Raw genomic sequence first — 72,089 nt, 5'->3', positions numbered from 1 at the left:
ACTGTATTTAGTCAATAGCATCTATATTATATGCCATGTTCATCTGATAATACAAAGAATGATTGAGTCTCTTTACAGCTTTTTCTAAAGCACTTAAAGCAAACTTAATATCCCAGTGGGGATTTAGTTATAATATTCTTACTTAGCACAAATGCTTTTAACTACAAATAAAAGTATAAATACTAGTTTGAGTAAAACTGGATGTTTAAGATTTCCGAAGTCCAGAGAGGGTACATAGGTCAGATGACACATTTAGTAGGCTCACAGTGAGCAGTTTTTAAAATCCTAAATGACTTTCATTTTCTTGAATTTGTTACTTCTGTTTCAATCCATATGCAATAAATCAAATATGGAAGTCCATTTTAAGCCTTACTTTTTAAAATTATCTCTTTTGTTTTGTTTTGCTTTTAGGTGGACATTTTGACTTTTTTTTTGGTATCATTAATCTACAATTACATGGAGAATATTATCTTTACTAAGCTCCCCCCTTCCCCAAGTCCCCCCGACATACCCCTTCACGGTCACTGTCCATCAGCATAAAGATGTTGTAAAATCACTACATGTCTTCTCTGTGTCATACAACCCTTGCCGTACCCCCATACTATACATGCTAATCGTAAAGCCCCCTTTCTTTTTCCCCACCCTTGCCCCTCCCTTCCCATCCATACTCCCCAGGCCCTTTCCCTTTGGTAACTGTTAGTCCATTCTTGGGCTCTGTGATTCTGCTGCTGTTTGTAGTAGAGCTTGAAGTTGGGGAGTGCGTTCCCCCCCCCCAATTTATTGTTCCTTCTCAGGATTGCTTTGACAACTCAGGGTCTTTGGTGTTTCCATATGAATTTTTGAACTATTTGTTCCAGTTCATTGAAGAATACTGTTGGTAATTTTATAGGGATTGCATCGAATCTGTATATTGCTTTGGGCCAGATGGCCATTTTCATGATATTAATTCTTCCTAGCCAGGAGCATGGGGTGAGTTTCCATTTGTTAGTGTCCTCTTTAATTTCTCTTAAGAGTGTCCTCTAGTTTTCAGAGTATAGGTCTTTCACTTCCTTGGGTAGGTTTATTTCAAGGTATTTTATTCTTTTGATGCTATTGTGAATGGAATTGTTTTCCTGATATCTCTTTCTCGTAGTTCATTGTTAGTGTATAGGAAAGCCACAGATTTCTGTGTATTAATTTTGTATCCTGCAACTTTTCTGAATTCTGATATTAGTTCTAGTAGTTTTGGAGTGGAATCTAGGGTTTTTCATGTACAATAACATGTCATCTGCACATAGTAACAGTTTGATTTCTTCTTTACCAATCTGGATTCTTGTATTTCTTTGTTTTGTCTAATTGCCATGGCTAGGACCTCCAGTACTATGTTGAATAATAGTGGGGAGAGTGGGCATCCCTGTCTTGTTCCCGATCTCAGAGGAAAAGTTTTCAGCCTCTCGCTGTTCAGTATGATGTTAGCTGTGGGTTTATCATATATGGCCTTTATTATGTCGAGGTACTTGCCCTGTATGCCCATTTTGTTGAGAGTTTTTATCATGAATGGATGTTGAATTTTGTCGAACACTTTTTCAGCATCTATGAAGATAATCATGTGTTTTTTGTCTTTCTTTTTGTTGATGTGGTGGATGATGTTCATGAAATTTCTAATGTTGTACCATCCTTGCATCCCTGGGATGAATCCCACTTGGTCATAGTGTATAATCCTTTCGATGTATTTTTGAATTCGGTTTGCTAATATTTTGTTGAGTATTTTTGCATCTACGTTTATCAGGGAAATTGGTCTGTAAGTTTCTTTTTTGGTGGGGTCTTTGCCTGGTTTTGGTATTAGGGTGATGATGGCTTCATAGGATGAGTTTGGGAGTATTCCCTCCTCTTTCATTTTTGGAAAACTTTAAGGAGAGTGGGTATTATGTCTTCTCTGTATGTCTGATAAAATTCTTAGGTAAATCTGTCTGGCCTGGGGGTTTTGTTTTTGGGAAGTTTTTTTATTAGTGCTTCAATTTTGTTGCTGGTAATTGGTCTTTTTAGATTTTCTGATTCTTCCTTGGTCAGTCTTGGAAGGTTGTATTTTTCTAGGAAGTTGTCCATTTCTCCTAGTTTTTCCAGCTTGCTAGCATATAGATTTCATAGTACTCTCTAAGAATTCTTTATATTTCTGTGGGGTCCACCGTGATTTTTCCTTTCTCGTTTCTGATTCTGTTGATGTGTGTTGATTCTCTTTTTCTCTTAATAAGTTTGGCTAGAGTCTTATCTATTTTGTTTATTTTCTCAAAGAACCAGCTCTTGGTTTCATTGATTTTTGCTATTGCTTTATTCTTCTCAATTTTACTGATTTATTCTCTGATTTTTACTATATCCCTTTGTCTGCTGACCTTAGGCCTCATTTGTTCTTCTCTTTCCAGTTTCGATAATTGTGACATTAGACTATTCACTTGGGATTGTTCTTCCTTCTTTAAATATGCCTTCATTGCTATATACTTTCCTCTTAAGACTGCTTTTGCTGCATCCCACAGAAGTTGGGGCTTTGTGTTGTTGTTGTCATTTGTTTCCATATATTGCTGGATCTCCATTTTAATTTGGTCATTGATCCATTTATTATTTAGGAGCATGTTGTTAGGCCTCCATGTGTTTGTTTGCCTTTTTGCTTTTTTTGTACAATTTATTTCTAGTTTTATACCTTTGTGGTCTGAAATGTTGGTTGGTAGAATTCTTGGTTTTTTTGAGGTAATTCAAATTTTTGAATTTACTAAGGCTCTTTTTGTATTTACTAAGGCTCTTTTTGTGGGCTAGTATGTGATCTATTCTGGCAATGTCCCATGTGCACTTGAGAAGAATGTGTATCCTGTTGCTTTTGGGTGTATAGTTGTATAGATGTGTGTTAGGTCCATCTGTTCTAGTTTGTTGTTCAGTGCCTCTGTGTCCTTACTTATTTTCTGTCTGGTGGATCTGTCCTTTGGAGTGAGAGGTGTGTTAAAGTCTCCCAAAATGAATGCATTGCATTCCATTTCTTCATTTAATTCTGATAGTATTTGTTTCACATATATTGGTGCTTCCGTATTGGGTGCATATATGTTTATAGTGGTTATATCCTCGTGTTGGACCGAGCCCTTTATCATTATGTAGTGTCCTTTATCTCGTTACTTTCTTTGTTTTGAAGTCTATTTTGTCTGATACTAGGATTGCAACACCTGCTTTTTTCTTCCTGTTGTTTGCATGAAATATATTTTTCCATCCCTTGACTTTTTATCTGTACATGTCTTTGGGTTTGAGGTGAGTCTCTTGTAAGCAGCATATATATGGGTCTTGCTTTTTTATCCATTCCAGTACTCTGTGTCTTTTGATTGGTGCATTGAGTCCATTTGCATTTAGGGTGATTATTGAAAGGTATGTACTTATTGACATTGCAGGCTTTAGATTCGTGGTTACCAAAGGTTCAAGGTCAGCTTGTTTACTACCTTTCTAACTTAACTCTCTTATTGAGCTGTTATAAACAGTCTGATGATTATTTCTCTCCCTTCTTATTCCTCCTCCTCCATTCTTCACATGTTTAGTGTTTTGTTCTGTGCTCTTTTTAAGAGTGCTCCCATCTAGAGCAGTCCCTGTAAGATGCCCTATAGAGGTGGTTTGTGGGAGGCAAATTCCCTCAACTTTTGCTTGTCTGGGAATTGTTTGAACCCTCCTTCATATTTAAATGATAATCGTGCTGGATAGAGTATCCTTGGTTGGAGGCCCTTCTGTTTCATTGCATTAATTATATCATGCCATTCTCTTCTGGCCTGTAAGGTTTCTGTTGGGAAGTCTGATGATTGCCTGATGGGTTTTCCTTTGTAGGTGACCTTTTTTCTCTCTCTTGCTGCCTTTAATACTCTGTCCTTGTCTTTGATCTTTGCCATTTTAATTATTATGTGTCTTGCTGTTGTCCTCTTTGGGTCCCTACTATTGGGAGTTCTGTGTACTTCCGTAGTCTGAGCAACTATTTCCACCCCCAGTTTTGGGAAATTCTCAGCAATTATTTCTTCAAAGACACTTTCTATCCCTATTTCTCTCTTCTTCTTCTGGTACCCCTATAATGTGGATATTGTTCCTTTTGGATTGTCACACAGTTCTCTTAATATTGTTTCATTCCTGGAGATCCTTCTGTCTCTCTCTGCATCAGCTTCTATGTGTTCCTGTTTTCTGGTTTCTATTCCATCAATGGCCTCTTGCATCTTATCCATTCTGCTTATAAATTCTTCCAGAGATTGTTTCACTTCTGCAATCTCCCTCCAGATGTCATCCCTTAGCTCTTGTATATTTCTCTGCAGCTCCATCAGCATGTTCATGATTTTTATTTTGAATTATTTTTCAGGGAGACTGGTTAGGTCTATGTCCTTCTCAGGCGTTGTGATTTTGGTCTGTATCAAATTCTTCTGCCTTTTCTTGTCAATAGAGGTAATTTGAAGAGCTGGCACAAGTGATGGCTGGGAGAACATCCCTTCTTGTTGGTTTGTGGCCTTCCTCTTCTGGGAGAACAGGGACATCTAGCGGCTTGTGCTGGGCAGCTGTTTGCAGATGGGGTTTCTGATTCTTGCCCGGCCGCTATGGAGTTTAGCTCCGTGGTTGCTGTGAGTGTGGCCTGCCTCTGTTAAGCCTTACTTTTGTTAGCTTTGTTATATAAATTTTTTAATCATATGCTATGTGTATGTCTGATATGGTTTAAGAAAAAAGATTCAGACTTAGTTGGTTTTCAAATGGAATATAAAATGTTTGTATGTTATCAGATATTATCCATAGTTCTGTTTCCACTCACTATTAGGTGAAAATGTCATTGGTTAGTTGTTTCAGTAAGTGAAGGGTGAAGGAACATTGTTTAACAAAGACCAGTGAAATAGAAATATTTAAAAGTTCCTTTTTGTAAATCAAAATTTAAAATACTATTATTAAATCTAATTCATGGACCTTATTACCTTATTTACTTCTTAAATATCCATGACAACTGGTACTACAGTTTAGTCATTAAAATGTTCATATGTGAGCATACTTGAGAAGTAGCAAAAGAGGCTGCTTTCTAATTGTAGTATTGAAATTCAATATTAGTGTTTTGCTACAAGCCTAGAGACTATTAGTTGCAGTGTAACTTGGTTCTTGATAGGATCATGGGTTCTGGTCATGTGGACCGAATAATTTATCTGCATTAATTAGCCAAAGATTGGTACCATTCTCCCATCAGCCCATAGATGCACGGTATTTTCTAAGCTACCAAAAAAGTGTGAATTATTAATCAGTCTCCATCATTAGAAGAAATTAGTACACATGCCCTACTTAGATGTCCATGGCCAAGTAATTTGAAATGCTTATTTCTTATGTTGCTCCAGTTATGTAACACATGTTCTATCAATATATGTTAATTAAAATTTGTGTTCTCTTTTCAGAGTTCTGAGTTCATATTGAGTTCAACTAAAATTTATTGATGGGTGCTTGGTTTCAAAATCCTGTGCTTAGTACTATGGGGTTGCAGAAATGCCCTCAGGGAATCCACAGTCTAGACAGAAAACCACTGGTAGAATTCAAGAGCAAAGAAAGATAGCAACTTGTTCTATTTCAGAAGATCTGAAGTCATAGCCTTTTTAATTAATTAGCTTTTTATTTAATTTTATTTTTCAGCCTTTGCCAGAGTTGCCTCGTGTTCCAGGACATGTTCTCTCTGGAAGTACATTTTCAGACTGTCTCATGGTGGTGCAGATCTTATGAAAGTTTGGTAAAGTTTTGGGCTTTTATGTGAATATTGATGTTCCAATACTGAGTGTTCTTCAAACGGGATTGCTAAATATAGGGGACAGCGTAGGTGAAGTACAAGACTTGCTTGTGAGGCTTCTCTCAGCTGCTGTATGTGATCCAGGTCTAATTACAGGATAGAAGGTAAAAAAACAAAAATACATAAATTCATTTTAATTGGTACCCTCAGTGCATTGATAGCTGGCTTTAGCATATTAGCAGAAGAGTGTATACACACTGATCCAATTTTTTCCCCATCTCACAAAGTTAAGTGTAGATTTGCATTCAGTTTCAAATGGTCCACATCTAGGAAAACCTCGTTCATAAAGCCTAGGGAATGTGGATATTCCCAAATTACTCTTAATTTCCTCTAGCTTTTGGCCAAAAGCAAGCAGACTTAAGGAAAGTGATATTCAGCAAAAGAGAATTTATAAATCATAAAGAATTAAAATTTATGTATGCCTTTTGAAATTATGCTGTGCTCTCAATCACTGTGAATAATGGAGGCTAATGGCAGCACCTCTAAGATCAGCATGTTACGACTCTGTACCTCTCAGTGGATACTCAAGAAATTCAAATTTATCATAATTCCAGCAATGATACACATTTCAGTCAGCTTTGCTGTAGATAATATGGTGGAGAGAGAAGTTCCCAGATGCACCAGTTGCTTGTTATTCCATTTTCCTATTTAGTATACCAGACAATAAAGTCCATGACACTCTAGAGCTGGAAAACACAACAATAGTGCCCCTGGAACTCCCGCAACCACTGCTGATAGAACGCCTAGATAAAGCCTTAGAAATCTTGAGATAGTTTCTGTAGTCAAAGAAGGTATGATATCTACTCATCTGATTACATACTCTCCTTCCCGCCTGTTAACCAAGGGTCTAAAGAAGGAATAGAAAGATGCAAGTACTCAAATACTTGTCTATTATCTGTTGCCTATTTTTATCTTCACTTCATGTAAAGTGTGAATAAAGCCCTTTTCAGTAATATATAGATCATATAATAACAATATATTAAAATCTTAATTGTTTTTATGTTCTGTGTGGTTAGGATCAATACAGACAAAAATGCCAGACTTTTATAGGCTGAAACAGCTCTTGGAGAACATTTGCTGAATGTTGGTGTGAATGGAGACAATGTTTCTGTGATCTTGCCGATCTTTATGGAGGCCCGTTGTGGACAGACTGAGCTCACTGAAAGCCTGAGGACCACGTTCTATTTGCAACCATTTTGTTTACTTAATAAATCTGTTAATTATTCATATAAGGAAACATAAAAATAGTTTTTTCTTACTATAGCACCGGAATGTAGCACCTTTGCAAGAATCCGGAATTTTTTCTTTCTTTGACATCTTTCAGTGATAAATAACTACCTGATTTTCCTTTGCAGCCATTAATAGAATTATCCAGATTTTTATTTTATGTGCTATTAACAATTTAATAGTATTAGTTTATTGATGTATTGTACTTTTTAAAAACTACTTACTCACATTTAATAGTCAAAGTAAAATTTGCACTCTAGTATTTCAAGTGTTGGCGAAGAAATCCATATTCATCTTGTTCTTGCTATTCGTTATTTTACATATTTCAGTTATGTTACTTTTAGCTCTTTACCTTTCTAGGAAAAGGACCAATCCATATATTTCTGAGCCATGCATTTCTACCATTGGTGGACATATTAAGTCTTCTGTACATCTCTTAGCTGTGTTACTGTATTGATATAATTTTTCATTTGTTTTTGCTACTCATTGACATCATTTTTACTTAGCAAGAATGGCAACAGTTTACTCACCATGTTAACATATTGCATAATAGATTAATTTCTGTCTTCTAATAATTTTTGTATTAACAGTGAAATTGACAAGAACATTGATTATATGTCAAACTTGAGGAGAGATAAACGGGTGGTAGAAGGTAAACTCCACAAGTAAGTCCTGTTTTATTAAAGTTAGTATACTGTTTCCCATTGTACAAATTCCCCAGTGAAACATAAATTGCAAAGATAGAATTTAAACTTTACTTTGTCTAAGAAATTAAAAAAGGTAAAGCTTAGTTAAGATGAATTAAGAAATTAATAAAACCCAGGGTGAGAGTCTGCAATGAACAAAAGTTGTAATTAGAGTCATTGAACATCTTATGCTTCAAAGTTAGAAGAAAGTCAGTTTCCCTTTCTGATCTCACAGTCAAGCAATCACGTTTTCTTAGATCATTGTTGCTATCAACTTACTTTTGTCATATGTAGAATCTGTTTAGAACTACCTCTTTTAAAATTTGTTTTCTAATTAAAGTTTGCTTTCATAGAGTCTAAAATATCCAAATGTATTCAGAAATAAAACTTAATTCGCTTTCTACCAAGAAATATAAGGCTGAAATTATTCAATTTCTTTTTTTTTAAATTTTTTTTTGTAGGTAATTATTTTTTATTGAAGGGTAGTTGACACACAGTATTACATTAGTTTCAGGTGTACAACACAGTGATTCAACATTTATATACATGATAATTCTAGGTACCAGCTATCACCATGCTAAGTTGTTACAATATTTAGACTATATTCCTTATGCTATACATTACATCCCAGTTACTTATTTATTTTACAATTGGAAGTGTATACTTTTTCTTTTTGTGAGGGCATCTCTCATATTTATTGATCAAATGGTTGTTAACAACAACAAAATTCTGTATAGGGGAGTCAATGCACAATGCACAATCATTAATCCACCCCAAGCCTAATTTTGATCAGTCTCCAATCTTCTGAAGCATAACAAACAAGTTCTTACATGGAGAACAAATTCTTACATAGTGAATAAGTTACATGGTGAACAGGACAAGATCAATCATCACAGAAACTTTCAGTTTTCCTCATGCATTATGAACTATAAACAGTCAGTTCAAATATGAATACTCATTTGATTTTTATACTTGATTTATATGTGGATACCACATTTCTCCCTTTATTATTATTATTATTATTATTTTTAAATAATTATTTTTTATTGAAGGGTAGTTGACGCACAGTATTACATTACATTAGTTTCAAGTGTACAACACAGTGGTAGAACATTTATATACATAATTATAGGTTCCAGCTATCACCCTACCAAGCTGTTACAATATCTTGACTATATTCCTTATGCTATACATTACATCCCAGTTACTTATTTATTTTACCATTGGAAGTCTGTCCTTTTTTTTTTTTTTTGTGAGGGAATCTCTCATATTTATTGATCAAATGGTTGTTAACGACAATAAAATTCTGTATAGGGGAGTCAATGCTCAATGCACAATCATTAATCCACCCCAAGCCTAATTTTCATCAGTCTCCAATCTTCTGAGGCATAACAAACAAGTTCTTACATGTAGAACAAATTCTTACATAATGAATAAGTTACATGGTGAACAGTACAAGGGCAGTCATCACAGAAACTTTCGGTTTTGCTCATGCATTATGAACTCTAAACAGTCAGTTCAAATATGAATACTCATTTGGTTTTTATACTTGATTTATATGTGGATACCACATTTCTCTCTTTATTATTATTATTTTTAATAAAATGCTGAAGTGGTAGGTAGATACAAGATGAAGGTAGAAAACATAGTTTAGTGTTGTAAGAGATCAAATGTAGATGATCAGGTGTGTGCCTGTAGACTATGTGTTAATCCAAGCTAGACCAGGGCAATAAAACATCCACGTATGCAGAAGATTTCTCTCAGAACAGGGGGGGTGAGGTTCTAAGCCTCACCTCTGTTGATCCCCAATTTCTCACCTGATGGCCCCCCTGCGACTGTGCCTGTCTTAGGTTGTTCCTCCCTTGAGGAATCTTACCCGTCTCTGGATAATCAGTCATCTTCCAGGGCCATACAGGGAAATGTGAAGTTGGTAAGTGAGAGGGAAGCCTTATTGTTTGAAAAGGTTAGCTTTTTACTTCTTTGCATATTTATGCCCTGTGGCTTCTATGCCCAGCATTTGTCTTGAGGTATCTTTACCACTTGGAGGAGTTATGATACTCGGTAAATTTGATATGAGGCACGAATTCTATTTAAGGGTTGTAATTAGGAAGGAAGAAGAAAAGCTATAGAAGTAGCAGGTGGAAGAAAACATGGGAAGATTGATTATTTCTTTGACATATCTTCTTGTAGAGTAACTTCAGCCTATATAGGTTTTAAGCTACTACTTAAATTGCGCACACACATTAACATAATAGGAGTATAGTTACATAACCAAAGCATATCTGTAATTACCAGCCATCTCCAGTGAAACCAAGAAAACCATTAAGGCACCTTAGGCATTTGTGAAAACTTATCTATGATATGGTGGATATTGTCCAACTGAACTTGAACAGTCTGAGAGAAATCAGACAAATTAAAACAACCCATTCCTGGGGACTGTTCACATCCCTTATGTTCTTTTAACAGTAAATAGTCTGTATATGTAAGATTTTGGAGCGCTACAATTTGCACTTCTCCTAATTCTTGGTTGAGTTCCAACAGTATAGATCCAGTCAAATTTGTTGTTTTACTGTATGCACAGGCCAGCTTAGATATCTCCTTCCTCATCCCCATGGCAAGTCCAGGAAATCGTGGGATGGGTGCATCTACAGCTGTAGCAGTGCGTGGATCTTTGTTGGTGTTTTTGATGATCATCTTCTGGCATGAGTCTTCCAGAGAGTGCAGATGTTGGAAGTTCTTTTTCATATCGTATCTTAGTTCACTTTCGGGGTAGCCCAATTAGGCTTTGATCCTTTGTATAAACACAAACAGACCCTTTGCCTACACTTTTATATGCCCTTTATACCCTTGTGTAGAACTCGTTGGAGGTTACCACACAGGAACTGCCCTTTTTTTTTTTTTTTCTTTGTTTTTGGTATCACTAATCTACATTTACATGACGAATATTATGTTAACTAGGCTCTCCCCTATGCCAGGTCTCCCCTATAAACCCCTTTACAGTCACTGTCCATCAGCATAGCAAAATGTTGTAGAATCACTACTTGCCTTCTCTGTGTTGTACAGCCCTCCCTTTTCTCCTACCCCCCCATGCAAGTTAATCTTAATACCCCCATACTTCTCCCCCCCTTATCCTTCCCTACTCACCCATCCTCCCCAGTCCCTTTCCCTTTGGTACCTGTTAGTCCATTCTTGAGTTCTGTGATTCTGCTGCTGTTTTGTTCCTTCAGTTTTTCCTTTGTTCTTATATTCCACAGATAAGTGAAATCATTTGGTATTTCTCTTTCTCCGCTTGGCTTGTTTCACTGAGCATAATACCCTCCAGCTCCATCCATGTTGCTGCAAATGATTGGATTTGCCCTTTTCTTATGGCTGAGTAGTATTCCATTGTGTATATGTACCACCTCTTCTTCATCCATTCATCTATTGATGGACATTTAGGTTGCTTCCAATTCTTGGCTATTGTAAATAGTGCTGCAATAAACATAGGGGTGCATCTGTCTTTCTCAAACTTGATTGCTGCGTTCTTAGGGTAAATTCCTAGGAGTGGAATTCCTGGGTCAAATGGTAAGTCTGTTTTGAGCATTTTGATATACCTCCATACCGCTTTCCACAATAGTTGAACTAACTTACATTCCCACCAGCAGTGTAGGAGGGTTCCCCTTTCTCCACAGCCTCGCCAACATTTGTTGTTGTTTGTCTTTTGGATGGCAGCCATCCTTACTGGTGTTTGGTGATACCTCATTGTAGTTTTAATTTGCATCTCTCTGATAATTAGCGATGTGGAGCATCTTTTCATGTGTCTGTTGGCCATCTGTATTTCTTTTTTGGAGAACTGTCTGTTCAGTTCCTCTGCCCATTTTTTAATTGGGTTATTTGTTTTTTGTTTGTTGAGCCGTGTGAGCTCCTTATATATTCTGGACGTCAAGCGTTTTTCGGATGTGTCATTTTCAAATATATTCTCCCATACTGTAGGGATCCTTCTTGTTCTATTGATGGTGTCTTTTGCTGTACAGAAGCTTTTCAGCTTAATATAGTCTCACTTACTCATTTTTGCTGTTGTTTTCCTTGCCCGGGGAGACATGTTCTAGAAGAGGTCACTCATGTTTATGTCTAAGAGGTTTTCGCCTATGTTTTCTTCCAAGAGTTTAATGGTTTCATGGCTTACATTCAGGTCTTTGATCCATTTTGAGTTTACTTTTGTATATGGGGTTAGACAATGGTCCAGTTTCATTCTCCTACATGTAGCTGTCCAGTTTTGCCAGCACCACCTGTTGAAGAGAATGTCATTTCGCCATTGTATGTCCATGGCTCCTTTATCAAATATTAATTGACCATATATGTCTGGGTTAATGTCTGGATTCTCTAGTCTGTTCCATTGGTCTGTGGCTCTGCTCTTGTGCCAGTACCAAATTGTGTTGATTAGTATGGCTTGATAGTAGAGCTTGAAGTTGGGGAGTGAGATCCCCCTACTTTATTCTTCTTTCTCAGGATTGCTTTGGCTATTCGGGGTCTTTGGTGTTTCCATATGAATTTTTTAATTATTTGTTCCAGTTCATTGAAGAATGTTGCTGGTAGTTTCATAGGGATTGCATCAAATCTGTATATTGCTTTGGGCAGGATGGCCATTTTAACGATATTAATTCTTCCTAGCCACGAGCATGGGATGAGTTTCCATCTGTTAGTGTCCCCTTTAATTTCTCTTAAGAGTGACTTGTAGTTTTCAGAGTATAAGTCTTTCACTTCTTTGGTTAGGTTTATTCCTAGGTATTTTATTTTTTTTGATGCAATTGTGAATGGAGTTGTTTTCCTGATTTCTCTTTCTGTTGGTTCATTGTTAGTATATAGGAAAGCCACAGATTTCTGTGTGTTGATTTTGTATCCTGCAACTTTGCTGTATTCCTATATCAGTTCTAGTAGTTTTGGGGTGGAGTCTTTAGGGTTTTTTATGTACCGTATCATGTCATCTGCAAATAGTGACAGTTTAACTTCTTCTTTACCAATCTGGATTCCTTGTATTTCTTTATTTTGTCTGATTGCCGTGGCTAGGACCTTCAGTACTATGTTAAATAACAGTGGAGAGAGTGGGCATCCCAGTCTAGTTCCCGATCTCAGAGGAAATGCTTTCAGCTTCTCGCTGTTCAATATAATGTTGGCTGTGGGTTTATCATAGATGGCCTTTATTATGTTGAGGTACTTTCCCTCTATTCCCATTTTGCTGAGAGTTTTTAACATGAATGGATGTTGAACTTTGTCAAATGCTTTTTCAGCATCTATGGAGATGATCATGTGGTTTTTGTCTTTCTTTTTGTTGATGTGGTGGATGATGTTGATGGACTTTCGAATGTTGTACCATCCTTGCATCCCTGGGATGAATCCCACTTGGTCATGGTGTATGATCCTTTTGATGTATTTTTGAATTCGGTTTGCTAATATTTTGTTGAGTATTTTTGCATCTACGTTCATCAGGGATATTGGTCTGTAGTTTTCTTTTTTGGTGGGGTCTTTGCCAGGTTTTGGTATTAGGGTGATGTTAGCTTCATAGAATGAGTTTGGGAGCATCCCCTCCTCCTCTATTTTTTGGAAAACTTTAAGGAGAATGGGTATTATGTCTTCCCTGTATGTCTGATAAAATTCCGAGGTAAATCCATCTGGCCCGGGGGTTTTGTTCTTTGGTAGTTTTTTGATTACCACTTCAATTTCGTTTCTGGTAATTGGTCTGTTTAGATTTTCTGTTTCTTCCTGGGTCAATCTTGGAAGGTTATATTTTTCTAGGAAGTTGTCCATTTCTCCTAGGTTTCCCAGCTTGTTAGCATATAGGTTTTCATAGTATTCTCCAATAATTCTTTGCATTTCCGTGGAGTCCGTCGTGATTTTTCCTTTCTCGTTTCTGATAGTGTTGATTTGTGTTGACTCTCTTTTCTTCTTAATAAGTCTGGCTAGAGGCTTATCTATTTTGTTTATTTTCTCGAAGAACCAGCTCTTGGTTTCATTGATTTTTGCTATTGTTTTATTCTTCTCAATTTTATTTATTTTTTCTCTGATCTTTATTATGTCCCTCCTTCTGCTGACCTTAGGCCTCATCTGTTCTTCTTTTTCCAATTTCAATAATTGTGACATTAGACCATTCATTTGGGTTTGCTCTTCCTTTTTTAAATATGCTTGGATTGCTATATACTTTCCTCTTAAGACTGCTTTTGTTGTGTCCCACAGAAGTTGGGGCTTAGTGTTGTTGTTGTCATTTGTTTCCATATATTGCTGGATCTCCATTTTAATTTGGTCATTGATCCATTGATTATTTAGGAGCGTGTTGTTAAGCCTCCATGTGTTTGTGAGCCTCTTCGCTTTCTTTGTACAGTTTATTTCTAGTTTTATGCCTTTGTGGTCTGAAAAGTTGGTTGGTAGGATTTCAATCTTTTGGAATTTTCTGAGGCTCTTTTTGTGGCCTAGTATGTGGTCTATTCTGGAGAATGTTCCATGTGCACTTGAGAAGAATGTATATCCCGTTGCTTTTGGATGTAGAGTTGTACAGATGTCTATTAGGTCCATCTGCTCTACTGTGTTGTTCAGTGCTTCCGTGTCCTTACTTATTTTCTGCCCAGTGTATCTATCCTTTGGGGTGAGTGGTGTGTTGAAGTCTCCTAGAATGAATGCATTGCAGTCTATATCCCCCTTTAGTTCTGTTAGTATTTGTTTCACATATGCTGGTGCTCCTGTGTTGGGTGCATATATATTTAGAATGGTTATACCCTCTTGTTTGACTGAGCCCTTTATCATTATGTAGTGTCCTTCTTTATCTCTTGTTACTTTCTTTGTTTTGAAGTCTATTTTGTCTGATATTAGTACTGCAACCCCTGCTTTCTTCTCACTGTTGTTTGCTTGAAATATGTTTTTCCATCCCTTGACTTTTAGTCTGTACATGTCTTTGGGTTTGAGGTGAGTTTCTTGTAAGCAGCATATAGATGGGTCTTGCTTTTTTATCCATTCTATTACTCTGTGTCTTTTGATTGGTGCATTCAACCCATTAACATTTAGGGTGACTATTGAAAGATATGTACTTATTGCCATTGCAGGCTTTAAATTCGTGGTTACCAAAGGTTCAAGGTTAGCCTCTTTAGTATCTTACTGCCTAACTTAGCTCGCTTATTGAGCTCTTATATACACTATCTGGAGATTCTTTTCTTCTCTCCCTTCTTGTTCCTCCTCCTCGATTCTTCATATGTTGGGCGTTTTGTGCTGTGCTCTTTCTAGGAGTGCTCCCATCTAGAGCAGTCCCTGTAAGATGTTCTGTAGAGGTGGTTTGTGGAAAGCAAATTCCCTCAGCTTTTGTTTGTCTGGAAATTGTTTAATCCCACCGTCATATTTGAATGATAGTCGTGCTGGATACAGTATCCTTGGTTCAAGGCCCTTCTGTTTCATTGTATTAAATATATCATGCCATTCTCTTCTGGCCTGTAGGGTTTCTGTTGAGAAATCTGACGTTAGCCTGATGGGTTTCCCTTTATAGGTGACCTTTTTCTCTCTAGCTGCCTTTAACACTCTTTCCTTGTCCTTGATCTTTGCCATTTTAATTATTATGTGTCTTGGTGTTGCCCTTCTTGGATCCTTTCTGTTGGGGGTTCTGTGTATTTCCGTGGTCTGTTCGATTACTTCCTCCCCCAGTGTGGGGAAGTTTTCAGCAATTATTTCTTCTAAGATACTTTCCATCTCTTTTCCTCTCTCTTCTTCTTCTGGGACCCCTATAATACGGATATTGTTCCTTTTGGATTGGTCACACAGTTCTCTTAATATTGTTTCATTCCTGGAGATCCTTTTGTCTCTCTCTATGTCAGCTTCTATGCGTTCCTGTTCTCTGACTTCAATTCCATCAATGGCCTCTTGTATTCTATCCATTCTGCTTATAAACCCTTCCAGAGTTTGTTTCATTTCTGCGATCTCCTTTCTGGCATCTGTGATCTCCTTCCGTACTTCATCCCATTTCTCTTGCATATTTCTCTGCATCTCTGTCAGCATGTTTATGATTCTTATTTTGAATTCTTTTTCAGGGAGACTGGTTAGGTCTGTCTCCTTCTCTGGTGTTGTCTCTGTGATCTTTGTCTGCCTGTAGCTTTGCCTTTTCATGGTGATAGGAATAGTCTGCAGAACTGGGACGAGTGACAGCTGGAAAGACTTCCTTTCTTGTAGGTTTGTGGCCCTCCTCTCCTGGGAGAACAGCGACCTCTAGTGGCTTGTGCTGCGCAGCTGCGCTCAGACAGGGTTTCTGCTTCCTGCTCGGCTGCTATGGAGTTAATCTCCGCTGTTGCTGTGGGCGTGGCCTAGCTCGGGCAGCTACTCCAAAATGGTGGAGTCGCGTTGGAGCAGGAGCTGCTGGGAGGCTATTTATCTCCGTAAGGGGCCTCCCTGCTCCCTGCAGCCCAGGGGTTAGGGTGCCCAGAGATCCAGGATTCCCTACCTCTTGATTAAGTGACCCGCCCTGCCCCTTTAAGACATCCAAAAAGCACCCACCAAAACAAAACAACGCCCACCAAAAAAAAAAGGAAAAAAAAATTTTTTTTAATTAAAAAAAAAAAAAAGTTTTTAATTAAAAAAAAAGGTGGTCGTTCGTTTTTCTTTATTCTCCGGTGCCAGCCTCAGGCCTCTGCTCACCGGTTGGTCTTTCTGCCCTGTTTCCCTAGTATTGGGGTCCCTATCCCTTTAAGACTTCCAAAAAGCGCTCGCCAAAACAAAACAGAAAAAAGCAAAAAAAAAATGGTCGCGCGCTTTTTTTATGTCCTCTGTCGCCCAGCCTCCAGTGCCTGCTCACTGTTCTTGCTGCCCTGTTTTCCTAGTATCAAGCGCCCTGCACTCTGGCCCGCATGGCAGGGGCTGGGTGTTCGGCAGTCCTGGGCTCCGTCTCCCTCCCTCTCTGCCTGCTCTTCTCCCGCCGGGAGCTGGATGGAGCGGCGCTCGGCTCCGGCTGGGCCGGGGCTTGTATCTTACCCCCTTCGCGTGGCGCTGAGTTCTCTCAGGTGCGGATGTGGTCTGGATATTGTCCTGTGTCCTCTGGTCTTTATTCTAGGAAGGGTTGTCTTTGTTATATTTTCATAGATATATGTTGTTTTGGGAGGAGATTTCCGCTGCTCTACTCACGCCGCCATCTTCCGCCCCTCTCTGGTCAGGTTTTTAATAAGCAAATGTATTCCATTTTATTTTACCACTACCACGTTTCTACTTACTTTTTCTTACTCTTTCCTACAATTCTTTCTTCCCTTCTTTGTTTTTTAATGTGGACAAAGCACTAGAGTCAATAAACAGTGGTGAAGTGGACCAGAAAATCCTCACAGAAGTTAGAAGACCTGACCAAAGCAAATTTACACGAATTCAATCCCGACGGGTCCTATACTAGCCTTCAATATGCCAGTAATGTATTCACCTATTTGCCTAACATGTTTCCTGAATATCTACTGTGTGCCAGTCAGTGTTCTAGGAGCTGAAGATGCAATGCAAAAAATAAAAATAAATAAAAATAAATAGTGCAGACACAAGTTCCTGTCCTAATGGAGCCTATGTGTACCTTCCATTTGTAAAGACAGACAAACCAGTACACAAATTCAGATTTCAAGGAGGGATACATGCTATCAAGAACAATACAGCTGGGTGAGAAAATGGATTCCCACCCCCCACAAAAAATAGTGCTAACAGTTAAACACACCTATGATAACATCCTGTTGTTTATTTAGATCCTTGACACACTACTAGAAAATGAATGTTATTAAAATTAAGACTCCTGAAAGTGAATACTACCTACTTCAATATAAACACAAATCCTCAACAGATTACAAACATTTGCTTAGATTGTAAAATATATTTAATATTTTAAGACTGCATAACTGGATATCCCTTTCATAATTGTGGATTTTCACAAAATATAGACATTAACCAGATGCAGACATCATCAAAACTGGTATTTTGGGAGGATATTATAGTGATCATGAAGTAGAAAAAAATTAGAGTGCTAAATTAAGAGTCAATTTTGTACTTTAAATAATAAAAATTTAGACCCCATAAAAAGTTGAAAAATTCACTGTAATAGAAATCTATGTAAAATTAATTAATAAAATGAGACTCACATACCCATTAGCTTGTTAAATAGTAATAATGGCTAAAATTTATTTAGCACTTACTATGTGCCTGAGGCTGTTCTAATGAATTTGTGTTTGATCTTTAAAGAATCCTGAGTTAGATAGGATCTTCCTATCTTAGAGATGGGGAAACTGAGGCAGAAAGGCTAAATAAAGTGCCCAAGGTTACAAAACTAAGAAATTTTAGGGCTGGGATTCAAACCCAGGTGGTTAGGCTCCAGAATTTACACTCTTCACTACTACTTGGGTTATTCTGTATATACTTGGGAGTACTCAGGCGTTCCTGAATTATTCTGGTTATTGCTAAACAATTTCACAGCTTTAAGGTATGCTTCCATTGACTTGAGTTTGTCTTTGTCAAAACCTAAAAAGAAGATTAATAACAAAAATCAAGTAAGGAATTGTGAAATCTTTGGGGGTAGGGTTCTGCGTTCCAATGATGAGCAAGAAACAAATATTCCAGATTACATAATACTCAGAATAGATTTCTTTCCAAATTAATATTTGATATTATTCTCAAGAGTAAAGTTTACCCTTCATGAAAACGCTACTTGCTAAAAACACCTGCCAGCCCTTACTTAAAAGTTAATCACTGATGATAAATACTGAGCAACTTCTATAAGACTCGCAAAAAATATTATTTGCAAAAGAAAAACCAGTAATAAAACCGAACATAATAAATTACTATCCACCATGAAGGAAGAAATCCATCACTTTCCATAAACAATAAACAATATTAATAGTTAAAATGAAAGAATAAAGTGAAAGTTAAGAACAGTTTTACAGAGAAAAAGCAGAAATTAAAGAATTTAGATGTTGATATTAAAAGTTTCCAATTGAACATTGGGGTGGTTGTCTGTAAGCCTGATGAGAAGTAAAGTGACTTATGCAGATGGTCTTTCTGCAGGATTGTCACAGAACACATCCTCCAAGTTATAAGTTCTTCTCACAATGTAACAGTAACATTCCTCCAGCAAGGGGTGGGGTCTGTGTTCCCCCTGCACCAAAGCAGTGTGATTTCCAGAAGGCTGGCTGTCTCTGTGTCCTCGGACCACTGGATTCCTAAAGCCACCACATGAGAAAGCCCAGACCCATGTAGAAGCCACCCATCAAAATCCAGCTTGAAGAAATCTCAGGATTTTATGAGGACTATTCCCTCTCCAAGAATCCAAATGAATTATTCATTTTGCCATGTGACTTATAATAATCTTCTCCCAAAATGAAAAATAATAGAATATATTCCCCAAATATATGTATGATTAGAGATTTGGAGTTCAGCAATGATCTCTTTAAAAGAGGAAGAGGGGCAATTTAAAAACAAAACAAAACAAAATGAAAAAAACAGACAATAGGCTGATAGACACTGAGAAGTCACTGGTGGTTACCATGGGGGAGGAATTGGGGTTGGTGGGTGAAACAGAGAGTCACAAAATCTCAATCATAATATAAATTAGTCACAGACATGAAAGTACAGCATATAGTCAACAGTTCTGGGGTGAGCATTTAATGATGTATGTAAGTGTTGAATCACTGTGTTGTATACCTGAAACCAATATAAGATTGTATAGCAACTATGCTTCAATAAAAAAACAAAATTGTTTTTACTTAAAAAAAAAGAGGAAGTGGATCAAAATAAGAAAAGAGGTCCTGCTTTTTAAAAACAAGGGGCCTTATGTAGTATCAACACATTGTGGGTTTTCAGGTACTTCTTATAATACATAAACTACTCAACATAAGAGTGGTAAAAACTCCTAGCTTACCAGGCTACAGAAGATTCGGAACTTGTAACCCTGTGCTGCTTTTCACCAAATCACGTGCTTCTTACTGTCAGAGCACTGGGTCCCAAACTCTTTGTCTGGTGACCACCTATTCCTGCTAAAAGAACAGAGGAGAATATTCTCAAGCTTGACTCCCATTAAACTGCAACCTCTGATCCCTAAGCAGAATGGAGGTCTCCATCATTATGGGGAAAAACAAAGCTGAAGGTAGGCAGTATAGATAATCCCTTTACGTTGCCGTAAATGGGCCCCAGGGAACCAGGAACAGACCAGAATCTGGGAAGTTTAATATGCATTTTATGCATTCTTTTAAAATAAGACAATTTCATGAATAACTAAATAACATGTACAAGAATAGTGACTTACTATAGAATATTTCAGAGACACACACTGGAAATGTAACAAGTTTATCCTAAATGGTCTTGCTTCTTACCTGTATGTTCTAAATGTTTTAAAGTCACATTGTCAACAGGGAAAAAGCTGAGGATAGCACCATATTCTGGACACATATTTGCTATTGTAGTTTGATATACTACAGATAATTGTGAAACTCCACTTCCAAAAAACTCAACAAACTTTCCAGCCACTTCTACTTGCCTGAGGTGCTAATAAAGGGACACACATAAATACACAAAATCAGCAATAAGATAAGCATGGTTTCTTTGAAAACTACAAAATCTAATTTTTAACTCTTACTAGTGACGGTGAAGGAAAGAGGTCCACTTGTTCTTAAGAAACAGGAACTCCTTCCGGTTTTGCAGGTGTTTTAAGATAAACTGTCAATAGAAGAGTGGTCCCATGTCACTGTTAGGACAGAAAAGGGCCTGAAAACTCAAAATGGCTAAGATTTACATTTTAATGTCTCTGAAATAGGGGTATACCTTAGACTCAATGGTGAGTCTGTTAGCTGGCAGTCTTTCTTAGCAGTATTTTAAATAAGGTTGTGTCTATCCATTAATGGCATCGTAAATTGGATGAAATAGTAATATACAGATGAACTGTATTTAAATAGAAAATTACATGTTGGCTATAAAAATTCTTCAAATTCCAACTGTAGCATCACTAATTTCTACAGCACATTAAATTTTACACCACAAATATTTACAGCATCATTAATTATAGGTAAATTCCATTTTGATAACATTTAAGATGTGGCTTCAAAATTCCTTCTAAAATCATTTTTCTTAGTTTTTACCAAGAACCAAACAGCTACTCACCTGTTCTAAATTATGAAATGGTCTTGGATTGGTACAGTGAAGCAACTAGGGAGGGGACTAAGAATGAAACAGCCTTCAACCTGGGAACAATACTAAGTCCAAACATCTCAGAGGTGGTAGGGGTCACTTAATCCAAACTGCTTAAGATATAGAAACTCAAGCCTAGGAGAAAGATGTTTGTTTAAATTCATGAAGATGAGAGCAATACAGATTAGATATACCAAACCAACTTCTACTTTCACCAAATTAATGAGGTACCACAATATACACTGTGAAAACCAAGATAAAGTCAGTCCTATGAAGACCATGAATAGAACCTCAAAGAAGAAAAAGAATTCAATAAATGTAAATGTATGTAACAGATTGAAATTTTCTATGAACTAAAACATCAAAAATAGATCATAATATTGCTAAGAAAAAATACAGCCAGAGGGCTCTAAAGGCAAGATTAATTCTCAGTATGTCTTAAAGAAAGAATTGATTCCTCTAAAAATATAATGGCATATTCCTTTTCCTTTGGGATAACCCTACAATTCTCAATTTGACTTTGTGATCTTTTGGTACCATACATGGAATCAATCATTTTTCCTAAGATGTCAAAATCTTTTTTAGAGGTGAAGCCAAGATGGCGGCGTGAGTAGAGGAGCAGAAATCTCCTCCCAAAACCACATATATGTTTGAAAATACAACAAAGACAACTCTTCCTGAAAGAGAGACCAGAAGACACAGGAAAACAACCAGACTACATCCATACCTGCGAGAACCCAGCACCTCACGAAGGGGGTAAGATACAAGCTGCAGCCAAGTGGGACCTGAGCGCCCCTCACACTAGCACCCCAGCAGGAGGACAGGAGTCAGAGAGGGAGGGAGAAGGAGCCCAGGACTGCTAATCAGCCAGCCCTTGCCATCCGCACTGGACCGCAGACAGTGCATGCGTGGGGTGCTGGATACTAGGGAAAAAGGACAGTAAGATGTGTGAGAAGGTCCCGGAAGCCGGTGCCCCAGGGAAAAAGAAAAGCGAGTGCTTTTTGGAAGTGTTAAAGGGACAGGGACCACACAGCCAGACGGAAGCGTCCTGGGACACTTAGACCAGCAGCAGGGAACTCCGGGCACCCTAAACCCCTGTATAGCAGGGCAGGTCAGACAGAGGGCCCTCACAGAGATAAACAGCCTCCCGGCCGTTTCCCCTCCAACGCGGCTCCGCCATATCAGAGCAGCAGCCGAGGCAGGCCATGCCCACAGCAACAGCAGAGATAAACTCCATAGCGGCCGGGCAAGAATCAGAAGCCGCGTCTGCATGCAGCTGCCCAGCTCAAGCCACTAGAGGTCACTGTTCTCCCAGGAGAGGAAGGCCACAAACCAACAAGAAGGGAAGTTCTTCCAGCCGTCACTCGTGCCAGCTCTGCAAACTGTCTCTATCAAAATGAAAAGGTAAAATTTGAGGCAGACAAAGATTACAGAGTCAACACATGAGAAGGAGACAGACCTAACCAGTCTTCCTGAGAAAGAATTCAAAATAAAAATCATAAACATGCTGACAGAGATGCAGAGAAATATACAAGAGCTAAGGGATGAAGTCCGGAGGGAGATTACAGATGTCCAGAAGGAGATTACAGAAGTGAAACAAACTCTGGAAGGATTTATAAGCAGAATGGGTAAGATGCAAGAGGCCATTGATGGAATAGAAAGCAGAGAACAGGAACCCATAGAAGCTGACACAGAGAGATAAAGAATCTCCAGGAATGAAACAATATTAAGAGAACTGTGTGACCAACCAAAAGGAACAATATCCGCATTATAGGGGTACCAGAAGAATAAGAGAGAGAAATAGGGATAGAAAGTGTCTTTGAAGAAATAATTGCTGAAAACTTCCCCAAACTGGGGGAGGAAATAATCGAACAGACCATGGAAATACACAGAACTCCCAACAGAAAGGACCCAAGGAGGACAACACCAAGACACATAATAATTAAAATGGCAAAGAACAAGGACAAGGACAGAGTTTTGAAGGCAGCTAGAGAGAAGAAAAAGATCACCTATAAAGGAAAACTCATGAGGCTATCATCAGACTTCTCAACAGAAACCTTACAGGCCAGAAGAGAATGGCATGATATATTTAATGCAATGAAACAGAAGGGCCTTGAACCAAGGATACTGTATCCAGCACGATTATCATTTAAATATGAAGGAGGGATTAAACAATTCCCAGACAGGCAAAAGTTGAGGGAATTTGCCACCCACAAACCAATTTTACAGGGTATTCTAGAGGGACTAGTCTAGACGGGAGCACTCCTAAGACTAAACAGATGTCACCAGAGAAAATAAAATCACAGCAAAGAAAGCAGACCAACCAAATACTAACTAAAGGCAAAAAATAAAATCAACAACCCACTAAAAGCAGTTAAAGGAAACACGAAAGAGCACAGAATAAAACAACCAACATATGAAGAAATGAGGAGGAGGAATAAGAAGGGAGAGAAGAAAGGAATCTCCAGACAGTGTATATAACAGCTCAATAAGCGAGCTAAGTTAGGTAGTAAGATACTAAAGAAGCTAAACTTGAACCTTTGGTAGACACGAATCTAAAGCCTGCAATGGCAATAAGTACAGATCTTTCAATAGTCACCCTATATGTAAATAGACTGAATGCACCAATCAAAAGACACAGAGTAATAGAATGGATGAAAAAGCAAGACCCATCTATATGCTGCTTACAAGAAACTCACCTCAAACCCAAAGACATGCACAGACTAAAAGTCAAGGGATGGAAAAAGATATTTCATGCAAACAATAGGGAGAAGAAAGCAGGGGTTGCAGTACTAGTATCAGACAAAATAGACTTCAAAACAAAGAAAGTAACAAGAGATAAAGAAGTACATTACGTAATGATAAAGGTCTCAGTCCAACAAGAGGATATAACCATTCTAAATATATATATACACCCAACACAGGAGCACCAGCATATGTGAAACAAATACTAACAGAAATAAAGAGGGAAATAGAATGCAATGCATTCATTTTAGGAGACTTCAACACGCCATTCACCCCATAGGATAGATCCACTGGACAGAAAATAAGTAAGGACACGGAGGCACTGAACAACACACTAGAACAGATGGACCTAATAGACATCCATAGAACTCTACATCCAAAAGCAACAGGATACACATTCTTCTCAACTGCACATGGAACATTCTCCAGAAGAGACCACATAGTAGGTCACAAAAAGAGCCTCAGAAAATTCCAAATGATTGAAATTCTACCAACTTTTCAGGCCACAAAGGTATAAAACTAGAAATAAATTCTACAAAGAAACCAAAAAGGCTCACAAACACATGGAGGCCTAACAACATGTAACTTAATAATCAATGGTTCAACGAACAAATTAAAATAGACATCAAGGAATATATGGAAACAAATGACAACAACAACACAAAGCCCCAGCTTCTGTGGGACACAGTGAAAGCAGTCTTAAGAGGAAAGTATACAGCAATCCAGGCACACTTAAAGAAGGAAGAACAATCCGAAATAAATAGTCTAACATCAGAATGATCGAAACTGGAAAAAGAAGAACAATTGAGGCCTACAGTCAGCCGAAGGAGGGACATAATAAAGATCAGAGAAGAAATAAACAAAATTGAGAAGAATAAAACAATAGAAAAAGTCAATGAAACCAAGAGCTGGTTCTTTGAGAAAATAAACAAAATAGATAAACCTCTAGCCAAACTTATTAAGAGAAAAAGAATCAACACACATCAACAGAATCAGAAATGAGAATGGAAAAATCACGACAGACTCCACAGAAGTACAAAGAATTATTAAAGACTACTATGAAAAGCTATATGCTAACCAGCTGCAAAATCTAGAAGAAATGGACAACTTCCTAGAAAAATACAACCTTCCAAGACTGACCACGGAAGAAACACAAAAGTTAAACAAACCAATTACGAGCAAAAAAATTGAAATTTTACTCAAAAAACTACCCAAACACAAAACCCCCGGCCCGATGGATTTACCTCGGAATTTTATCAAACATACAGAGAAGACATAATACCCATTCTCCTTAAAGTTTTCCAAAAAATAGAAGAAGAGGGAATACTCCCCAACTCATTCTATGAAGCCAACATCACCCTAATACCAAAACCTGTCAAAGACCCCACCAACAAAGAAAATTACAGACCAATATCCCTGATGAATGTAGATGCAAAAATACTCAATAAAATATTAGCAAACTGAATTCAAAAATATATCAAAAGGATCATACACCATGTCCAAGTGGGATTCATCCCAGGTATGCAAGGAGGGTACAACATTCAAAAATCCATCAACATCATCCAACACATAAACCAAAAGAAAGACAAAAACCACATGATCATCTTCATAGATGCTGAAAAAGCATTTGACAAAATTCAACATCCATTCATGAAAAAAGCCTGTCAGCAAAATGGGTGTAGAGGGCAAGTACCTCAAAATAATGAAGGCCATATATGGTAAACCCACAGCCAACATCATACTAAACAGCAAGAAGCTGAAAGGTTTTCCTCTGAGATCGGGAACAAGACAGGGATGCCCCCCCTCCTCACTGTTATTTAACGTAGTACTGGAGGTCCTAGCCATGGCAATTAGACAAAACAAAGAAATACAAGGAATCCAGATTGGTAAAGAGGAAGTTAAACTGTCACTATTTGCAGATGACATGATATTGTACATAAAAAACCCTAAAGACTCCACTCCAAAACTTCTAGATCTGATATCGGAATACAGCAAAGTTGCAGGATACAAAATTAACACACAGAAATCTGTGGCTTTCCTATACACTAATAATGAACAAATTGAAAGAGAAATCAGGAAAACAACTCCATTCACAACTGCATCAAAAAGAATCAAATAAATAGGAATAATCTTAACCAAGGAAGTGAAAGACCTATACCCTGAAAACTACAAGACACTCTTAAGACAAATTAAAGGGGACACTAAGAAATGGAAACTCATCCCATGCTCTTGGCTAGGAATAATTAATATTGTCAAAATGGCCATTCTTCCCAAAGTAGTATACAGATTTGATGCAATCCCTATCAAATTAATAGCAACATTCTTCAATGAACTGGAACAAATAGTTCAAAAATTCATATGGAAACACCAAAGACCCCAAATAGCCAAAGCAATCCTCACAAAGCAGAACAAAGTGTTGGGGGGATCTCACTCCCCAGCTTCAAGCTCTACTACAAAGCCATAGTAATCAAGACAATTTGGTACTGGCACAAGAACAGAGCCACAGACCAGTGGAACAGATTAGAGAATCCAGACATTATCCCAAACATATATGGTCAATTATTATTTGATAAAGGAGCCATGGATATACAATTGGGAAATGACAGTCTCTTCAACAGAGGGTTTTGGCAAATCTGGACAGCTACATGTAAGAGAATGAAACTGGACCATTGTGTAACCCCATACACAAAAGTAAATTCGAAATGGATCAAAGACTTGAATGTAACTTTGAAACCATAAAACTCTTAGAAAAAAACAGAGGCAAAAATCTCTTAGACATAAACATGAGTGACCTCTTCTTGAACATATCTCCCCAGGCAAGGAAAACAAAAGCAGAAATGAACAAGTGAACTATATCAGCTGAAAAGCTTCTGTACAGCAAAAGACACCATCAATACAACAAAAGGTACCCTACAGTATGGGAGAATATATTTGTAAATGACAGATCCCATAAAGGCTTGACATCCAAAATATTTAAATAGCTCATGTACCTCAACAAAAAAATGTGAATAATCCAATTAAAAAATGGGCAGAGGAGCTGAACAGACAGTTCTCCAAAGAAGAAATTCAGATGACCAACAGACACATGAAAAGATGCTCCACATCAGTAGTCATTAGAGAAATGCAAATTAAAAGCACAATGAGATATCACCTCACACCAGTAAGGATGGCTACCATCCAAAAGAAAAACAACAACAAATGTTGGTGAGGTTGTGGAGAAAGGGGGACCCTCCTACTCTGCTGGTGGGAATGTAAATTAGTTCAACCATTGTGGTAAGCAGTATGGAGTTTCCTCAAAATGCTCAAAATAGACTTACCATTTGACCCAGGAATTCCACTCCTAGGAATTTACCATAAGAATGCAGCACTCCAGTTTGAAAGACAGATGCACCACTATGTTAATCGCAACACTATTTACAATAACCAAGAATTGGAAGCAACCTAAGCATCCATCAGTAAATGAATGGATAAAGAAGATGTGGTACATATACACAATGGAATATTATTCAGCAGTAAGAAGAAAACAATTCCTACCATTTGCAACAACATGGATGGAGCTAGAGGGTATTATGCTCAGTGAAATAAGCCAGGTGGAAAGAGACAAGTACCAAATTATTTCACTCATCTGTGGAGTATAAGAAAAAAGGAAAGACTGAAGGAACAAAACAGCAGCAGAATCACAGAACCCACGAATGGACTAACAGTTACCAAAGGAAAGGGACTGGGGAGGATGGGTGGATGGGGAGCGATAAGGGGGGGAAGAAGAAAGGGGTAGTATGATTAGCATGCATAATGTGGGGGGTGGGAGAAAGGGAAGGGCTGTGCAACACAGAGAAGACAAGTAGTGATTCTACAACATTTTGCTATGCTGATGGACAGTGACTGTAATGGGGTTTGTGGGGGGGACTTGGTGTAGGGGAGAGCCTAGTAAACATAATATTCTTCATGTAATTGTAGATTAATGATAACAAAAAAAGAAAGAAATGGGGGATTACTTCCCGATAGGATAAAACTAACTGTAAATCAATGATTAATGCATCCTTTACATATCCTTAATATTGATCTTTTAAAGGGTGTGAGATGATCAGCTATGGAAGTACACTTTTCTGATAATATATCTTTCTCTTAAAAAAAACAGCAGTTCCTGTGTGGTGATCTCCAATAGGTTCTTCACAATGTTATAAAGGTCATATCAAAGTGTGGGCAAAGGGTTTGTTTGTGTTTATACAGAGGATGAAGGCCTAATTTGGCTACCCAGAAAATCAATTAAGATACTATATGAAGAAGATCTTCCAACATCAACATCCTCTGGAAGAGTCATTTCAGAAGATGATCATCAAAGAACTTCAACAAAGACCCTGGCACTGTTGCAGTTGTAGCTGCATTCATCCCACCGGTTCCTGGACTTGCCATTGGAATGAAGAAGGAGATATCTAAGCTGGCCTGTGCATACAGTAAAACAAGAAAATTGACTGGATCTATACTGTCGGAACTCAACCAAGAATTAGGAGAAGGGCAAGTTGCAGTGCTCCAAAATCGTGCGTCTATAGACTATCTACTGTTAAAAGAACATATGGGATGTGAACAGTTCCCAGGAATGTGTTGTTTTAATTTGTCTGATTTTTCTCAAAGTATTCAAATTCAGTTAGACATTATCCATCATATCATTGATAAGTTTTCACAAATGCATAGGGTACCTAACTGGTTTTCTTGGTTTCACTGGATATGGCTGGTAATTGTAGGTCTGCTTTTGTTATGTATCTGTATTCCTATTCTGTTAATGTGTGTATGCAATTTAATTAGTAGTTTGTTAAAACCTATACATGCTTATGTTACTCTACAAGAAGATATGTCAAAGAAATAATCAATTTTCCCATGTTTTCTTCTGTCTGCTACTTCTGTAGCTTTTCTTCTTCCTAATTACAACCCTTTAGTAGAATTCGTGCCTCATATCGAAAATTACTGAGTATCATAATTCTTCCAAGTGGTAAAGATACCTCAAGACAAATGCTGGGCATAGAAACCACATGGCATAAATCTGCAAAGAAGTAGAAAGCTATCCTTTTCAAAGAATATTGCTTCTCCCTCACTTACGAACTTTACATTTCCCTGTATTGCCCTGGAAGATGACTGGTTAGCCAGAGACAGGTAAGATTCCTCAAGGGAGGAACAACCTAAGACATGCACAGTTGCAGGGGGGCCATCAGGAGAGAAATTGGGGATCAACAGAGAGATGAGGCTTAGAACTTCAACCCCCCCCCCATTTTGATAGAAATCTTCTGCATCCGTGGATGTTTTGTTGTCCTTGTCTAGCTTGGATTAATACTTAGTCTATAGGCACAGATCTGATCATCTACATTTGCCCTCTTACAGCACTAAATTATGTTTTCTACCTTTATCTTGCATCTACCTACCACTTCAGCATTTTATTAAAAAACAATAATAATAATAAGGGAGAAATGTGGGATTCACATATAAATCAAGTATAAAAATCAAACGAATAATCATATCTGACTTGATTGTTTATAGTTCATGATGCGTGATCAAAACTGAAAGTTTCTGTGATATGACTGCCCTTGCACTGTTCACCATGTAAGAACTTATTTACTGTGTAAGAAATTGTTCACCATGTAAGAACTTGTTTGTTATGCTTCAGAAGAATGGAGACTGTTGAGAATTAGGCTTGGGGTTGATTAATGATTGTGCATTGAGTCCCCTATACAGAATTTTATTGTTGTTAACAACCATTTGATCAATAAATATGAGAGATTCCCTCTCAAAAAAATATCTTTTTTAATTATGGAAGAAGGATCAATACTAAATGCCAAAAGGGAGCCAATATCATTTTCTTCTCCTGCAGAGTATCCTGAAAGCTTTCAGACCAATGATTAAACCAAAAATACCGAGACTCTAGGAACCAAACTGGAATTACATGTGGAACATTTGCCAGGTTCAGGCACTTAACAAAATGGGACTCAAATCATTAGAATAAAGTTAGTGTAAAGCTGAAATTTAGGATGGAGTGTTACAAATTCATGTTTACTATTAAAATCTGGAGCACATGTACTGGATGCAGGAAGCCAGTATTAAAAATTCAGAGAAATGAAGCAGCCCAGTTTCAAAAAGACAGTTGCACCCCTATGTTTATTGCAGCACTATTTACAATAGCCAAGAAATGGAAGCAACCCAAGTGTCCATCAGTAGATGAATGGATAAAGAAGATGTGGTACATATACACAATGGAATGTTATTCAGCCATAAGAAGAAAACAAATCCTACCATTTGCAACAACATGGATGGAGCTAGAGGGTATTATGCTCAGTGAAATAAGCCAGGTGGAAAGAGACAAGTGCCAAATTATTTCACTCATATGTAGAGTATGAGAACAAAGGAAAACTGAAGGAACAAAACAGCAGCAGAATCACAGAGCCCAAGAATGGACTAACAGTTACCAAAAGGAAAGAGTCTGGGGAGAATGGGTAGGAAGGGAGGGATAAGGGCGGGGAAAAAAAAAAGGGGTATTACAATTAGCTCACATAATGTGGGAGGGGTCCCAAGGGGAAGTCAGTTTAGTACAGAGAAGTCAAGTAGTGATTCTATATCAGCTTACTAGGCTGATGGTCAGTGACTGTAATGGGGTATGTGGTGGGGCTACTTGATGACCTGGGGAGTCTAGTAACCATAATGTTGCTCATATAATTGTAGATTGGTTATTGTGAATAGTGCTGTGATAAACATAGGGGTGCACATATCTTTTTTATACTGGTCTGCTGCATTCTTTTATTTATTTATTTATTTATTTATTCATTCATTCATTCATTCACTCATTCATTATCTATCTATCTACCTATCTGTCTATCTATCTTTCTGTCATTAATATATAATTAGATGAGTAACATTATGTTTGCTAGACTCCCCCCATCATGAAGATGCCTCCAGGTACCCCATTGCAGTCACTGTCCATGAGCATAGTAAGATACTGTAGAATCCCTACTTGTCTTCTCTGTGTTGTATAGCCCTCCCTGTGATCCCCACTCCCACATTATACGTACTAATAGTAATGCACGCTTTCTTTCCCTCTCCCCTTATCTCTCCATTACCAGCTATCCACCCCAGTCCCTTTCCCTTTGGTAACTGTTAGTCCATTCTTGGGTTATGTGAATCTGGTGCTATTTTGCTTATTCAATGTGTTCTGCGTGCACGCCCATTGGCTGCCTCGCTTCGATTGATGGCGCTGACTGCCCTTTATTGCGTAGAGTCACTCGCAGGCCCGCCCCAGACAGGCGACCCTCGCGGCCAATGAGTGAGCGCCGACGCAGAGCAGCCCGTCTTTGGGGGCGCCCACAGAACACGTGTTTCAGGCGGCTGCGCTGTAGCTGCAGGCTTTCCTGCCTCCGTGTTCAGTACTCATTAGCTTCGCGAGCGCCGCCAGGAGAGGGGTTTCTAACGGCTCCCTCCGGTCTTCTGTCCTCCGGCCCTGTCCGCAGGGGCGACCTGGCGCCCTCAGACAGCCGACTCCTTCGCACCGCGTGCCCGGCGGAGACCAGATGTTGGACCCGCGCTGTCCTCGGCTGTGCCTTCCTCCCGGCACGAATGTGCTGGCAGCACTGACCTCGCTCCCCAGCCTCGGATCACCTCTTCGCGCTTGCTGGGCCCCTGGCGCCGCCCTCGCCCCTTCTCTTCTCTCCAGTGGTGGGTGAAAGGCGGCGATCGACCTGGACTTGAAGCCGCTGCCCCGGTCGGACGTGAGCCATTACAGCTCTGCCACCTCCAGCCTAGCGCCGTGGGGCGGCGCTACCAGGAACCCCGATGCCGCCGTGGGCCTGCCTTCTGCCTCGGTGGCTACTGAGGGGCAGTTGCGCAAGAGCATCTCTTCCGGCCGCAGCGCGTGGTGCAACCTGTCCCATGCCGACCGCATCGCCGAGTCCATCGAGATTGAGAGCTTGGCCGAGAAGCGGCTCACGCTGCCGCAGATCTGCGGTGGGTGGTCAAGAGCAGGCCCTAGTTGAAGGATGAAGGTGAAGCGACGGCTCTGCGGGCTGGAAGGTACGTGACCTCGGTGGGCGGCCGGACCCGGACGGGGCGCGGGGACCCCTGTCTCCACCTGAGGTCGCGGTGGAGCCGGTGAGGGGCGTCCATGCAAGTTGCTTGGCGGATACTGCATCGCCCGTGTGACCGGGAAGCGACCGACACGGGTGGTGGGCCTGCCGGGCCCGGCCGGGGGTCGGGAGATGGCGCACTCCACCAGAGGGGCTGTCCGGGGAGGGAGGGAGGTGGAGCAAGTGCGCTGAGAAGGCTGTCCGCACCGCCGCCGAAGTCTGCCAGGCAGGGGAGAGGGGCTGGCTGGACCGCTGCTCCTCTGTCTGGGACCGGGCGGTGAAGGCGGCTGCTCTCTGTCTGGCCTGGTGCCGCGCCGCCGACCTGCTACCACCGCCTGGGCCGGGGCCACAGGTGGAGGGCACAGGTGAGGCCACGCAGATGTGGAGGCCCGTGGGCGGTTTGCCTTGTGTGGATTTTTTAGGCGGGGGCCTCGAGGGCGAGGGCCGGGGGAGCTGAAGTTCAAGTGGTACCCGCAGCGGGGCGGCGGGGTAGAGGCTGCCCGGAAGGCAACGCCTTTAGAATTGAAAATTTTTTCATGAGGTACCTCTCGTATTTTCTATTTGGGAATGAAGTTTCTTTACTTTGGTTTTGGAATTGACAGTGCATTTTCTTGTATTTAAAAATTACTGTCTTTCAGTCATTGAGGTTTGTGGTCTGCAGCTGAGTAGTTTGCAATTACCGGCAGAGATTCTGAGACAGGGACCATGGGTATAGACAGAGTAGCGTGGGGGCCTCTGAAAAAGACCCCTACCAAAACTCCGTATCAAACAGTTGAGCGCCGTCAGAGTCACATTAATTCTCTAAAGTAAAATGTCAGACTAGTAGGAGTATAAGCATTGTTCAGTGAAGCTGAGTTAAAACTAAAAAGCCAGGAGAAACTTGGCCTGGAATGTGTGAACATCCCCCAGATAAGAAAATAGCTCAGCATGGCCCATGTCTTCATTGTGTCAATTAAATGAGGCTATTGTAAACTTTACTTTAGCCTGCTAAAAGGCCCAGTTTAACTTTAGCTTTGCCTGGATGCTGCTTTTCCTCCTCGAGCCCCTAATGACGTAATATATAACCTGGGCAATTAATACGGCAAGTAAGCCCAGCCACAGACTACATAGTAAAAGGCACGAAGGATCCCATCTTAAAGATGAGATTGCATTTTAGCACCCAGGAAGTTGAGAAGTAAGTTCTTTTTATTATTATTATTAAGGTATTACTGATATACCCCCATTTGAGGGTTTCACATGAAAAACCAATGTGGTTACTACATTCACCCATATTATCAAGTTGCCCCCCCATACCCTATTGCAGTCACTGTCCATCAGTGTAGTAATTTGCCACAGATTCACTTTTGGCCAAGAAGTAAGATATTTTCTTTCATTTATTTATTTATTTTATTAAGGTATTATTGATATATATTCTCATAAAGGTTTCACATGAAAAAACCATGTGGTTACTACATTCACCCCTTTATCGTGTTCTGCCCATGCCCCATTGCAGTCACTGCCCATCAGTGGAGTAAGATGCCACAGAGTCAACTGTTTGCCTTCTCTGTGCTGCACTGTCTTCCATTTGATCCCCCCACACACCATGTGTGCCAATCATAATACCCCTGAATCCCCTTCTCCCTTCCTCCCCTACCCCTCCTCTTTGGTAACTGCTAGTCCCTTCTTGGAGTCTGTGAGTCTGTTGCTGTTTTGTTCCTTCAGTTTTGCTTCCTTGTTACCTTCCACAAATGGGGGAAATCATTTGGTACTTGTCTTTCTCAGCCTGCCTTATTTCACCAAGCATATCCTGAAGCTCCATCCATGTGGTTGCAAATGGTAGGATTTGTTTTCTTCTTATGGCTGAGTAGTATTCCATTGTGTATATGTACCACATCTTCTTTATCCATTCATCTACTTATGGACACTTAGGTTGCTTCCATATCTTAGCTATCTTAAGTAGTGCTGCAATAACCATAGGGGTGCATATGTGTTTTTGAATCTGAGAAATTATAGTCTTTGGGTAAATTCCTAGGAGTGGAATTCCCAGGTCAAATGGTATTTCTAGTTTTAGTTTTCTGAGAAACCTCCATATTTCTTTCCACAATGGTTGAATTAGCTTACATTCCCACCAGCAGTGTAGGAGGGTTCCACTTTTCCATGTCCTTGCAAGCATTTGTTGCTTAGTCTTTTCGATACTGGCCATCCTAACTGGTGTGAGGTGATATCTCACTGTGTTTTTTTTCTTTGGTATCATTAATCTACAATTACATGAGGAACATTATGTTTACTAGACTTCTCCCATCACCCATCTCCCCCCCACATACCCCCATTACAGTCACTGTCCATCAGCTTAGTAAGATGCTGTAGAATCACTACTTGTCTTATCTGTGTTGTACAGCTCTCCCCGTGACCCCCTACATTATGTCTGCTGATCATAATGCCCCCTTCCATTTCTTCCCCCTCTTATCCCACCCTTTCCACCCATTCTCCGCAGTCCCTTTTCCTTTGGTAACTGTTAGTCCATTCGTGGGTTCTGTGAGTCTGCTGTTGTTTTGCTCCTTCAGTTTTTCTTTCTTTATTCTTATACTCCACAGATGAGTGAAATCATTTGGTACTTGTTTTTCTCCGCCTGGCTTATTTCACTTAGCATAATACCCTCTAGCTCCATCCATGTTGTTGCAAATGGTATTATTTGCTTTCTTCTTATGGTGAATAATATTCCATTGTGTATATGTGCCACATCTTCTTTATCCATTCATCTACTGATGGACACTTATGTAGCTTCCATTTCTTGGCTATTGTAAATAGTGCTGGAGTAAACATGGGGGGATAGGTCTTTTTCAAACTGGGCTCCTGCATTCTCAGGGTAAATTTCTAGGAGTAGAAATTCTGGGTCAAATGGTATTTCTCTTTTGGGACTTTTGAGAAACCTCCATACTACTTTCCACAATTGTTCAGCCAGTTTACATTTCCACAAGCAGTGTAAGAGGGTTCCCCTTTCTCCACATCCTCGTTGTTTGTCTTATGGATGTTGGCCATCTTAACTGGTGTGAGGTGATATCTCATTGTGGTTATAATTTGCATATCTCTGGTGATTAGCTGCGTGGAGTATGTTTTCATGTGCCTGTTGGCCATCTGAGTTTCTTCTTTGGAGAAGTGTCTGTTCAGCTCCTCTGCCCATCTTTTAATTGGCTTATATGCTTTCTGTTTGTTGAGGGTCATGAGCTCTTTATATAATTTGGATGTCAACCCCTTATCAGATATGTCATTGATAAGTATATTCTCTCATACTGTAGAATATCTTTTTGTTCTTCTGAAGGTGTCCTTTGCTGTACAGAAGCTTTATGGTGTGATATAGTCCCACTTGTTCATTTCTGCTTTTGTTTCCCTTGCCCGGGGAGATATTGTTCATGAAGATGTTGCTTGTGTTTATGTCCAAGAGATTTTTGCCTATGTTTTCTTCTAAGGCTTTTATAGTTTCATAACTCACATTCCAGTCTTTGACCCATTTCGAAGTTACTTTTGTGTATGGGGTTAGACAATGATCTAGTTTCATTCTCTTACATGTAGCTGTCCAGTTTTGCCAACACCAGCTATTGAAGAGGCTGTCATTTCCCCATTGTGTATTCATGACTCCTTTATTGTATATTAATTGAGAATATATGTTTGGGTTAATATCTGGCCTCTCAATTCCGTTCCACTGGTCTTTGAGTCTGTTCTTGTGCCAGTACCAAATTGTCTTGATTACTGTGGCTTTGTAGTAGAGCTTGATGTGGGGTAGCAAGATCCCTGCTGTTTTATTCTTTCTTCTCAGTATTGCTTTGGCTATTCGGGGTCTTGGGTGGTTCCATATGAATCTTAGAACTGTTAGTTCCAGTTTGTTGAAGAATGGTGTTGGTGTTTTGATAGATAGCATTGAATCTGTACTTTGCGTTAGGCAGTATGGACATTTTGACAGTATTAATTCTTCCTATTCATAAGCGCTATGCTTTTTCCCATTTATTGGTATCTTTACTTTTAAATTGAATGATGTATTTTATTTCTCCCAGCATGCCAAAATATGTCAACATGAAATTCATATAAAATTATTCTTGAGATCCTTTGCACTGTTTTATTGCACAAAGTCTTCCACATCTAGCGTGTATTATGCCCTGTGGCACACCTCCCTTCAGACTTACACGCATCTCAAGTACTAGTAGCCATCTGTAGTTGGTAGATACCATACTAGACAGCTCACGTCTAGAGAGAATGTGACAGTTCTGGCCCATTTCTTTGCAGTCACATGGCCTGCCTGTTTTTCAGTGTAATTTCTGATCCGTGTGCATCAGCCATTCATAGGGCATAAAATGCAAGAACTCAAGAAGTTTTTCCAAATTCAGCTTTATACAACTAAGACTATAGATACCAAAGAAAACATGTATGTATGTATGTATGTCACATAATTTACATATTTTCTGGCTTAGTGTTGTGTATGCCACTGAAAATAAACAACTGCTAAGCACTTTATCATCAATGGAAGATAATAACACAGAAGTAGACGTTCTGCAAACTATTTGAGCTTCCCTCCTACATTTTGCCAGCATGCTTTCCTATATTTATTTATTTATTTATTTTTACTGCTTTATTTTCTTTTGGTATCATTAATCTACAATTACAGAAAGAACATTATGTTTACTAGGTTCCCCCCTTCACCAAGTACCCCCCACATACCCCATCACAGTCACTGTCCATCTGCGTTGTAAGAAGCTGTAAAATCACTACTTGTCTTCTCTGCATTGCACAGCCCTCCCCATGCCCCAAACGCACTATACATGCTAATCGTAAAGCCCTCTTTCTTCTTCCCCGCCCTTATCCCTCCCTTCCCTCCCATCGTCCCCAGTCCCTTTCCCTTTTGTAATTATTAGTCCATTCTTGGGTTCTGTGATACTGCTGCTGTTTTGTTCCTTCAGTTTTCCTTTGTTCTTACTCTCCATATATGAGTGATATCATTTGGTAATTTTCCTTCTCTGCCTGGCTTATTTCACTGAGCATAATACCCTCTATCTCCATCCATGTTGTTGCGAATGTTAGGATCTGTTTTTTTCTTATGGCTGTATAATATTCCATTGTGTATATGTACCACCTTTTCTTTATCCATTCATCTACTGATGGACATTTAGGTTGCTTCCATATCTAGGCTATTACAAACATGCCGCAATAAACATAGGGGTGCATCTGTCTTTTTCAAGCAGGGCTGCTGCATTCTTAGGGTAAATTCCTAGAAGTAGAATTCCTGGGTCAAATGATATTCCTATTTTGAGCATTCTGAGGATCCTCCATACTGCTTTCCACAATGGTTGAACTAGTTTACATTCCCACTAGCAGTGTAGGAGGGTTCCCCTTTCTCCACAACCTCGCCAGCATTTGTTGTTGTTTGTCTTTTCAATGATGGCGATCCTTACTGGTGTGAGGTGATATCTCATTGTGGTTTTAATTTGCATTTCTCTGATTATTAGCGATGTGGAGCATCTTTTCATGTGCCTGTTAGCCTTCTGGATTTCTTCTTTAGAGAACTGTCTATTCAGCTCCTCTGCCCATTTTTTAATTGGATTATTTGCTTTTTGTTTGTTGAGGCATGTGAGCTCTTTATATATTTTGGATGTCAATCCTTTATCGGATCTTTCATTTATGAATATGTTGTCCCATACTGTAGGATACCTTTTTGTTCTATTGATGGTGTCCTTTGCTGTACAGAAGCGTTTTAGCTTGATATAGTCCCACTTGTTCATTTTTTCCTTTGTTTCCCTTGCCCGGGGAGAGATGTTCATGAAGAAGTCACTCATGTTTATGTCCATGAGATTTTTGCCTATGTTTTTTTCTACATGGTTTCATGACTTACATTCAGGTCTTTGATCCATTTGGAGTTTACTTTTGTGTATGGGGTTAGACAGTGATCCAGTTTCATTCTCTTATATGTAGCTGTCCAGTTTTGCCAGCTCCATCTGTTGAAGAGACTGTCATTTCCCCATTGTATGTCCATGGCTCCATTATCATATATTAATTGACCATATACGTTTGGGTTAATGTCTGGAGTCTCTATGCTCTTCCACTGGTCTGTGGCTCTGTTCTTGTGCCAGTACCAAATTGTATTGATTACTGTGACTTTGTAGTAGAGCTTGAAGTTGGGGAGCGAGATCCCCCCCACTTTATTCTTCATTCTCAGGATTGCTTTGGCTATTCGGGGTCTTTGAAGGTTCCATATGAATTTTTTAACTATTTGTTCCAGTTCATTGAAGAATGCTGTTGGTAATTTGATAGGGATTGCATTGGATCTGTATACTGCTTTGGGCAGGATGGCCATTTTGATGATATTAATTCTTCCTAGCCATTTATTGGTATCTTTAATTTCTCTAATGAGTGTCTTGTAATTTCATTGTATATGTCTTTCAATTCCTTGGTTAGATTTATTCCTAGGTATTTTATTCTTTTTGATGCAATTGTGAATGGAATTGATTTCTTGATTTCTTTCTCCTAATTCATCATTATTGTATATGAATGCAAGATTTCTATGTGTTAATTTTGTCTCCTTCAACATTGCTGAATTCAGATATTAGATCTCATAGTTTTGTTGTGGATTCTTCTTGTTTTCTTATGTACCATATCGCATCATCTGCAAACAGTCAGAGTTTAAATTCTTCGTTACCAATCTGGATGCCTTTTATTTCTTTGTGTTGTCTGATTGCCATGGCTAGGATCTCCAGAACTATGTGGACTAAAAGGAGGGAGATTGGGCATCCTTCTCTTATTCCCAATCTTAAAAGAAATGCTTTCAGCTTCTCTCTGTTAAGTATGATGTTGGCTGTGGGTTTGTCATATATGGACTTGATTATGTTGAGGTACTTGCCCTCTATACCCATTTTGTTGGGAATTTTTATCACAAATGGATGTTGAATTTTGTTGAATAGTTTTTCAGCATCTATGGAGATGATCATGTGGTTTTTACCCTTTTTGTTGATGTGGTGGATGATGATGATAGGTTTTAAAATGTTGTACCATCCTTGCATTCCTGGAATAAATCCTGCTTTATCATTATGGATGATCTTTCTGATGTATTTTTGTATTTGGTTTGGAGTATTTTGTTGAGTAGTTTGCATCTATACTCATCAGGGATGTTGGACTGTGATTTTCCTTCTTTGTGGTGTCTTTGCCTGGTTTTGGCATTAAAGTGATGCTGGCCTCATAGAATGAGTGTAAGTCCCTCCTCTTCTACGTTTTGGAAAACTTTAAGGGGGATGGGTATTAGGTCTTCACTAAATGTTTGATAAAATTCAGCATTGAAGCCATGTGGTCCAGGGATTTTGTTCTTAGGTAGTTTGTTGATTACAAATTAAATTTTGTTGCTGGTAATTGGTCTGTTCAGATTTTCTGTTTCTCCCTGGGTCAGCCTTGCTAGGTTGTATTTTTATAGAAAGTTGTCCATTTCTTCTAGGGTATGCAGTTTGTCAGCATATCATTTTTCATAGTATTCTCTAATAATTTTTTTTCCTGTGGCATCTGTAGTGATTTTTCATTTCTCATTTCTGATTTTGTTTATGCATGTAGACACTCTTTTTCTTGATAAGTCTGGCTAGGGGTTTATTTATTTTATTTTCTCAATGAACCAGCTCCTGCTTTCATTGATTTCTGTTGTTTTATTTTTCTCAGTTTTATTTTTTTCTGCTCAAATCTTTATTATGTCCCTCCTCCTTCTGACTTTGGGCCTCAGGTTTTCTTCTTTTCTAGTTTCATTAATTGTGAGTTTAGACTGTTCATATGGGATTGTTGTTGTCTCCTGAGGTAGGCCTGTATTGCAATATTCTTCCCTCTTAGCATGGCCTTTCCTGCATCCCACAGATATTGCAGTGTTGAATTATTGTTGTCATTAGTTTCCATAAATTGCGTGTTCTCGGTTTTTACTTGGTCATTGATCCATTGGTTTTTTAGGAGCATGTTGTTAAGCCTCCATGTGTTTGTGGGCTTTTTCATTTTCTTTGCATAATATACTTCTTGTTTCATACCTTTGTGGTCTGAGGAGCTGGTTGGTACAATTTCCATCTTTTTGAATTTACTGAGGCTTTTTTTGTGGCCTAGTATATGATCTTTTCTTGAAAATGTTCCATGTGCACTTGAGAAGAATGTGTATCCTGCCATTTTGGGTGCAGAGTTGTGTAGATGTCTGTAAGGTCCATCTGTTCTAGGGTGTCGTTCAGGGCTTCTGTGTCCTTCCTTATTTTCTGTCTGGTTGATCTGTCCTTTGAGTGGTGTGTTGAAGTCTCCTAAAATGAACGCATTGCATTCTATTTCCCCCTTTAATTCTGTTAGTTCTTGTTTCACATATGTTGGTGCTCCCTCCTGTGTTGGATGCATGGATATTTATAATGGTTATATCCACTCTTTGGACTGACCCCTTTATCATTATGTCCTGTCCTTCCTTGTCTCTTGTTACTTTCTTTGTTTTGAAGTCTATTTTGTCTGATACAGGTACTGCAACACCTGTGTTTTTCTCCCTATTGTTTGCATGAAATATCTTTTTCCATCCCTTCACTTTGGGTCTTTGTATGTCTTTGGGTTTGAAGTGAGTCTCTTGTAGGCAGCATATAGATGGGTCTTGCTTTTTTAGCCACTGTGCAGTTCTGTCTTTTGGTTGTTGCATTCAGTCCATTTAGATTTAGGGTAATTATTGATAGATATATACTTACTGCCATTGCAGGCTTTGTATATGTGGTTACCAAAGGTTTAAGGGCAGGAGGGCCTGCCACATGTCCTTAGGGGGCGAGCCATGTGGCCAGCCGCCTGGGCTTGCTGGTCTGTGCAAAATTCCAAGCAGGCAGTTCGATAAGTTAGAAAACACATGAGGGTGGCGGGGAGGGTGGGGCACGCGGGGCCCACGAGCCACCTCCCTTTGGCCAATCAGCAGCTGCAGTGGGCACCTGTGGGGGTGCACTTTCTCCCCTGCACCGGGAGGGGAGGAAAACAAAAGCAGCGTCTCCTCAGCTGCAGTCGGACTCCTCGCGAGGCGTGGCATGGACCGGGTGCTCTTGCTGCAGGGCCGCTGAAGGCATTCCGACGGGAATTGCCATGCTGACAATTTGGCTGCTGCCGCCGCGGCTGCCATACCCTTCAAAGCCTGCACCCCCCCACCATTAATGGGCCATTCTGCGAGCACGTGAGGGCCCTAAGCCATGGGTAGGTTGCAGCCCCTCAATATGGCCCACGGGGCTCCCTTTCCCACCCCAAGCAGCTGTGGCGGCTGCGCTGCTGAGTCCGCGCAGTGCCCGAGAGCCCTGACAGGACGTGGGGTGTTGCCGCGGGCGGCCGACTCCAAAGTTGAGGGCAGCCTGGCGGCGCAGGTGGTGGCCGCTCATGACGCTCCAGCTACACTTGCTCCAGGCGCTGGTTTAAGGTAGGCGGGGCGTGGGCGCGGGGACCCCTGAGGTGCAGGCAGGTGGGCTGTGTGTTTAGTGGGATGTGGGCCCCAGGCAGCAGGTTCTGTGACTGCTGCTGTTTTGTTCCTTCAGTTTTTCTTTGCTGTTATACTTCACAAATGAGGGAAATCATTAGGTACTTGTCTGTCACTGCCTGGCTTATTTCACTGAGCATAATGCCCTCTATCACCATCCATGTTGTTGCAATTGATAGGGTTTGTTTATTTCTTATGGCTGAGTAGTATTCCATTGCGTAAATGTACTACCTCTCCTTTATCCATTCATCTACTGATGGACACTTAGGTTGCTTCCATATCTCGGCTCCTGTAAATAGTGCTACAGTACACATAGCGGTGCATGTCTTTTTGAATGTGAGAGGTTGTTTCTTTGGGTGGATCCCTGGGAGTGGAATTCCCAGGTCAAATGGTATTTCTATTTTGAGTTTTTTGAGGAACCTCCATACTGCTTTCCACAGTAGTTGAACTACTTTACATTCCCCCCAGCAGTGTAAGAGGTTTCCCTTTTCTCCACACCCTCTCCAGCATTTGTTGTTCCTAGTCTTTTTGATGTTGATCATCCTAATTGGTATGAGATGATATATCATTGTGGTTTTAATTTGATTTTCCCTGATAATTAGTGAGGTGGAGCATCTTTTCATGTGCTTGTTGACCATCTGAATTTCTTCTTTGGAGAAGTGTCTGTTCGGATACTTAGCCCAAATTTTAACTGTATTATTTGCTTTTTGTTTGTTGAGATGCATGAGCTCTTCATATGTTTTGGATGTCAACCCCTTATCGGATATGTCATTTATGAGTATATTCTCCCATAGTGTAGGATGTCTTTGTTTTCTTCTGATGGTATCCTTTGCTGTACAGAAGCTTCTTAGTTTGATATAGTCCCACTTGTTCATTTTTGCTTTTGTTTCCCTTGCCTGGGGAGATATGTTCATGAAGAAATTGCTCATGTTTATGTCTAAGAGATTTTAGCCTGTGCTTTTTCCCAAGAGTTTTATGGATTCATGACTTACATTCAGGTCTTTTTAAAATCCATTTTGAGTTTATTATTGTATATGGGGTTATACAATAATCCAGTTTCATTCTCTTACATGTAGTTGTCCAGTTTTGCCAACACCAGCTGTTGAAGAGGCGGTCATTTCCCCATTGTGTATTCATGGCTCCTTTATCGTATATTAATTGACCATATATGCTTGGGTTAATATCTGGAATCTCAATTCTGTACCCCTGGTCTGTGGGTCTGTTCTTGTGGCAGTACTATATTTTCTTGATTACTGTGGCTTTGTAGGAGAGCTTGAAGTTGGGAAGGGAAGTCCCCCCTGCTTTTTTCTTTCTTCTCAGTATTGCTTTGGCTAGTTTGGGTCTTTGTGGTTCCATATGAATTGTTGAACTATTTGTTCCAGTTCATTGAGGAATGCTGTTGGTATTTTGAATGCAATTGCATTGAATCTGTAGATTGTTTTAGGCAGGATGGTCATTTTAACAATACTAATTCTTCCTACCCAAGAGTATGGGATGAGTTTCTATTTATTAGTGTCCTCTTTAATTTCTCTGAAGACTGTCTTATAGTTTTCAGGGCACCGGTCATTCACTTCCTTGGTTAGATTTATTCGTAGGTATTTTATTATTTTTCATGCAATTGTGAACAGAATTGTTTTCCTGATTTCTCTTTCTGCTAGTTCATCGTTAGTGCATAGGAAAGCAACAGATTTCTGTGTATTAATTTTGTCTCCTGCAACTTTGTTGAATTCACATATTAGTTCTAGTAGTTTTGGAGTGGATACTTTAGGGTTTTTTATGTACAATATCATGTCATCTGTAAACAGGGAGAGTTTAACTTCTTCCTTGCCAATCTGGATGCCTTTTATTTCTTTGTGTTGTCTGATTGCCATGGCTAGGACCTCCAGAACTATGCGGAATAAAAGTGGGGAGAGTGGGCTTCCTTGTCTTGTTCCCAATCTTAGAGGAAATGCTTTCAGCTTCTCACTGTGAAGTATGTTGTTGGCTGTGGGATTGTCCTAAATGGCCTTCATTATGTTGAGGTACTAGCCCTCTTTACCCATTTTGTTGAGAGTTTTTATCATGAATGAATGTTGAATTTTGTTGAATGTTTTTTAAGCATCTATGGACATGATCATGTGGTTTTTGACCTCCTTTTTGTTGATGTGGTGAATGATGTTGATGGATTTTCTAATACTGTACCATCCTTGCATCCCTGGAATAAATCCTACTTGTTCACGACGGATGATCTTTTTGATGTGTTTTTCAATTCGGTTTGCTAATCTTTTGTTTTGTATTTCTGCATCTGTGTTCATCAGGGATGTTGGTCTTTTCTTTTTTTGTGGTGTCTTCGCCTGTTTTTTGGTATTAGGGTGATGCTGGCCTCATAGAATGAGTTTGGAAGTATCCTTTCCTCTTCTACTTTGTGGAAAAGTTTCAGGAGGACGGGTATTAGATTTTCACTAAATGTTTGACTAAAGTCAGCGGTGAAGCCATGTGGTTCAGGTCTTTTGTTCTTAGGTAATTTTTGGATTACTAGTTCAATTTGGTTGCTAGTAATTGGTCTGTTCAGATTTTCTATTCTTTCTGGGTTAGCTTTGGAAGGTTGCATTTTTCTAGAAAGTTGTCCATTACTTCTGGGTTATCCAGTTTGTTACCATATAATTTTCCATAGTATTATCTAATAATTTTTTGTATTTCTGTGGTTTCCGTAGTGATTTTTCCTTTCTCTTTTCTGATTCTGTTTATGTGTGCAAGCTCTCCTTTTCTCTTGTTTGGTCTGGCTAGGGGTTTATCTACCTTGTTTATTTTGAAATAAACAAAGAACTTTCTCCTGCTTTCATTGATTCTTTGTACTGTTTCATTCTTCTTGATTTTATTGATTTCTGCTCTAATCTTTATTATGTTCCTCCTTCTGCTGATTGTGGGCCTCATTTGTTCTTTTTCTAGCTGTGATAATTGTGAGCTTAGACTGTTCATATGGGATTGTTGTTCTTTCCTGAGGTAGGCCTTTATTGCAGTGTACTTCTCTCTTAGCACCTCCTTTTCAGTGTCCCACAGATTTTTGCATTGTTGAATTATTGTTGTCATTTGTCTCGATATATTGCTTGATCTATGTTTTTATTTGGTCATTGATCTGTTGGTTATTTAGGAGCATGTTGTTAAGCCTCCATGTGATGGTAGGATTTTTCATTTTATCTGCATAATTTATTTCTAGTTTCATACCCTTGTGGTGTGATAAGCTGCATCATTTTTGGGGGCTCGTCCGGGATAAGTTTGGAGGTGAGTATCAGCATCCAAGCCTGCCTTTTCTTTCACTGTCCTTATAGAAGGAAGCCGTCTGTGGCACACAACATCGGGCGCTCATCAACCACTTAAATGGGACTAGCCCGGCTGCCAATCTCAAAGTCTCTAGTGACAGGTTCCCGGCATCTCCCTCAGGGGATCCCCCATCTCCCTTGGGTGCCGGGAAAGTCACCTGAGTGGAGGCCAGGATTCCCCTTCAGAGGCATGTCCCTTGATGCGAGGGACTGAGGAAGGCTGTGGGCAACTGTGAGAGTCTAGGCTGCGGCTACACTTTAGCGGCTTCTCAAAGGCCCATGTGTCTGGAATCAGACCCTGACAGCCCGACTGGGTGTCCATGAGGAGTGTCTCTCTTTCTGTCTCTCTTTGACTTCCAGCCTGATTCTTCAGGCCGCCCAGGCCTCTGAGTGAGGCAGGGGGCGTCCCTAATCTCTTCTAACATCATCAACATCACGGAACTTAATGCTCACCACCGCAAGGTAGGAGATGTACGCTTTGCTCTTATTCCTGACAAAATGCTGTACTTTTTATCTCATAAAAATGTGTCTCGTTCATTGAAGAATGCTGTTGGTATTTTGATGGGGATTGCATTGAATCTGTAGATTGCTGTAGGCACGATGGCCATTTTGACAATATTAATTCTTCCTAGCCAAGAGCATGGGATGAGTTTCCATTTGTTAGTGTCCTCTTTAATTTCTCTAAAGAGTGTCTTGTAGTTTCTCAGCATATAGTAGGTCTTTCACTTCCTTGGTTAGGTTTATTCCTAGGTATTTTATTCTTGTTGATGCATTTGTGAATAGAATTGTTTTCCTGATTTCAGCATCTGTCGTCTCATATACATAGAATGCAAAGAAAGCAAGAAAACAAAAACAATTTGTTAGGATCTTAGAACTCTTAGAATTTACTCTGAACAACTTCCATACCTATCACACCCAGCAGTCTGGTATCCTCATACTGTACTTCTTGTAATTAAAAGTTTTGTATCTTCTGATCAGTACTTATTTCTTATAGTTGAATATCACGTTATTCCAATTTCCTCTCCTCTCCCCCTGTCTTTGGTATCACCAATTTGATCTCTTTTTCTATGAGTTTGTCTTTTTTCTGTGTTTTTTTTTTAAGATTCCAAACATAAGTGAGATTATATAGTATTTGTCTTTCTCTGTGCACCTCATCTCACTTAGCATAAGTCCATTAGGTCCATGCATGTTGTAGCATAGCAGGATTTCCTCATTTTTATGGCATAATAGTAGTGTGTGTGTGTGTGTGTGTGTGTTCGTGTGTGTATACAACGTCTTTGTCCATTATCCATCTATGCTAGCTTAGGTCATTACCATGCCTTGGCTGTTGTAAATAGTGCTGCTATGAACATTGGGGGGCACATTGTCTTTTTGGGATATTGTTTTCATTTCCTTGAGCCCCTGATCACTGTATCCTTTTCAGGATGTCGTTTATGCTCTTGTCCCCTTAACCACCACTGGACAGGAGAGTGCCAAAAGGAGGGCTAAATGTATTTTTCCTGTAATGGAATTTCAGCTATTTCCTGTAGTTATGAAATAGCAGCCCTATCTCGTCCTAATGACCAGAGTCAATTACACCTGCCAGGAGAGTGACTCCTTTCCTTGTCTGCTATTTCCCTGGCACAAGAACTGTGAAGCGACCAGTTGGCAATCATAGCTTAAAGCTGAATGGGACTCCTGCTGTGTACTCCGGTAGGAGTATTCCCCCTTTCTGAACAAACACTTCAAGACTTGCAGAGTTGTGGAGACAAGCAGCACAAATTCCCAAGTGAGTTACTACAACTGAAGGCAGAAAATATCCATGCATACTTCTATCCTTGGTTTCAAGCTGATATATTCTACCTTTTGGGTACATAGCATCATAAAATGGTCATTGGATTAGGGCATTTGCATTCCACTGCATCCTTGAGATGCTGACCTCTCAGGGTATCATCTCCAAGTGTGTGACTTAGATACATCTTCAAAAAGCTATTTAATTGCTTTATGGGCCAGCAGATTCTGGATGGTATGGTAGTGATAGAACCAGGGAGTCTTGTGGCTATGTGTCCATGATCTGTTAAGTGTGATGTGGAATCTCATGTCAGAATACTGAGTCTCTGAAGGTCTTCAGGTAGTGGCACTGATTGTACACACAAAGCCCCTGATGAGACCAGAGCCCTGGTTGACACTTGGCAGCACAGCCTGGTGAGACACTGGAACACAATGCCCAGTTAATCCACACCCAGACTTTTGACCTAGAGAAACTATGAGATAACAAATATGTGTTATTTTAAGCCACTAAATTTGTGGTAATTTGTAATGCAGCTTAGAAAACTGATATAGGCCCTGTGGACCAAAAAAAGCTTATCCAAATCTGGAACATCGTTTATGCTAGTTAAATGAATTGTTGCCCTTTTAGGGTAGAAGGGATCCATTGTAATCAATTGCTGACAAGTAGCTGGTTGATCTCTTCAAGAAATGGTGGCATATTGAGGGCTTAGTAGATCTCTGTTGTTTGCAGATTTAACATTTGGCAGTTCTAGTTACTGTAACAGCCTTGGTAAGTGGGATTTCATGCTGCTGGACGCATGCTCAGTTCCCGTTTCCAACACCATGACTATTCTGTTGATACATCCACTGCACCAGCCCGTGGATAAACAATGACAGGCTGGCTGATATCCACTGGCTTGTTATTCTATCTACTTGGTCATTTAGTAGATGATAGGTGCTCTCTGGTGAGTATCAACATGTGATACAAATTTCTTCATGCTCTGTGACCATTCTCCTGTGTCTATATAAATTCCTTTTCTCCAAAACTCCTTGATCCCACCACCCTTCTACTCTTTCTCCTTCCAGGACCTTGATCAACCATTCAAGCAATTTGCTACTGTCCAAAAGTCCACATATTTTCTAACCTAGGGCCTCTTCCCTTTCCACGTGAAGTGAATGACCAGGTACACCCATTGGGAGAATCCCCCTCACTATAGGCTTTCAGGGCAGCACCCATGTGGGGATGTAGGTCAGAGCAGTCTGCTGTTAGCATGCACTCTCATACTGAGCCCTGAACCAAATGTGTCCTCTTTCTTGCTGATTAGCTAACCAAGGGTCATTGCCACGGCCCTCCGTGTGAGCTGAGAGAGAAGCACTGATGCAGCAGTGGTCGGTTCCTGGGACAGTGGGCTGCTTGCCCAAGGTGCTTGATCATGTTCTCTGGCTCTGGCAGCTCCAGCTCAGAGATGTGGCACTTCCACCTTGCTATGGATCTTGGGGGTGCTCAGGGCAGGATGGGCATTTCTGTCCACTTAGCTGTGTGGTGTTCTAGGGTTGGAATCAGGCCCAGTAGAAAGCCAGGAATAATTTCTCAAATGTTGAAATGTTGTAAAATTTTCCACTGAGGAGCATTGGCCTTTCTTCAGAACTCATGAGTTCAGTGTTGTGATTCTCCTATTGTGATTTGCCATAAACTTCTAACCAGTTTCAGCTAGGCCCTGCAAAGGAACACATTCGGTTGGCGTTTGGGCCTTATGGATGTCCACTATAGGATTCCCACTCCCTGGATCTTTTGATCCCTTCTTCTACCATCATCCATGGCACTTTCTATTCCACTTTGTGTGAGCCATCACTTTCTTTAAAATTCAGAGTGCCATTAGATTCATATTAGCTCCTCCTCTTGGAGTCCTTAACAGAATATTACAACCTATCACAGGATAATGTTCCCTTGTCAGTAAATTCTCTCCTTTCCAACTCTATGTTCTGCCCACTTTATTCATCACTTCAGGATCCAGTTTCCATAGGTATTCTCCTGGGCTTCACAGGCACATATTGGCTACATTGTGCAGCAACTCAGGCCCAACACATCTCCGGCTGGAAGGTGCTATGCCTAAATCCTCATTGTGGTTTTGGTAACCAGAAGGGAAGTTGAGAGTAGAAACCGAGGGAAAGGGCACATCCACCCTTACTGAAGTGTCTGCATTCCTTCAAGTAAGGGAAGAGCATTAGCTTTCAATGGGGAAGAGTGGGCCACTTCTGCAGGCTCAGACAGGGAAATTTGGGGATTCAAGATTTTGAATCATATTGAGCCAGGGTCCCACTCCTTCCCAACCAGGCCCCAAACCTTGGCAGAGACAACGTGGAGTTAAAAACTCAGCCATCTCTAGAGATAGTCTTCTTGCATTATCAAATCCTGACTCAGATCCTCTTCTTTTTCACTTCCCAGCTGCAGGAGATGGAAGTCTCTTTGTATGCTGCCAAGGGGTCCTCTGGCTTTTATACTTCACCTCGATTTGGTAATTAATCACCCATCAACTTTTCATGTCTTCTCCAATGCATGGATAGCTTGCAGCAACAGCTATCCAATTCTATAGTCCTTTAATGATTTACTCTTAAACTCTCAAATGCCTGAGCTATTAACACCTTTCAAAGTACTCTTTTCTGCTGATATTCCATCACAATTCAGTATCAGTAAAGGTTTTAACAACTGCACCACTGCCACATCCCAGTGCTGCTGATACCTTACCTACCACCAGTTAGGTATAACCAGCCAGCAGATAATTAAACTCCAAAATCCCCTTTTAGAGCCTGCTTCCATAGGACCATCTCCAGTATCAACTGTCATAGATTGAGTTTCCTATAAACAGACTCTGAGACTAGGATTTGTGTACAAGGGGTTTAATGGGGAACACTTTCAGGTACATGATGTATAAGAGAGTAAAAGTATCAGGACTTGTCAGAGAGATGTTGAACTGTGATGGGGTCACAACAGAAGCCTCAGCCAATCCCCCAGGGGGCTCTGAAGCTGGGTCAGTCATTGGGTTCAGGCTGGACCTGGAGAAAGGTTATAACTTTGGGAAAGATCACTTCCTTTGGCCAAGGTAATTCCTAGGGTCGCTCATGACAGTGAGCCAGTGACAAGGAACACTGTGGCCTAGGGGAGTGAGTGTGTCCATCCCAGCAGAAATCTGCTAGCATACCGCCACATTCAGTTCACCTGTCAACACAAGGTGAAGGAGACAGAGAGATACCAGGTGATCAACTAGAACTGTCAGTTCAACCATCAGTGTCAATTAGAACCAGCTGTTCTAATGTTGGAGAATGCAACTTCAGATAAATACTAAGCAACAAATGATTCTAAACCCTACCCTTTGAAAGTAATGCAAGCCCTGCTGGCAAAGAATACTCCTCCAAACTCACTCTTCCCATCCCATAATTGGTGCAGCATGCTGTCTGCTTGAGGCATCCCTGCCCCTGCTGGGCAGAAGAACCAGCAGAACTGAGATCCCAACAGGCAGCCATGACAGTGGCTTCTCACTTACCAAATAATCAGGTCAGCTGTCTTGCATACATCTATATGTCTATCAATATAGCTGTATATGTATATATATATTTTACATACATCTCTCTATATATTTTCACCACCTTCATTCATCCTGTAAAGTTTCAGTCAGCACTGCAAGTAGAATTCAAAAACAAAACATTTAAAATAAGCCATGAAGTTCTAAAGAGATGAAAATACCTAGCACAATGCATGCTGTCTATAAAATACACAGTCATATTCCTTTGTAATAAATGCTTACTAATCAGTTCTGAGCTTCATAAAACAATAGGAGTAGAATGACAATGCTGTCATTTGTATATTCTCCTTCAGTTCTCTAACAGAAAGCTTTCTTTCCTCTGCCACCTCATTCCTGACAATGTTAATGATTCACTATAAAGCAGTTTCTGGGCTCTGATTTGTAACATTCAGACTGGTTAGATGGGAGGGCTCGGCAGGTTTCTGGGGAGTGTTTTGGATGCAGAAATGCCTTGAAGATAGCACTTTATTATATTTAGGACAAGTATGACATAACACTTCAAGGAAGAGGCCCCTATACATATTGAGAAGGGATTTCTATGGTTTAAGTGGGGAGGAGAAGGTTGGTTTAAAAGAATGCCTCTGTTTTTTGAGGCAACATAAAGATAGGAAGCAGAGAAATGGAGGCAGGAGACAGAAGGGTACATGCCTGCTTTGCCTATTCCTGTATAACTAGAATATTTATAATTCAAATACTTATCTTTAATAATTAAAAACTGAGGAATATTAAAGACAAAAGATAGAGAATATTATGTACACATGTGTAGGCATCACGCATTAAGTCCTCACCCTTGCAAAATGCAGCAAGAGGCAGCTTTAAAAGGAGGGTATAAAGTGAATATTTTTAAATGCCTTGAAAATGGAATTTCTAATTCACTCCAGTTCTGCCAGGAGTAATACCCTTACTTCTGATTTCTACACACACCATCAGTCACAGGAATAGGTACTAAAAATACTCAGTGTGGTGGTTTGACATCAGCACATCAACAATTAAGAAGTAGATACAAATATTTCAGGTTTTCAAAACCATAGTATTTTCCTCCTGGTTTTTGAAAACCTTGTATTTGCACAGGAAAAAGAAAAGTATTTTTCAATTGTTTTCACAGAATATTTAGCAGCACAGTCTATGTAAACTACCAGTTACAATGGAATGTAATAGTCTACCACCACCAGGAACTCTCTCTGATCTTCTGCCTCTTCTCAGACAGCAAAGAAACAAAGGAAAACAGCCCTTGCTGTGGATTGAGAAGAGTGTTTGAAAAGAGAAAGACCTCAACTGTGCCCCCCAGTATAATAAAGCTGTTGATTATAACCATGATCACAATGTAAATAGTGAAATAAAAATAAAAAATACATATATAACATAGGGAAGGAAACAAAAGGCCAACTGCATTTAAAGTCAAAAATAGAAAGAATAACCAAAAAAACATACTGTTCAATTTCAACCTAACAATTCTAAAGTGAGTGAAAAATAATGCAAACTAATGGAGCACAATTGTTTATATTACAGTAGCAGGAAAGCGGAATGCTTAGTGGCCAAAATGTGAACAAATTAAGATACTGGGTGAAATGGTCAGGTGTCATTGTCTTTGAAGGATGTGCCCTCTGTGGTAACAAGTTTATGAGTAATAGTTTCTACTCATGTCTAGAACAGACATGTTAATATTTATACCTTTGCTAGTTATGGCAAGGAAAAGATTAATGAAAAATCAAGTGTCCACATGTTTTTACCTCCTCACCACACCAAGTAATTCCTAGTTGAACATTAACTCAAACTGGTTATGCTGGGGGTGGAGAAGGGAGGAGGGGGACCCACAGCTCCTTCTGTGCATAGGAAGAATAGTGCCGACCAGTGGCTGGGCATTGATTATAGTTAGCAATGAAACTCAAAGTCACATTTAAGGCTCATTTTTAGAACTGGAGCTTGGGCTTGGCTGCTACAGTACTCGATGTGCTAATGATCTTAGGTAAGGCTTAGGTGAGGCATCTTTTACACCTGAGATGATGCCACTCCTGTGCTATGAAAAAAGCCAGGGGTACCCTGACCAGGAGCATTAGCATCAAACCCAATATTTGCCAAAAGGTATCATTTGGGGGGCCCCAACTGGGATTAACAGATCCAGAGAAAACAATGATTTTACTAAATACTAGATTTCAGGGGAGTAGGATAATAAATAAATCTCCTTCTTCATGTAAATTTTGTAAATTGAAAGGAATTCTGATTTCCCAAGAATCACTATACATTGTCCTGCTGAAGATGAGAAGGTTGAATGAAAACTCAAGAATCAGACTACCCTACATAGCTGCAAGATTGTGAAACTCAGCAGTTGTCCGTATCATCAAATACTTTTCCCGTGTTCACTCTGTCGGTAGCCTCACAGAGAGGGGCCCTTATCTACTTGCACTCGTGCTGTTTTATCTTACATCCTTATTAGCCTTCCACAAAGTGCAATCATAATTAAATTCTAAAGCCAACAATGAAGTTACCCGAATCACCGTCCACCTAGCTGCCAATGATGGTGGTAAGAATGACAATGTTGCTCTTCACTTCTTTAATTCTGATTTGGCAGAATTTAGCTCTCTGACCTCCTGCAGTTATCAGTACCACGGGCTGCTTAAAGGCTGTGCAGAAGCATTTCTGTTTTATTTGTTCTAAATTTACTGGTTATTAATTGCACAGTGTGACTTCCTCTTCTATTAGTTGGCAGATTTCACTCTAGCCTTCAAAAAGCTAAAGATTTCCATCAGGTTTCTTTCTATTTCTGTCTTTCCTGGACATCTTCCATTATTTGTACAATGTTCTGTTTCTTTCACCACCTTGTTACCCTTTTCTGACATTCAAGTTAGATGAGCATCCATGGCACTTATTTAATTATTTTGTGTTAATGAAGATTTGTGTTTTCTTAGCACCCTTTCTCATTTTCTCACAAATTTCGAGAGAAACTGCCTTTTTGTTGCAAAGGTTATATAGTGAACTGTTTTCATGTTTTTGAGTAATATAAAGTTTTACCTGGTATTTTTCTCATTCACATAAATTGAGACATAGAGAATGACCTCTGCTATGCTTAGAAAGACAGTGGCAGGGTAAATGCACGCAGCCTAGGGGTCACTGTAATTTCCTCCATTGTTCTCATGCAGTCAAGAACCTCCTACTCATGGACCAGATCTTATAACATACAGGGAAAACAGTTCATTTATAGCTGTTTCAATTGATATCAGAACTTGGGATTTTTGTCTATTGGATCAGGAAATTTAGGTGTCAACTCAGAGTCTCAACAGTTTTCTGTATATGAATGTATGAATTTATAAATTGGACTTTCTTTGAGGAATTCCAGGCTCCAGAAGTTTTGTAGCATCTTGGTTCTTTTTGAGCAGCTGCACCTAACTGACTGTCTTCCAAAAAGACCACTTCTGCTCCAGCCAGCAGCAACCCTCAGCCCAATCTAAAAGAGCATACCATTCCCGGTCACATTTCAAGTGCTCCACTTCATCTATTTACCTGTCCACACTCCATCCACAAAGGCTTTAGGGAGGCATTTGTACAAGAACTATTTCATAAGAATGGACTGAGAACTAGAGACCAGATAAAAGATTGCAGAAAAGCATGAGTAGCAGGGGTTCTAAATCGGATACTCAAAAATTTAAATATTGCAAATAGGAAAGTCAAGCCAACACTTTATAAGGTAGAGAAAGACCTTATTTGTTGGAATATCATGAGAATTGAGACAGAAGAGGAGGGAAGATTGAAGGCAGCAAAGGACCAGAGGGTAACTGAGCGACTGAGTTCCTACAGGGCTTCACTAGACACCTGGCACTTATTTCTGGAAGAGCCTACCATTGCCCCAAGAACTCCCTCTAATACTTCTTAGAACCAGGCACCTCTGAAGCTCAATATGGAACACTGATAGCAGTGAATTTCATGTTAAAACATTCCTTTCAGATATTCTTATTTAACAAATGAAACAGGCACAGGCCACATACTCCATGTGCATATATGCCATTAATATTGCAAGAATCAGGCAAAATAGTAGGAAGGTCTCAGTGCCTCCTACCGTGCATGTCCTTCAAATTGGATTAGCAGAGTCATCTTCCTGTGAAAGGATTGCATGTAAGTGGTTTTGTGTTTCCAAATTCATTTATATCTGATATTTCATGTTACTCTCACTGTGTCATAGAGTTGGGTTACTATTTTATCCCCAGTTTCTGCAAAACTGAATGGGAGGGACAGTGGCCTGAAGGGGACTAAGGCGAAAGAAAGTTTGTGATACACCTAAGGTGATAAAGAAGGCACCAGGTTCTCCAGAAGAGGATGCCCTATCTTCTCCTCTTCTTTACCCTGAATGATTCCTTATTCTAAGAACTTTATTCCAAATAGCATCATTTAGCAAGAAAAAATGGCATAAATATGCCATCTTCTTTCTAAAACATACCATGAAGACTATTTAATAGCTTGCTATAAGCAGCTTCTTAAAGTTCCCAGAATTTCTTCTGGAAACAAATAAAATTTATAGACATTGGTAATATTCTGTCACATTAGGATTATTCTCAAATGGACTGATAGGCTATAAATAATAAGCAACTGTTAGTAATACATCATTAAATTGGGTACAGTGGGGTTTTGAAGAAATAGGGTTGGGACCAATGCTAAATGAAATGTCCAAATTAATGCCCTAATGGAAAAGCAAACAGCTGTGAACATACCAAAGTGGAAAGGCCTGCAAGCACAAAGGAAGATCATAGGTGGAAAATTTTTAATGGAACGAGATTTAATTTAGATAAATCTGTAATAACTTGCTCATGGGAAAGTAATTCCTATCTCAGTAATAACAAGCAAGATTCTTCTAAAAGAACAGTAAAGTAGAAAAAGGATTGAGTGTAATGGCTAACCTTTTCTGAGCATTTACAATGAATCATTGAGGAAATGTTGTAAGTTAAAACCAAACCTTCAGAATTCTGCCATTTTTAATGAACTATAAATTTTAGTTCCAAACTACTGTTGTTTTATGTTCACCAGTTTAATAACATAAATTGCTGCCCTAGTGTCCCCATCTATGACGTCAAATCATCTGATAAATAGTTCCACCTTTCTGTGATGCCCGGGGTTCAGAAACAAAGATTCCCTAAGGTTGATAAGATAAGTTCTTTCAAGAGTCCAAACAACCCATTGCACTTAAAATACTCCACTTTGAAACAGAAAACAAAGACCTATAAACTGGTTCCCAGGGAGAGAAGTCTGGTTTCAGCTCTGGTAGCATCAATCACAAATACATGGCAGATGTAAGATTGTAACCTTGGAAGCAGCTGGTAATGGTTTTTTCTTTTTAGCATTCCAGTACAGTTCACAAAAGATGCTCAATAATTTATTACACAGTCAAGTCAAAATCCAGAAAATTTGATCAGATTATTTGGCCATTTTTTAAAAGAATTGAAAATGAAACCTTAGTAGTATGCCATGCGCCAAGAAACCCGTATCTTCCCTCCTTGTACACAGAGCCATTTATTGATTTATTATGCCAGCCTGGCCTCAGTTTCTGCCCACAGTGGAGACACAAGTTTTAAAATTGAAGAAGAGCTACAACTGGCAGTAAACTTATAAATTAAGTTATCGTATTCTGAAGAATGATCCACTTGTCAAATTTCAAGTTATTTTATTAAGTAATAAATATGACGATGTATACAAATGGAATTTTTTAAAGACTTTCTCGCCTTTCCTTGCATTAAATAAAAATCTGTTAGTACTACATTGTGTGACTAAGTATCACACTCCCCAGAATAGGGCAGAGCCATGTCTAAAGTATAAAGGTATCAGTGTCTCCTGTCACCATACAAAGATATTAAAATATTATTGACTATATTCCCTGAGTTATACTTTTCACCCCAATGACTTATTTATTTTATAATTGGAAGTTTGTACTTCTTTATACCTTTCACCTATTTCAGTCAAGATGCTGTCCTCCTCCCCTATGGCAACCTCCAGCTTGTTCTCTGTATTTATGAGTCTTTTTGTGTTTTGTTTCTTTGTTTCTTTTTTTCTGTAGATTCCACATATAAGTGAAATCACATGGCTTTTGTCTTTCTCTGACTTATTTCACTTGGCATAATTCCTCTAGGTCAGTCCATTTTGCTACAAAAGGCAAGATTTCATTCCTTTTTATGGCTAAGTAATATTCCATTGTGTGTTTATACCACTTCTTATTTTTATTGAAGTATCAATCATATACAATCGTATAGTATTTTCAAGTATATAACACAGTGGTTCAACAGTTAACCCATATATTAAATCCTCATCCCCTCAGTAGTACAGTTGCTCTCTGTTAACATTGAAAGATGTTACAGAATCATTGACTATGTTCTCCATGCTCTACTACAATCCGCATGACCAGCTTATGTTATGATTGAGAATTTTTTTTGATCCCCTTTATCCTCCTCAACCTTCCCACCCTTCCACCCCAACCCCTCCACCATGGTAACCACCAGTCACTTCTCAGTATCTATGAGTTTACTGTTGTTTTGTTCATTCTGTTTATGTACCATATCTTCCTTATTCATTCATCAATTGATGGACACTTTGGCTGCTTCCATATCTTGGCTATTGCAAATAATGCTACACCAAACATAGGGGTGCATATATCTTGTTTAATTAAGTACCCAGAAGTAGAGTTACTGGGTCATATGTTACTTCTATTTTTAATTTTTTCACAAACATCCATACAGTTTTACATAGTAGCTGCACCAATTTTCATTCCACCAACAGTCCACAAGGGTTTCCTTTTGTCCACATCTTTGCTAACACTTAACTCTTGTCTTTTTGACACTAGCCATTCTGACTGGTGTGAGATGATGCCTTGTTGTGATATTAATTTACATTTCCCTGATGTTTTTAATAAAATGTCAGGCATATTTTCATGTGTCTGTTGGACATCTGTATGTCTTCTTTGGGAAAATGTCTATTCAGGTCATCTGCCCATTTTTAAATCGGATTATTTGGGGTTTTTGGTGTTAATTTGTATGAGTTATTTGTATACTTTGGATATTAGCCCCTTATCAGATATATTATTTGCAAGTATATTCTTCCATTAAATCGGTTGCCTTTCATTTTGATGGTTTCCTTTTCTATACAAAAGCTTTTAAGTTTGATGTGGTCCCATTTGTTTATTTTAGCTTTTGTTTCCCATGCTTGGGGAGACATACCTCTCCAAAAAATTGCTAATGCTGATGTTCAAGAGTTTACTGCCTGTTTTCTTCTCGGAGTTTTGTGGTTTCAGGTGTTTTATATGTAGGTTTTATTCCATTCCAAATTTATTTTTGTGTATGGTATAAGACAGCAGTCCAGTTTCATTCTTTTTCACATAGTTATCCAGTTTTTCCAACACCACTTATGGAAGAAACTGTCTTTTTCCCATTGCATAGTCTTGCCTCTGTCATAGATTAATTGATCATATAAGTATGGGTTTGTACCTGGGCTCTCTATTCTGTTCCATTGATCTATGTGTCTTTTTTGTGCCAGTACCATACTGTTTGTATTACTGTAGCTTTATAGTATAGCTTGACATCAGGGAGCATGACACCTCCATTTTTGTTCCTCTTTCTAAAAATTTCTTTAGTTATTTGGGGTCTTTTGTCATTCCCTACATGTTTTAGGGATTTTTTCTCTAGTTCTATAAAAAATGTCATTGGTATATGGATAGGGATTGCACTGAATCTGTAGATTGCATTGGGCAGTATGGCCATATTAACAGTATTAATTCTTCCAATCCATGAGCGTGGAATATTTTTCCATTTATTTGTGTTTTCTTTGATTTCTTTCATCACTGTCTTACAGATTTCAGAGTACAGATCTTTTATCTCCTTGGTTAAATTTATTCCTAGGTGTTGTATTTTTTGATGCAGTTTTAAGTGGGATTGTTTTCTTATTTTCTCTTTCTGCTACTTATTTATTAGCATAAAGAAATGCAATAGATTTCTGTATAGTGATTTTATATTCCACAACTTTATTGAATTCGTGTACTGATTCTAATAGTTTTTTGGAGGAGTCCTTAAGGTTTTATATATATAGTATCATGTTGTAAATAGTGACAGTTTTACTACTTCCTTACAGATTTGGGTGCCTTTTATTTCTCTTTTTTTGTCTGATTGCTGTGACTAGGGTTTCCAAAACTATGTTTAATAAAATTGGTGAAAGTGGGCATCTTGTCCTGTTCCTGGTCTTTCAGTTTCTCACCACTAAGTATGATGTTAGCTGCAGGTTTGTCATATATGGCCTTTATTATGTTGAGATATTTTCCTTTTATACCCACTTTATTGAGAGTTTTAATCATGAATGGATGTCAAATTCAGTCAAATGCTCTTTCAGCATCTATTGAGATAAACTTAAGGTTTTTATCATTCCTTTTGGTAGTGTGGTGTATCACACTGATTGATTTGTGATTGACCTATCCTTGCATTCCTAGTAAAAATCCCACATGGTCATGGTGAATGGTCCTTATAATGTATCTTTAAAATTTGGTTTGCTAATATCATGTTGAGGAGTTTTATGTCTGTATTTATCAGGGATGTAATTGATCTGTAATTTTCTTTTTTTTTGTAGTGTCTTTGCTTTTTGTATCAGGGTAATGCTGGCCACTATGAATTTAGAAGCATTCTTTCTTCTTCTTTTTCTTCCTCTTTTTTTTTTTGAATGGTTTGAGCAGAATAGGAATGAACCCTTCTTTAAATGTTTGCTAGAATTCACCTGTGAAGCCATCTTTTGTTTGGTGGTTTTTTAATTTATTATTATTACTGATTCAACTTGATTTCTAATGATCAGTCTGTTCAGATTTTCTATTTATTCCTGGTTCAGTCTTAGATGATTGTATATTTCTAAGAATTTATGCATTTCTTCTAGGTTGTCCAATGTGTTGGCAATAAAGTTTACACAGTAATCTTTTATAATTCTTTGTTTCTGTGTTTCTTATAATCTTTTGTGTTTCTGTGGTGTTCACTGTTACTTCTCCTCACTGTTCACTGTTTTTATTTGAGTCTTCTTTTTTTCTTGATGAGTCTAGCTAAAAGTTTATAAGTTTTTAAAATCTTTTCAATGAACATTTCTTAGTTTCGTTGTTCTTTTATATATAAATATTTTTAGTCTCTATTTCACTTCTGCGCTAATCTTTACTTTTTACTTCCTTCTACTTACTTTGGGCTTTGTGCTTCTTCTAGCTCCTTTAGATGTGGTGTTAGATTGTTTATTTGAGGTCTGAAGAGAGTATCTTATAGGCAGCTTAAAGATGGGTCTTGTTTTTTATCCCATTTTGTCACTAATCTTTTGATTGGAGCATTAATTAATTTACATTTAGAATAATTATTGATAGGTATATATTTACTGCTATGTTGTAAAGTATTCTTTTTGTTCTTGTCATTCTTCTCAGATCCTTTCTTCTTTTCTTGCTCCCTTCCTTTGTGCATGATGACTTTCTTCAGTGTTATAATTGGATTTCTTTCTCTGTATTTTTTGTGTATCCATCATAGGCTTTTAGTTTGTGGTTACTGTGGGGTTCATATGTGATGTCCTACATATACAACAGTTTATGCTAAATTGATGGTCGCTTAAGTTCAAACACATTCTAACAGCACTACATTTTTACTCCCTCTCCTCCACATTTTATGTACGTGATGTCTTACTTTATGCCTTTTAATTTGATGATTCCCTTATTTTTAGGCACAATTTATTTCACTACTTTTTGTCTTTTAACTTAAACTTCATATTAGCTTTTAAGTGATTGGCCTACTACCTTTAATGTATTTGTTTTTACCAGTGACATTGTTTCCTTTCATAATTTATTTGCTTCTAGTTATGGCCTTTTATTTTCCTCCTTAACATTTTTTTATAAAGCCACTTATGTTTATCTGGGAAACTCTCTCTCCTTCAATTCTGAATGATGACCTTTACAGGTAGCATATTCTTGGTTGTAGGTTTTCTCCTTTCAGCACTTTGAATATGTCATGCTATTCCCTTCTGGCCTATAGTTTCAGATGAAAAGTCAGTTGATAGCCTTATGGGGTTTCCCATATATATATAACTAATTGTTTTTCTCTTGCTGATTGTAAGATTCCCTTAGCTTTGGACATTTTAATCATGACATGTGTTGGTGCGGACCTCCTTGGGTGCATCTTGCTTGGGCTCTCTGTGCTTCCTGGACCCAGATGTCCATTTCCTTTCCCAGGATAGGGATGTTTTTGGCTGCTATTTTTTCAAATAAGTTTTCCAGCCCTTTCTCTCTCCTCCTTCTGGTACTCCTATAATGCAAATGTTAAGACATTTGATGTTGACTTGGGATCCCGTGACCTATCCTCATTTCTTTATATTATTTTTTCCTTTTGCTGTTCAGCTTGGGTGCTTTCCATTACCCTGTCTTCCAGATCACTGATTTTTCCAGATTAATTCCAGATCAATCTGATGTTGATTCCCTCTAGTTTATTTTTTCATTTCATTTGTTGTATTCTTCAACTCTGACTGATTCCCTTTATATTTTCTCTCTCTTTGCTGACATCTTCCATGAGTTCATCCATTCTTCTATCAAGCCCAGTGCATGTCATTATAACCATTACTTTCAATTCTTTATCAGTTAGATTGCTTTACTCAGTTCCATTTAGCTATTCTTCTGAAGTTTTGTCTTGTTCTACATTTGGAGCATGTTCTTCCATCTCCTTATTTGTCTGACTTTCTGTGTTTGTTTCTCTGAATTAGGTGCAATAGCTACCTGTCCCAGTCTTGATGGAGCGGCCTTGTGTAGGAATGTCCCCTTGGTGCACTGCCTGTTCCAGGCAGCTTTGGCTGGCTGAGTAGAGTCTGGATAAGCATGGGATGGGTGTGTCCCAGTGTGCACCACACTGCAGTCACCCTGGTGGAGGGACTGGGGGGCAACAGAGCATCAGACAATCGTATCTCAGTATGCCTTGGGCCAAGATTTCTCTGTAGGGACAGCCAGGGGCCAATAAGGAATAGGCCAAGAGAGTCCCTCTGCTTACTGGTACTGCCTTGGTAAGACTGCCAGATCACCAGTGGGCACACTTGGGCCTAGGTGGATAGGTAACTTGGGGCACATCCAGAGCCAGTGTGGGCATCCTGCTCCATGCTATCAGTGTGCAGGGGAAGTGTAAACAATGGCACTTGCCAGCACCTCTTATCTGGGAGTTGTAGCAGTTCCCCAGCCATTTGATATGTGCTTTGTTTTTTAAGTTGGCTTCCTTCACTTATAGGCTAGCTGCATTTTGTTATGCTTTTTCTCCTGTGCCCAGGGCAGGAGAATCTGTGCATGGGTCCCACAGTGATAATCCCTCCCTACCTCAGGTAATGGGACTGGGGATGAGGTTCCCACGTTACTGGGTCTGTCTCTCCTATTTTTATATGGCCTTTCTATTCCTTGTTGTGCAGAAGGTGTTCCCCTCGCCCTTAGTTTTTCCTCAGGAGGAATTGCTCTGTATCTAAGTGTGAATTCAGAAAAATGTGAGAGGAGGTGAGTCCAGGCTCTTTCTACACCACCACCTTGGACTTTCTCCTAAGTTGCTTCCTTAGATGAATAAAATAATTGCTTTTTGCCAACCCGGATCATGGGTCCTACACTGTAGTGCCTGACAAGTATTGGGTGAGGTAATGTTTTCCCAGAGTTGAAAGTATTTGAACTCTCAAGGAAAATATCTCTATGGTGTCATTCAATGTGATGGGTGAATTTTAAGATGATCCATCTATCTAAACATTCTGAGTGTGTCTCAAAAGCCCTCTTTCTTTACCCTATTTTCTGTTGAATTATGAGCAGTCCAGATGGGTCTAAAGAAGTCACAAAATCAACTAGTAAGAATGTAATGCATCATAGGTATTTCTTTATATATTACAGACATTCAAGATTCATTAGCTAAGATTATCATGTGAGAGTGAATAACACACATCCTGACACAGAGTCAGGCCCTCAATAAATGTTCATTTATTACCTTCATCTCTTCCTACCCTCCTTAATTCACTCTCCTTCACCTCACTTCTTTTTTTCTCTCTCTCTCATTAGCCATCATCTTATTGCTGCTTCACTACATTGTAGTAGGCAATTTAATCTCTTGGTAATGGGAATGAATGTGATTATCAGCCTCAGCTATGGATTTTGGTATACATAATATGGAATCTGTCTTGGATCTACTTTCTCTTCTTGCAAATTAGAGAGCTCGTTGTCTGATCCACTGCTATGCAAAGGGAAGTTGCAAGAATCAATAACATAATAGGCTTTCCCTCTACACATCCTTTAGGGTTTTGTGACCTTTAAATATTTCATATGTGCTTCTCCAGAATCCACAATAATGCCTGTGAAGTTATACAGTTTAGCTCAAGGATGAGTCCATGTCCTATAAAACCTGATGCATATACAATTTGGGAAGCTGTATGTAAGAAAAAATTGCCAACGGTAACTTAGGTCTAAAAGTAAATATTTCTATAGGACAAGAAATAAATCACAATAAAATACAAATATTAAGGAATGAGAAGTACCAGAAACACCATAAAGTTCAGAAAAAATAATATAATGTTCCTCCTCATTAACTATCTGACATCTCTACTACTTTTTGGCTGTATACTACATATTACAATAATTTTATAATAGAGGAGAAGTTCATTCTTTCATCTAGCATGGTCATCAAAAACTTTTTATTACTAATAGTTTAGAAAAGCTTCAGTCTTTTTTGCTCTGTTGACAGCAATTTTGATGTGTTACAATATCTGGAACCACCACACTCTGTCAGAACAAGGCCTGCTGGATGGACTAAAACAAAATCCCATATATTATGACTTCACATGGCCACATTCATTGTTCAGAGTCATGTTACAGGTCTGTGTCTACAAACACATGATTCTTACATTCTATTTTGCATGACTCAAATAAAAATAGAAAATTAATATGCCTTATTTCATGATTGTATAAGCCCCTAAATCAAGTATTCCATTTTGACTAAATTTCAAGATAATTGAATTTTCTACTTCTAATTTTACACACCTGGGGATTGGAAGGATATTTCACAAACTAGTTCTGTCTGTTTGCATTTAGTGTCTTTCTCTCTTTCTTCAATGATCTACATCCTTCTGATACCATAGGACAAGTTAATAGTACAATTTGAACACTTGCTCTGTATCTTTGGCCAAGAACCCAGGTAAGTTGGTAGAGTGAAAGTAAGAGTACTCAAAGTTGCCATTCCTACCCTGGGGGGGGGCTAGAGAAATAGTTAACTATACATAAAAGCAACTGTGAAACACATAAATAACCCAGTAAACCCAAATCAAGTATATGGCCTCCTGAACTCTCCCTTTAGCCAGATCTCCCCAAATGCCAATCCAATGCCAATCTTTGCCTGAAGTGAAAGAATCTATGACTAGTGGAACATCAGAGTGGAAACAAAGAGAATCATAATTGATTTTGGTTAAAATAGTTTAATATGGCAAAATTTCCAAAAGTATATAACCATAGGAACATATCCCTTGTGTGCCTCCCATGGAAAGTGTACACACAAGTGTGGGACCTGAGATTGTAACCTTCATGAACTTCATGAGGAATCTGCCTCAGCTGCAGTAGTTAAAAGCACAAGATTAGGGGCCAGGCCCACCAAGGTTTCAATCCCTACCTAGCCGTGTGACCTCCACCAAGTCCCTGAGGCCACCTAACCCTTCTCTGGCTTTCATTTTCCATTCAAAGCCCATGTATCTCTTCAAACCCAGCTTGAGATCTCACCTGTTCTCCCTAGTTTTTCAGATTTTTCAACTTGTTGCTGAATCCGTTCTTTGAAGGTTATTATAGCACTGTCCAATAGAAATATAATGTGGGCCACATCTGTAATTTTATATTTTATATGGCCAGGTTAAGAAACTAAAAATATTAAAATTGAATTAAATTAATTTCAATAATATTTTTATTTAACCCAATATATCCAAAATATTATTTCAGCATATCTCTATTTTTAATCATTAGTGAGTTATTCTGTATTCCCTCTGTCACATCATAGCTTTGTAACCCAGCATATATTTTGCACAGATAGCTCGTTCAAGTCAGAATAACTATATTTCAAATACCCAATAGCCACATGTATCTAGTAGCTGCCATATGGCTCATGCATGTCTATAACATGAATAGTTTGTACCATAGTACTTAGTATGTAATTATAGAGCATCATTGTGTTTGCTGGTGTTTCCTAAATGTCGATCCATTCCAGGCTAGTCTCTAGGTTCTTTGAAGTAGGGAACTCTTCTTAGAGTTCTGTACCTCTGGGATGCAGTGCCCAAACGCAGTGGTCTTTAAGTCAGGGTTTGCTGATCAACAGTCTGGGTACATTTAGATATCCTAGAAGGAAAAATGCAGCAGACAGTGTGATTTCTATCCACTGATACTACTTTAATCACTCTATAAATGTTGCTAATTCCAGAAGGCAAATTATTGGAGTTTGTGGATTAATGCCATTTGCAGACTGGTGTTATTAAATCTGTACTGGCATTAGTGTGAATAATGTAAGAGGCAAAAACAAGAGGGAGTATTGCACAAGTAATGCTTTGCTTATGGGGTAACCAGAGTAAGGTTCTTCTAGGTATGAATGAAGAGCAATACAATCTCACCATTACACCTAAGGTGGGGTTCCAGTTTTTTAACTGTTTACTTACCAGTGATAAAAAAAATACTAGTTCACTTCTGATGTGCAACTCTGTTAATAGAAGTAGAGGTTGCTTTCAAGGTACAACCAGATAAATCACACCCACTGGCGTACCACATCTAGTGTGCTACACAATACTCAGGTCTTTCTACAAACCTTTGAAACTGTGGCATAGTAAAGAATTTGCCACATCTCTGGCCTTGTAATTTTAAAAAATTCAGGAAGAACCAAGTTGTACAGCACAAATATGGTGGAAGCTGGATTTCCAAACATAGTCTTTGTTTCTACAGGCATGTAAGATAACCCAATTTACAATATGGAAATTTTTTTCACATTACAATGAGTGGAGAAGGGATTTTAAAAGGTATGACTCATCCAGTGAATCATTGAAAACCCTAGGAAAGGGTAATTTGTCATTTTATAGTTATATTGGCTTTAAAAAAACTTTAAAATATATCCTGATTATCGAGTTGACAACAGACAATACTTGCCATATTATATCACCTTACTTGATGGAAAATGTTGTGTCTTATTTGTTTCTCTGTATGTAATAAAGGTAAAGTAGAATATTCCAAAAAATTTACTGTTGTCTACTCTCATGTTGAAAAGCTGCCTCCCCAGTATATCCTGCAAAATATGTTCATAGACACATCTGAAGGCAACTTTAATTACTTCTCAGTGTTGGAACATTTCCTTTCATTTTCTAATTTTGAGCTTTCCTATCAAAATCCTAATTAAGGGTGTGAGTTCTTTTTCTGGATGCCTGTATATCCAAGCTCTACAATACAATTGTAAACTTCTTGAAGGCATAAGCCATCTCTTGCTCATCTCTTGTAGCTCTCAGCAGAGCTTGGATAGAAAAAACATTCAATACATGTGCTAGAGATCGTTATGATTTTAATCATGACTTACAGGAGTGTCATTCAGCAGACCAGGGACACGTGACAGCAGTGTCAGCCATTACTGATGCACAGTAACATTTTTATATTTCTATCTATTCCAGTTCCATTCCTGGGATATCTTTTTAAATAAAAAGTACGTAAAGTTTCCTCAGCACTTTTATTCCAAAAACTCAAGTTGAATTTTCAAAAATTAAAATAGAATCTAAAAGGTCTAACTATATTGTAGCATCAGTCTTTTTCTCCCTTACAGTTAAATCTTAAATATTTTTTAGTGTCTATCCATAGTTAAGATTCCAGTTTACAAATACATGTCTACTATGGGTTTTTTCCAAATTTAATAATACCCTAAAGCCTAATTTTGTGTATTAGATTCATATAAAATGTGGTTGCTACTCAAAAATTTTGGAGGAAAATTTATTACATTAGGTGTAACATTTACACTAAACCCAGAAGTTAAAACTCTCTGTAATTAAGAAAAACAGAAAGACTCCAAATAGGAAGCATGGAAGCCAAAGGGAGTTAATGTGCAGCACTGGGTCATCTGGCCACATTGACACTCCACCCAGCAGATTCAGCTGCAAGAAAATGAAAGCATGTAAAATGCGCATGGGGAAATGCAAGTGTGTGGTGCTCACTGATGCCAGACTACAGAAGTGGCTCAAGAGTAAGAGGCCATTGATGAGAAGAAGGTTTGGATTAACTGTGGCATTGAAGTTACCCCTGGAAAGTGAGTAGCACTCAGTTGTGAGATGTGCATTAGCCTCTTCAGACCACTAGGGTTCAAAGTGTTCCATAAGGGGTGATTTATTAAATGGGTCCTAATTTCTTGGTAATGTACCTTCCAAAAGTCACTTCTGTATGCTATGATTAGGCCTGGGATTTACCAAGCGCTGTCATTCTCTGTACCTCCATAATGGAACTCTAGGATGTGGGAAGCTACATATATATCTAATTGAGGTTCAGAGTCCTACCAACAGAGCCAGGCAACCTTTCATTTAATCCTCCAATGTTTAAACACAGAGATGCAAAAGTGATACACCCTGTAGTAAAATATGCCTTTCAGTAAATGCATATACATTTTAATAGAATATAGATAACAGGTTTATTGTTTTGAAAAATAGACACATTTTTAAGATTTCTGAATTTGTCCATTGCATTAAAGTCTTTCTTAAGAGTATTAAAATAATCATGCTTTTTGTTTCACCATCTACAAACACATTTTCTTTTGGCTTGTTTGTTTCATATGAAGGCCAACCAACATGACTCCCCTACTGGGTTCCAACCCAAAAGCGGAGCTCAGTGGATCAGCTAGCCACGGATGACCCCTGGGTACACACCAGGCCTGCTTGGGCACCGGCTCTTTTAATCAGCTAGGCCAGCAGAGGGAGTGCAAGAGCATTGTTTCAAAAACCAAATGAAACTTTTTAAATGATAGTGACAATTAGAAGGAGAAGATTTGACATAAAACTGCAGGGGATTATATAGCCGAATCTAAATACGGGAGCAGGCTTGGTAATGTCATATAGGCAAGAGACTAGAACCAGAGACAGGACTTGAAGTCACTGCCATGGTCTTATGATGTTCATGAACTCACTGAAAATAGCTGAGCCTTACTTTTTCAATCTTGAAAATGTCTGTCAAAATAGTTTCCATTAAGAAAGGCTATTGGCCTCTTTTAAAAAGAATGGTTCCTTAAAAACAACTCCATTCACAATTGCATCAAAAAAATAAAATACCTAGGAATAAACCTAACCAAAGAAGTGAAAGACTTATACTCTGAAAACTACAAGTCACTCTTAAGAGAAATTAAAGGGGACACTAACAGATGGAAACTCATCCCATGCTCGTGGCTAGGAAGAATTAATATCGTCAAAATGGCCATCCATCCCAAAGCAATATACAGATTTGATGCAATCCCTATGAAACTACCAGCAACATTCTTCAATGAACAGGAACAAATAATTCAAAAATTCATATGGAAACACCAAAGACCCCGAATAGTCAAAGCAATCCTGAGAAAGAAGAATAAAGTAGGGGGGATCTCACTCCCGAACTTCAAGCTCTACTATAAAGCCATAGTAATCAAGACAATTTGGTACTGGCACAAGAGCAGAGCCACAGACCAACGGAACAGACCAGAGAATCCAGACATTAACCCAGACATATATGGTCAATTAATATTTGATAAAGGAGCCATGGACATACAATGGGGAAATGACAGTCTCTTCAACAGATGGTGCTGGCAAAACTGGACAGCTACATGTAGGAGAATGAAACTGGACCATTGTCTAACCCCATATACAAAAGTAAACTCAAAATGGATCAAAGACCTGAATGTAAGTCATGAAAGCATTAAACTCTTGGAAGAAAACATAGGCAAAAACCTCTTAGACATAAACATGAGTGACCTCTTGAACATATCTCCCCGGGCAAGGAAAACAACAGCAAAAATGAGTAAGTGGGACTATATTAAGCTGAAAAGCTTCTGTACAGCAAAAGACACCATCAATAGAACAAAAAGGATCCCTACAGTATGGGAGAATATATTTGAAAATGACACATCCGATAAAGGCTTGATGTCCAGAATATATAAAGAGCTCACACGCCTCAACAAACAAAAAACAAATAACCCAATTAAAAAATGGGCAGAGGAACTGAACAGACAGTTCTCCAAAAAAGAAATACAGATGGCCAACAGACACATGAAAAGATGCTCCACATCGCTAATTATCAGAGAAATGCAAATTAAAACTACAATGAGGTATCACCTCACACCAGTAAGGATGGCTGCCATCCAAAAGACAGAGAACAACAAGTGTCGGCGAGGCTGTGGAGAAAGGGGAACCCTCCTACACTGCTGGTGGGAATGTAAGTTAGTTCAACCATTGTGGAAAGCAGTATGGAGGTACATCAAAATGCTCAAAACAGACTTACCATTTGACCCAGGAATTGCACACCTAGGAATTTACCCTAAGAATGCAGCAATCAAGTATGAGAAAGATCAGTGCACCCCTATGTTTATTGGAGCACTATTTACAATATCCAAGAATTGGAAGCAACCTAAATGTCCATCGACAGATGAATGGATAAAGAAGATGTGGTACATATACACAATGGAATACTACTCAGCCATAAGAAAAGGGCAAATCCAACCATTTGCAGCAACATGGATGGAGCTGGAGGGTATTATGCTCAGTGAAACAAGCCAAGCGGAGAAAGAGAAATACCAAATGATTTCACTTATCTGTGGAATATAAGAACAAAGGAAAAACTGAAGGAACAAAACAGCACCAGAATCACAGAACTCAAGAATGGACTAACAGGTACAAAAGGGAAAGGGACTGGGGAGGATGGGTGGGTAGGGAGGGATAAGGGGGGAGAGAAGTAGAGGGGTATTAAGATTAGCATGCATGGGGGGGTAGGAAAAAAGGGAGGGCTGTATAACACAGAGAAGGCAAGTAGGGATTCTACAATATTTTGCTATGCTGATGGACAGTGACTGTAAAGGGGCTTATAGGGGGGACCTGGTATAGGTGAGAGCCTAGTAAACATAATATTCGTCATGTAAGTGTAGATTAGTGATACCAAAAAAAAACCAAAAACGGGCAGTTCCTGTGTGGTAACCTCAAATGAATTCTACAGAAGAGTATAAAGGGCATATAAAAGTGTAGGCAAAGGGTCTGTTTGTGTTTATACAGAGGATCAAAGCCTAATTGGGCTACCCCAAAAATGAGCTAAGATACGATATGAAAAATAACTTCCAACATCAGCACTCTCTGGAAGACTCATGCCAGAAGATGATCATCAAAAAACCCCAACAAAGATCCACGCACTGCTACAGCTGTAGATGCACTCATCCCACCAGTTCCTGGACTTGCCATGGGAATGAGGAAGGAGATATCTTAGGTGGCCTGTGCATACAGTAAAACAACAAATTTGACTGGATCTATACTGTTGGAACTCAATCAAGAATTAGGAGAAGTGCAAATTGTAGCGCTCCAAAATCTTACAACTACAGACTATTTACTGTTAAAAGAACATAAGGGATGTGAACATTCCCCAGGAGTGGGTTGTTTTAATTTTTCTGATTTCTCTCAGACTGTCAAGTTCAGTTGGACAATATCCACCATATCATAGATAAGTTTTCACAAATGCCTAAGGTGCCTAACTGGTTTTCTTGGTTTCACTGGAGATGGCTGGTAATTACAGGTATGCTTTGGTTATGTAACTATACTCCTATTATGTAAATGTGTGTGCACAATTTAAGTAGTAGCTTAAAACCTATACATGCTGAAGTTACTCTACAAGAAGATATGTCAAAGAAATAATCAATCTTCCCATGTTTTCTGCCGCCTGCTACTTCTTTAGCTTTTCTTCTTCCTTCCTAATTACAACCCTTAAATAGAATTCGTGCGTCATATCAAATTTACCGATTATCATAATTCTTCCAAGTGGTAAAGATACCTCAAGACAAATGCTGGGCATAGAAGCTACAGGTCAAAAATATGCAAAGAAATAAAAAGCTAACCATTTCAAACAATAAGGCTTCCCTCTCACTTACCAACTTTACATTTCCCTGTATGGCCCCGGAAGATGACTGGTTAGCCAGAGACGGGTAAGATTCCTCAAGGGAGGAACAACCTAAGACAGGCACAGTCGCAGGGGGATCATCAGGTGAGAAATTGGGGATCAACAGAGGTGAGGCTTAGAACCTCACCCCCCCGTTCTGAGAGAAATCTTCTGCATACGTGGATGTTTTATTGCCCTTGTCTAGCTTGGTTTAACACATAGTCTACAGGCACACACCTGATCATCTACATTTGCTCTCTTACAACACTAAACTATGTTTTCTACCTTTATCGTGTATCTACCTACCACTTCAGCATTTTATTAAAAATAATAATAATAAAGAGAGAAATGTGGTATCCACATATAAATCAAGTATAAAAACCAAATGAGTATTCATATTTGAACTGACTGTTTATAGTTCATAATGCATGAGCAAAACCGAAAGTTTCTATGATGACGGCCCTTGTACTGTTCACTATGTAACTTATTCACTATGTAAGAATTTGTTCTCCATGTAAGAACTTGTTTGTTATGCCTCAGAAGATTGGAAACTGACGAAAATTAGGCTTGGGGTGGATTAATGATTGTGCATTGAGCATTGACTCCCCTATACAGAATTTTATTGTCGTTAACAACCATTTGATCAATAAATATGAGAGATGCCCTCACAAAAAACAACAACAACAACAAAAAAAAAACAGATACACTTTTATTTTTTGCCTTTCAATATACAAAGTGATTTTCCCACTATACCTGCAGCACGCGTGCGCAAACACTCACACACACATATGTATAAGGATAGATTTTTCCTTTAGAGAACACAGAAAATGCAAAAAAATTACAATTGCAAATTTGAACTGTTAGCATCTGGAGCATATAAAATGTGTGTTCACCTCTTTTTTTTTTTTTTTAACTAGGCTCCCCTGATCCGAATGAACTGGCAAATTGTAGTTTGTCTCCTCTTCTCTCTGGTCCATTGATTTCAGCCTGGACATACTGATTGTAGACTTTCTAGGTTGTTCACAAACAACTCAGGTTAAATTAACTTGAGGACAGTGTTTGAAAATGCAGAATTACTCACACTTTTTCATGCCTGTTATTAAGCATTGTTTCCAGAAGATCAATATTTTAATTACAGTGAGATTCCCTACTGGTGGCCCTCAGTAACAAGAAGTGTGTTGTGTGAGCTGACTGGAAAAATAAAGAGAAAGAAAAAATTCTTTATAGCACATTGCCTTTGCAAAAGTAACATCTCCAGGATGTTGAATAGAGTCTGGTCTTCAGCCTATTTAAGGTTGGTCCTATTATCTCCATCAAAAGTTTACCTCCATGAGTTCATGTTTGATAGGAAGGACTTATACATGCTAATACTTATTGTGTTTTTGCTGTGCAATGGGAATTGTGCTAATCATGTTGAATTATATACTATGAGGTTGGCTCTGTTATCCTTCCCTATTTTAAAAGTGAAGAAACTAAGGCTATTCAACAGTTAATCTGTGGCCTTATAACAATAAGTGGAGCACTATGTTAAGGTTAGCTGTATCTTTCCAAAAAGGTAACAATATTTACTCTGATGCTCTTCTTTTATTTATTTATTTATCTAATAATTTTTTAATTTTGTTACCATTAATCTACAATTACATGAAGAACATTATGTTTACTAGGCTCCCCTCTTCAAGTCCCCCCTAAAAACCCCATTACAGTCACTGTCTATCAGCGTAGTAAGATGTTGTAGAATCACTACTTTTCTTCTCTATGTTGCACAGCCCTCCCAATGCTCCCCACCTAAATTATACATGCTTATCATAATTCCCCCTTTTTGTTTCCCCGCCCTTATCCCTCCCTTCCCACCCATCTTCCCCAGTCCCTTTTCCTTTGGTACTGCTTGTCCATTCTTGGGTTCATGTGATTCTGCTGCTGTTTTGTTCCTTCAGTTTTTCTTTGTCCTTACATTCCACATGAGTGAAATCATTTGGTGCTTGTCTTTCTCCACCTGGCTTATTTCACTGAGCATAATACCCTCTAGCTCCATCCATGTTGTTGCAAATGGTAGGATTTGTTTTCTTCTTATGACTGAATAATATTCCATTGTGTATATGTACCACATCTTCCTTGTCCATTCATCTACTGATGCACACTTAGGTTGCTTCCATTTCTTGCCTATTGTAAATAGTGCTGCGATAAACATAGGGG

The sequence above is a fragment of the Manis pentadactyla genome, chromosome 6, assembly GCF_030020395.1.
Source record: "Manis pentadactyla isolate mManPen7 chromosome 6, mManPen7.hap1, whole genome shotgun sequence".
In the NCBI taxonomy this organism is placed as follows: domain Eukaryota; kingdom Metazoa; phylum Chordata; class Mammalia; order Pholidota; family Manidae; genus Manis; species Manis pentadactyla.
The sequence above is the reverse complement of the archived record's forward strand: the minus strand, read 5'-3'. Positions refer to the sequence as shown.